At 40.6% G+C, this 69,896-nt stretch overlaps 4 protein-coding genes across 5 annotated transcripts in view; all 4 read left to right on the top strand.

Moving 5' to 3' along the window:
* The first annotated feature begins 4,217 nt into the window (after window positions 1-4,217).
* Window positions 4,218-6,849, top strand: LOC146369996 (fish-egg lectin-like). The gene is made up of 5 exons (XM_084910408.1): window positions 4,218-4,360; window positions 4,504-4,740; window positions 4,827-5,044; window positions 5,128-5,252; window positions 6,485-6,849. The coding sequence occupies exons 1-5, from the start codon at window positions 4,306-4,308 to the stop codon at window positions 6,624-6,626; spliced, it is 777 nt and encodes a 258-aa protein (XP_084766534.1). The 5' UTR covers window positions 4,218-4,305; the 3' UTR covers window positions 6,627-6,849.
* Window positions 6,850-9,606: 2,757 nt separating this feature from the next.
* LOC146369995 (fish-egg lectin-like) lies at window positions 9,607-14,107 on the top strand. The gene is made up of 5 exons (XM_084910351.1): window positions 9,607-9,807; window positions 9,945-10,181; window positions 10,268-10,485; window positions 10,569-10,693; window positions 13,756-14,107. The coding sequence occupies exons 1-5, from the start codon at window positions 9,753-9,755 to the stop codon at window positions 13,895-13,897; spliced, it is 777 nt and encodes a 258-aa protein (XP_084766477.1). The 5' UTR covers window positions 9,607-9,752; the 3' UTR covers window positions 13,898-14,107.
* Window positions 14,108-37,982: 23,875 nt separating this feature from the next.
* Window positions 37,983-46,195, top strand: LOC146369994 (serine/threonine-protein kinase pim-2-like). 2 transcript variants are annotated; one of them, XM_084910928.1, is made up of 9 exons: window positions 37,983-38,092; window positions 43,245-43,424; window positions 43,669-43,857; window positions 44,123-44,217; window positions 44,303-44,350; window positions 44,659-44,880; window positions 44,962-45,142; window positions 45,232-45,408; window positions 45,498-46,195. In XM_084910928.1, exons 2-9 carry the CDS (start codon window positions 43,283-43,285, stop codon window positions 45,587-45,589), a joined length of 1,146 nt encoding a protein of 381 aa, XP_084767054.1. In that variant the 5' UTR covers window positions 37,983-38,092; window positions 43,245-43,282; the 3' UTR covers window positions 45,590-46,195. The 2 variants fall into 2 exon arrangements, with proteins under 2 accessions (XP_084767054.1, XP_084767055.1); XM_084910929.1 differs by lacking the exon at window positions 37,983-38,092 and adding an exon at window positions 43,077-43,143.
* Window positions 46,196-57,219: 11,024 nt separating this feature from the next.
* nav3 (neuron navigator 3) overlaps window positions 57,220-69,896 on the top strand; it is a 402,370-nt gene continuing 389,693 nt past the window's right edge. The window contains exon 1 of the mRNA XM_084911103.1: window positions 57,220-57,435. The gene's annotated coding sequence lies outside the window, so the exon portion shown is untranslated. The remainder of the gene's footprint in view (window positions 57,436-69,896) is intronic.

The raw sequence follows: 69,896 nt of genomic DNA, 5'->3' as shown, positions 1-69,896 counted from the left end.
GACCAGCAGCTTTACAGCTGTGGCTCCAGCAAACATCAGCTGATACTAGAAATTAATATTAAATAAATTCTATCAACAGCTGATCAAGCTTAAACGTGCTGCTGTTGTTTAGCGCGACATTCGCTGGTTTCCTCTTTCTGGCGCAAAGTGGGCGATAAACAAACAAGAGAGCCGATCAGCTGCAGCAAGAGTACTGACAGGGACTAGAAGGAGAGAGCATATTTCTCCTGTTTTGGCTTCCCTTCATTGGCTTCCTGTTAAATCCAGAATTGAATTCAAAATCCTGCTCCTCACATACAAGGTCTTAAATAATCAGGCCCCATCTTATCTTAATGACCTTGTAGTACCATATCACCCTATTAGAGCACTTCGCTCTCGCTCTGCAGGCCTACTTGTTGTTCCTAGAGTATTTAAAAGTAGAATGGGAGGCAGAGCCTTCAGTTTTCAGGCCCCTCTTCTGTGGAACCAGCTTCCAGTTTGGATTCGGGAGACAGAAACTATCTCTACTTTCAAGATTAGGCTTAAAACTTTCCTTTTTGCTAAAGCATATAGTTAGGGCTGGACCAGGTGACCCTGAATCCTCCCTTAGTTATGCTGCAATAGACGTAGGCTGCCGGGGGATTCCCAAGATGCATTGAGTTTTTCCTTTCCAGTCACCTTTCTCACTCACTATGTATTAATAGACCTCTCTGCATTGAATCATATCTGTTATTAACCTCTGTCTCTCTTCCACAGCATGTCTTTTATCCTGTCTTCCTTCTCTCACCCCAACCGGTCGCAGCAGATGGCCGCCCCTCCCTGAGCCTGGTTCTGCCGGAGGTTTCTTCCTGTTAAAAGGGAGTTTTTCCTTCCCACTGTCGCCAAAGTGCTTGCTCATAGGGGGTCATATGATTGTTGGGTTTTTCTCTGTATCTATGAAGCGCCTTGAGGCGACTTTTGTTGTGATTTGGCGCTATATAAATAAAATTGAATTGAATTGAATTGAATTGAATCATTGATCAGTTTTCATGATTGAAGTAGAAACGGGAGAGGGAGGGGGGAGAATGAAAGAAGAAGAGGCAGCTGTGCAGCAAAGACACAGAATAACTCCAGCTTTGTGCCTTTTTCATTGTAGCTGAATTACGGGACAAACTGTTCCTTTTCACCTGAATAAGAAACGCGTAATATTTTCTCTGAATACCAGACGGGACGGTTGGCAACTCTAATAACTTATGAACAAAATAAAGTTCAACATCATTAACTTCATAGCACCCACCCAGCTGTATAGAAACTCCGTCATGCTAGCTAGTACGCAGTACGGAAAAAGTCAGAATAACGAAAATAAACTCCACCTAAACTTGGTTTATATCTGACTAGGGATGGGTATCGAAAACCAGTTCTTGTTGAGAACCGGTTCCCACTGTTTCAATTCCTTGGAATTGTTTGCCACTTTTGCAAACGATTCCCTTATCGATTCCAGTCGCCCCGAATGACGTCACCACATTGCGGAGCGTCATTTACCTGGCAGTAGGGCTGCCACGATTAGTCGACTAGTCACGATTACGTCGACTATCAAAATCGTCGACGACTGATTTAATAGTCGACGCGTCGTTTGAAGCTTTGTAAGATCACAAAAGACGCAGGAATAAGTAGTAGGATTTAAGATAACGGACTGAAACAGAAGATGGCAGCACTGCATGTACAAGGATGCCAGCTGCCGTTAAACCCCGAAAAAGAAGGAGCTGTGTCCCAGAATTCATAGCGCAGCCCAGCTCAGTTGTCAACAATGGCGGCAGCTAGTTAGTTTTAATATTACTCTTATTATTCTTTCTGGGTCACAAAATAAACGTTTAACATATTTTCAGGCGAGAATGTAGTTGTGTAAACCTCAAATATCTGCTCAGTTTATCAAGACACCACATACTTTCAAAAGCGCTCCGACGTTTTCGGAGATGTCTGTTACCCACTAGCTTGATAGCTAGCCGGGGGCAAGGTCACTAGAGCCGTGAGAACAGCGGACTCCCGCAAATCGTTTTCAAACCCACCGCCGTCTTTCGCTACTCAGGTTAAACATGATACATAAGTCACTTAGATAACTTAAAAATGTTATTGTTTGGCTTTTTTTTAGTATTTTATTTGTTCCTGAGTAAATCGGTTTGGCTGAGATCAAAGTTATAGTTTTTACACAGCTGAGTAAACGTCAAGCAGACAGCTGATTATCAGAAGTGTGAGATGCTCGAGAATATACTCCGGTGTCCTGTTATATTTTAGATAGCAAGGAGTTTATTAAACTTCACCGAAACAATCTGCAAACTTCATTAAAATTTAATAAACTATCATCTTGTCTTTATTTTTAGTTAGCACATACCTTAAACACTTAAAGCTGTCAGCTAATGATAGTTATATAAGAGCAGATGCTGCTGCTGCAATAAGCTGTACGTTTTACGTCCAATGGATGATGATCTGATTAGTCGACTAATCGCAAAAATAATCGGTGACTAGTCGACTATCAAAATAATCGTTTGTGGCAGCCCTACCTGGCAGGAAACACGGCGCCTAAGCGGCTCAAACGCTCAAAAGTTTGATTATACTTTACGAGAACGGATGACAACAGGGGAACTTGCAATACTTGCAAAGTAGATATTTCATTTAAGGGAGGAAACACTACGAATATGCAAAAGCATTTGCTCACAAAACACACGATAACCTTAAATGAATGTCGTGTTTTTAATTCCGCTCCGGACTCGTGAATCTCAACCCAGCAGCAGCGGTAACGTTTGCACGTCCTCTCCCGTTAATGCGGCAGGTAAATAATCAACTAACAGTGCATATTATGTTAGCGTGATCTGCCTTATTACAAAACCTGCTATTACTGTGCATTTAGGTGACCATGATGAGAGAGACAGACAGAGTCTGGCTGGCTCAGGTGCTGGCAGTTGTTGCTGCAGTCTACCGGTGTCCTTTCAGGCCAGGATAGACGAATGTCACCGAGCAGTGACTAAGTTTGTGGTAAAAGGTTTGCACCCATTTGCCACAGCAGATGCCCCGATTTTCGGTAAGTGAATGTGTTTAATTGTAGGCAGGGACATTACTGGATATTCTTGTGTAATTGCTACAGAATAATTTATGTTATACTTTGTTATTGCTACAGAAGAATATTTATTTTATTATTTTACATTTACAATTTTTTTTCCTGGGGACCCTGTGACACCCCATTGAAGAGCCGTAGGCTGGATCTCTTAAGATCTCACTGTTGGGTTTGTAAGGCCATGTTACTCCTAAATTTATATCTTGTTCAAAGAGAAGATATAAAACAAAGTTCTAAGCTAATCGACCTTAGTGTTCTCCTTTTTTAAAAAGAATCGATAAGAGAATCGATAAAGAATCGAATCGTTAAAGAGAATCGAAAATGGAATCGGAATCGTGAAAATCTTATCAATACCCATCCCTATATCTGACCCAGATAGACTGCAGGTCATAACTTCTTACCTGAAGTTCAGTTCACACTTGGACCGGCGGCCGCCTCGGGTCTCTTTTCCTTTCCCTCATCCACCTGCTGGCCTCCACCACTTGCTAATGTTACTGAATCTGTGGAAGCTCCGCGATAGCCACCACACGAAGTAACGAGTAACGACCCTATCTAAATCCCAGTAACGACTAACGCGTTCCTGATTTTGGCATAAGAACTAGTTACCGTGCTTGTTACAACAATAATAACGTAGTTACTGTAACGCGTTACTTAATAACGCATTAGTCCCAACACTGTTGGTAGCTGATCGGATTTACAGGCCAACCGGCCTCTAGACTGCTGCACATTCAAGGACACTCAGTAAATCACCATGCTGCAGGTGTGGTCCAACTATGCCATAAGTAACTGGCAATTCTGAACACAAAACACTGATAACACAACAGTCAACTAACTTGTAACCCAGTCCGTTACAGTATCATGCTACTGCAGATTAAGCACTGCAGATAGTTAGGATGTACTTAGTAGATTGTTTGGCTGCATCAGATGTAAACAACATATGCTGTTGTTTTACTATTAACAAAACAGCAATCTATTAGACTTAAAGGGTTCGTGGGTATTTAAATCTACTGTAGATTTCAGTAAATTAACTCCAGGAAGTTATCAGTTCTTGTCTTTAGTTTCAAGTAAATGCTAAAACATTTCCTTCTTTATTAGTTCTGTGGAACTTTCTGAAAAACCAGTTCAGTCTCATAGTTCGAATGTGTCAGCGTGCTATAAAAGTAACACACATATCACAGGGCAGTAGCTCAACAAAGATACAGAGATTCATTCCTTTAGCAAACAGACTCAGAGACAATATGAAATCTTTTGCAGTGTTCTTGTTGGTGCTGAGGTACCTGTGTGTCAGTCATGGTAAGTCCTGATTTTAAAATGTGACACTGCACATTTTACCTTCATTGAAGCCAATGAAGGTAAAATAAATAGAGCAAAACAAAAAGTTCCCTTTAAAACTGATACATCATGGATTGAGTTAACTTGTGCTTTTTTCTTCACAGGCTGCACTTGCACTGAGGGTCCACAACAGTTTCCTGCTGTACAGATTGATGCTGGACAGGGGAACGTCGTGATGACAGACGGCAATAATTATGCATACTTTCTGCTTGGATCACAGTGGTACAAAATGGGCTCACTCAACCTGAAGCATGTCTCAGTGGGACCTGCAGGAATCTGGGGTGTTGACCTCAACAACAGGGTCTACAAATACGTAGCTGGCAGCTTTGTTTTTGCAAATGGTGAGCTTTATCACAGACTTAAGACAGTAGAGTGTGCACAGTAGCAGCTGTTTGAATGAATGATCTGTACCTCTGTGTGTCTTCAGGTGAGAGTTTACAGCAGGTGGATGCTGGAGGTGATGGTCAGGTGGTGGGAGTTACCGACACCTCCACCATCCACTGTCTGAAAAGCACCATTGCCTCAGCCTACAGGAAACAGAGCACCCTGAGCTGGACAACCCTGCCAGGGCTTTTAATGTATTTCAGTTGCAGTTCAAAATATGGATGCTGGGGAGTGAACTCAGTTCAAAACATCTACTTCACAGTAAATTCTTTTTTATTTTAATGATCATTTGTGTTGTTACTTGTATGATCAAGACATCTCACCACATTTGCTTTTCATGACAGAAAGTAATACCGAGCACCTGTGGCATCAGTGGCTGGATACAAATGGATGGTCTTGCAGTAGAGGTTGAAATTGGGACTGATGGAAGCGTCTTTGTTGTAACTAAAGATGGAGATGTCTTCCAAAGGTAAACACTTAATCTAGTCTGATAGCATTTTAACTAGCCCTGGCAGTATTTCTGTTCTTTCTTTCTTCTTTCTTTCTTTTTGCTTTGACTCTTTCAGTCTCTGTTTGAATCAGGTTATTATGTTTTTGACTCCTCTGTTGTTATCCATGCAATGGATCAACCACTATTTTGCTCTTCAACCTTAGAATGACCTCTCCACAAATGAATAACAAATTGCTCACAAAGGCAATTTGTGCTTAAATCTTTCTAGAAGCGACTTTCATTGTAATGATCACTGAGCCATAAAATGTTCATGTGTAGAATCACCAGTCAAATGCTACAAAAGAAAACTAGTAATGTTTACTTATAATCATCATAGTTTCTGTAACTCATAAATTATTCTCCTCTGGTGATTTTTGTCGTTACAGAATTTTCAGATTTCAGTTGTGGATTCTTTGAATGATCTGTCTCTCCTCTATAATACATTTAGGTGTTCACTTAAAAGAAATCATAGAAATCTCATTTTTCACATCTGTTAAACATATTTACCTCTTCCTGTCACGCCTGCTAAGGCAGACGGCGTGGAGAGAAGAGAATGCGGACCCAAATGGAGAGGGAGGTGGATGTTAACAGAAAGCAAGCCTTTATTTAGGGCTGCAACAAATATTACAAAACAAATGGCAGAAAGGAAACTAACAAAACCTAAACTGGGAAAAGGTGAACATGAAACTTGAAACATTGAACTAGAAAACCTGAAACCTGAAAATGTGGAGTGAAGAAGAGCAGAGGAAATGCAGACGACCCGACAAAGAACAAAGGAAAACACACAATAAATACAGAAGAGAGACTCAGCTTAACCTAATCTGACACACGAGACAGGAAGGAAGCAAACCAGAAAACTCTAACACAGGACATGAGACTACCAAAGTAAAACAGGAAATACACGAACATAGAAACCTAGATAACTAGATGTAACACAGAACATTAACAAAATCTAAAGACTAGAAATCACCAAAAATACTAAGGAATAACCAAAGGAGCTAGAAATGCAACAGACTAGACCATGAGAAACCCCCAAATCACAGAACATGAAATAATCAAAAACATTATATTTGGGTCACCAGACCGAGCAACCATGAGACTTACAACTCTTAACTCAGGATAGATAATATGGCGAGGAGCTGAGGCCAAAACCTCAATTGCACAAATAAAACAGATCCAATGATTTAAGTATCAATGTCTTCTCTCTACAGACAAGGCATCGACAGCAACACTCCACAAGGCACGAGCTGGACCAAAATACCAATGCCCTCTCGCATCAGCCATGTGAGCTATGATCGTGGCAATCTGTGGGTCGTGACTGACTATGGGACCATCCTGAAATGTTTTTGCTAGTGGTTGTAGTCTTTTCTCTTCTGTCGCATAAAACAATGTAAAAACTGATCAGCATTATGTCAACAATGGAAAAATTCACGTGGGAAAATAATTGATTGTTTTATTGTGATTACAACTTAAGTGATTCAGCAACAACATGCATAACTACTAGAATGCTGTCAGATATTTACTTCTGTATCATTCACCTGCCATCCTTTCATAAACTCTTGATTTGTTGAGGCTGTTTGGATTCAGTTTTTTTATTTTTGCAAGTTGTGATCATTGCACATAGTAGACAAGCTTACATGAGATTATGATGGTGTTATATATTCATCACTTTAACAGGGTCCAGACCTCTGGTGTTCTTTTATTATAAATCCCACTATGGGAGATGCACAATGCAACAACACCTCCTCCTATACAGCAGAGTAGCTGCACCCATTTTCCACCTCAGTTCAAACAGAAGTGCTTCACATTGACCCGTAAATGTCATAATTATGTCAAAGTCAAGAATTTGTTACTTTTGATGCTGAATCTATAGATGAACTAAGAGTAAAAGATGGTAGGCTATTTTGAACCAGAAGTCATTTACAGTTTGTTCATGTACTTATAGCTTACAAGCTGATGTCCTCATGTTTCCTATTCATGTTTTACATCACAATGACATGAGGCTACATCTGTTCTGCAACATGTAAAAAGTTCTGTTATTGTATATCCTCCGTGGTAACGGTATAAACCTGAGATTATGGGACTTGAAGTAAGCACAGTCATCCTCATCCATCATGATGTCATCTGCACTTTTATTTCCAACCTATTCCTTACTCTTCCACACTGTTGGGGTTTCCTGAAGCCTCGCATACACATTAGGTTTTTACTTGTGGTTGTGTTCAGATATTTCACCTTGGGTGTGACAGAACACTGGCCAGGGTCGGCTTTTATAAGACATGAAACCCTGCACCAGAGCTCATCCTAATCTATTCATTGTCACTGTGGGCCTGCTCACATAAATGTCAGAGTAGTTCTCATACACTAAATCTTACAGGGTTAAAGTAACAACTTCTCTCTGGATAAAGTGATTCAGCTGAAAGATCAAAAAGTAACATGCCACTTTGTCTTAATTGACAAACTTTCACCATATACAGTAGCACTTAATATGTGAGAATGGACATCCATAAGTAAATTATACTATAAGGAACTATGACACACAGTCAAAATGCTAACATTATTACCACATAGCCATTGGATGCATTTTTGAAATCCATTTTTCTCCTTGAAAATAAAAATATCAGAGTCCAGAGGTAACTCTCCTGGGAGGTGATATACAGCGGCTTGCAAAAGTATTCAGCCCCCTTGAACTTTTCCACATTTTGTCACATTACAGCCACAAACATGAATCAGTTTTATTGGAATTCCACGTGAAAGACCAATACAAAGTGATGTAAACGTGAGAAGTGGAATTAAAATCATACATGATTCCAAACATTTTTTACAAATAAATAACTGCAAAGTGGGGTGTGCATAATTATTCAGCCCCCTTTGGTCTGAGTGCAGTCAGTTGCCCATAGACATTGCCTGATGAGTGCTAATGACTAAATAGAGTACACCCGTGTGTAATCTAATGTCAGTACAAATACAGCTGGTCTGTGATGGCCTCAGAGGTTGTCTAAGAGAATATTGGGAGCAACAACACCATGAAGTCCAAAGAACACACCAGACAGGTCAGGCATAAAGTTATTGAGAAATTTAAAGCAGGCTTAGGCTACAAAAAGATTTCCCAAGCCTTGAACATCCCACGGAGCACTGTTCAAGCCATCATTCAGAAATGGAAGGAGTATGGCACAACTGTAAACCTACCAAGACAAGGCCGTCCACCTAAACTCACAGGCTGAACAAGGAGAGCGCTGATCAGAAATGCAGCCAAGAGGCCCATGGTGACTCTGGACGAGCTGCAGAGATCTACAGCTCAGGTGGGGGAATCTGTCCATAGGACAACTATTAGTCGTGCACTGCACAAAGTTGGCCTTTATGGAAGAGTGGCAAGAAGAAAGCCACTCTTAACAGAAAACCATAAGAAGTCCCGTTTGCAGTTTGCCACAAGCCATGTGGGGGACACAGCAAACGTGGAAGAAGGTGCTCTGGTCAGATGAGACCCAAATGGAACCTTTTGGCCAAAATGCAAAACGCTATGTGTGGCAGAAAACTAACACTGCACATCACTCTGAACACACCATCCCCACTGTCAAATATGGTGGTGGCAGCATCATGCTCTGGGGGTGCTTCTCTTCAGCAGGGACAGGGAAGCTGGTCAGAGTTGATGGGAAGATGGATGGAGCCAAATACAGGGCAATCTTGGAAGAAAACCTCCTGGACTCTGCAAAAGACTTGAGACTGGGGCGGAGGTTCACCTTCCAGCAGGACAATGACTCTAAACATAAAGCCAGGGCAACAATTGAATGGTTTAAAACAAAACATATCCATGTGTTGGAATGGCCCAGTCAAAGTCCAAATCTAAATCCAATCGAGAATCTGTGGCAAGATTTGAAAACTGCTGTTCACGAACGCTGTCCATCTAATCTGAAAATCTAAAATTGATTCATGTTTGTGGCTGTAATGTGACAAAATGTGGAAAAGTTCAAGGGGGCCGATACTTTTGCAAGCCACTGTATTTCCCAATATGAATCCTCGTGGTTAGTTTGGCTGAAAAGACAAATGAACGAACAAAAACATTTATATCTCAGAGAAGAGATCTCTATTAGATATTTTTTTACCCACTTGAATGGGAACTGTTGAATGATAACATTTCATACGGTCATTGTCAGCACGACGTGATTATATCGCAACAATAGAAGAAGAAAATAATCTGTTTAGCACAGATCATTACACCATGGGCCGATTTAAATCCATTGTAGATTCTAGTAAATAATCTCCAGGAAGTTATCACTTATCAGTTCTTACTCTTAGTTTCTAGTAAATGCTAAAACATTTCCTCCTTTATTAGCTCTGGAAAACTGCCTGGAAAACCAGGTCAGACTCACAGTTCTAATGTTTCAGCGTGCTATAAAACTAACACAAACACACCTATCATAGGGCAGTAGCTCAGCAAAGATACAGAGATTCATTCCTTTAACACACAGACTCAGAGACAATATGAAATCTTTTGCAGCCTTCTTGTTGGTCCTTAGTTACCCATTTGTCAGTCATGGTAAGTCCTGATTTTAAAATGCGACAATGCAATATTTCTTGAAGCCAATGAAGGTAAAATAAATAGAGCAAAACAAAAAGTTCCCCTTAAAAGTGATACATCATGCACTGAGTTAACTTGTGCTTTTTTCTTCACAGGCTGCACTTGCACGGAGGGTCCACAACAGTTTCCTGCTGTACAGATTGATGCTGGGCAGGGGAACGTTGTGATGACAGACAGCAACAATTATGCATACTTTCTGCTTGGATCACAGTGGTACAAAATGGGCTCACTCACCCTGAAGCATGTCTCAGTGGGACCTGCAGGAATCTGGGGTGTTGACCTCGACGACAGGGTCTACAAATACGTAGCTGGCAGCTTTGTTTTTGCGAATGGTGAGCTTTATCACAGACTTAAGACAGCAGAGTGTGCACAGTAGCAGCTGTTTGAATGAATGATCTGTACCTCTGTGTGTCTTCAGGTGAGAGTTTACAGCAGGTGGATGCTGGAGGTGATGGTCAGGTGGTGGGAGTTACTGACACCTCCACCATCCACTGTCTGAAAAGCACCATTGCCTCAGCCTACAGGGAACAGAGCACCCTGAGCTGGACAACCCTGCCAGGGCTTTTAATGTATTTCAGTTGCAGCTCAAAATATGGATGCTGGGGAGTGAACTCAGGTCAAAACATCTACTTCACAGTAAATTCTTTTTTATTTTAATGATCATTTGTGTTGTTATTTGTATGATCAAGACATCTCACCACATTTGCTTTTCATGACAGAAAGTAACACCGAGCACCTGTGGCATCAGTGGCTGGATACAAGTGGATGGTCTTGCAGTAATGGTTGAAATTGGGACTGATGGAAGCGTCTTTGTTGTAAATAGAGGAGGAGATGTCTTCCAAAGGTAAACACTTAATCTAGTCTGATAGCATTTTAACTAGCCCTGGCAGTATTTCTGTTCTTTCTTTCTTCTTTCTTTTTGCTTTGACTCTTTCAGTCTCTGTTTGAATCAGGTTATGTTTTTGACTCCTCTGTTGTTATCCATGCAATGGATCAACCACTATTTTGCTCTTCAACCTTAGAATGACCTCTCCACAAATGAATAACAAATTGCTCACAAAGGCAATTTGTGCTTAAATCTTTCTAGAAGCGACTTTCATTGTAATGATCACTGAGCCATAAAATGTTCATGTGTAGAATCACCAGTCAAATGCTACAAAAGAAAACTAGTAATGTTTACTTATAAGCAGTGTTGGGTAAGTTACTTTAAATTAGTAATTTAGTTACATTACTAGTTACTTCCATCAAAAGTAACTCAGTTACTTCAAGTTACTTGTTACTTTCAAAGTAACTAGTTACTAGGGAAAGTAACTTTGGTTTTACTCAGACTTCTCTTGTTAATGTGTTGCTAACTGGATACCCAGCAAGACTGCCAGTCTTCTAGCTTGCTTACTTGCCACAAGTGCACTGTGCCACCTACCAAAGGAAAAATAATGTGCATATTTCCACGAGAGAAATCCCACGCCTGGACCGTTGTTGACCGCCGCCATGATTCTAGCCTACGTTACAGCGTCATATGCGCTTTTTACATCCAACACAAAAACTGCAGTCGTGGTGCTTTTGATTGTACTCAGAACTCAGAAATTCTGCCTTCCGAATAGGAAGATGTAGGTAACACCAGACTGCAGATGAGCTGCATACAGGGCTGGACTGGGACAAAAAATCAGCCCAGGCATTTTGACTAGAGACCGGCCCACCATTATAGGAAAAATCATAAAGCCTTTGAATGAAAACAAACACTGTTGTGACAGTGATGTACACTGTCTTGATGGTATATATGTATCAATCATTTGTTGTAAGACTCAGATAATTATTTATTAAAAGCTAGACATTTTAAATGAGAATAACAAAGTATTTCTTTGTGCCCCCCTTTCCCTGTTAATGCCCTACCTGCCCCCTGGCAACACTTTCCTAGATCCGCCCCTGCACAGTTACCAGCTGTCAGCTACTTAAATAACACCAGGATCCTTTTCTATCTCTCAGAAACAGTTCATAACTTCCCTTCAACTCATTCATGTCTCCTAAAAGGTAAACCTGTTTCTCCATCACCTGTTCAGCTCTGATGATTCAGTAAGGACATCTCCTGGTTTCATCTTCATGTTTCCCTCTCACCAGATATACAAACCGATATCATGACCAGCAGCTTTACAGCTGTGGCTCCAGCAAACATCAGCTGATACTAGAAATTAATATTAAATAAATTCTAACAACAGCTGATCAAGCTTAAACGTGCTGCTGTTGTTTAGCACGACATCCGCTGGTTTCCTCTTTCTGGCGCAAAGTGGACGATGAATAAACAAGAGGGAAAAGCCGATCAGCTGATCATTGATCAGTTTCATGATTAAAGTAGCAACAGGAGAGGGAGGGGAGAGAATGAGAGAAGAAGTGCTGTGCAGCAAAGACACGGAATAACTCCAGCTTTGTGTCTTTTTCATTGTAGCTGAAGTCCGGGACAAACTGTTCCTTTTCACCTAAATACGAAACCGTAATAATTTCTCTGAATACGAGGCGATTCCGTTTTTTAGGGAACTGTTGGCAACTCTAATAATTAACCGTATGAACAAAATAAAGTTCAACATCAGTAACATAGCACCACCCAGCTGTATAGAAACTCCGTCATGCTAGCTAGCACGCAGTACGGAAAATTCAGCACAACGAAAATAAACTCCAACTAAACTTGGTTCATATCTGACCCAGATAGACTGCAGGTCATAACGTCTTACCTGAAGTTCAGTTCACCTGACACTCGGACGGGCGGCCGCTTCGGGTCTCTCCTCTTGCCTCCCCTTTCTCTCATCCACCTGCTGGCCTCCACCACTTGCTAATGTTACTGAATCTGTGGAAGCTCCGTGATAGCCACCACACGAAGTAACGAATAACGAGCCTATTTAAATCCCAGTAACAACTAACGCGTTCCTGATTTTGGCATAATAACTAGTTACCGTGCTCATTACCACAATAATAACGTAGTTACTGTAACGCGTTACTTAATAACACGTTAGTCCCAACACTGCTTATAATCATCATAGTTTCTGTAACTCATAAATTATGCTCCTCTGGTTATCTTTGTCGTTACAGAATTTTCAGATTTCAGTTGTGGATTCTTTGAATGATCTGTCTCTCCTCTATAATACATTTAGGTGTTCACTTAAAAGAAATCATAGAAATCTCATTTTTCATATCTGTTAAACATATTTACCTCTTCCTGTCACGCCTGCTAAGGCAGACGGCGTGGCGAGAAGAGAATGCGGACCCAAATGCAGACAAATGGAGAGGGAGGTGGATGTTAACAGAAAGCAAGCCTTTATTTAGGGCTGCAACAAATATTACAAAACAAATGGCAGAAAGGAAACTAACAAAACCTAAACTGGGAAAAGGTGAACATGAAACTTGAAACATTGAACTAGAAAACCTGAAAATGTGGAGTGAAGAAGAGCAGAGGAAATGCAGACGACCCGACAAAGAACAAAGGAAAACACACAATAAATACAGAAGGGAGACTCAGCTTAACCTAATCTGACACACGAGACAGGAAGGAAGAAAAACAGAAAACTCTAACACAGGACATGAGACTACCAAAGTAAAACAGGAAATACACGAACATAGAAACCTAGATAACTAGATGTAACACAGAACATTAACAAAATCTAAAGACTAGAAATCACCAAAAATACTAAGGAATAACCAAAGGAGCTAGAAATGCAACAGACTAGACCATGAGAAACCCCCAAATCACAGAACATGAAGTAATCAAAAACATTATATTTGGGTCACCAGACCGAGCAACCATGAGACTTACAACTCTTAACTCAGGATAGATAATATGGCGAGGAGCTGAGGCCAAAACCTCAATTGCACAAATAAAACAGATCCAATGATTTAAGTATCAATGTCTTCTCTCTACAGACAAGGCATCGACAGCAACACTCCACAAGGCACGAGCTGGACCAAAATACCAATGCCCTCTCGCATCAGCCATGTGAGCTATGATCGTGGCAATCTGTGGGTCGTGACTGACTATGGGACCATCCTGAAATGTTTATACTAGTGGTTGTAGTCTTTTCTCTTCTGTCACATAAAACAATGTAAAAACTGATCAGCATTATGTCAACAATGAAAAATTCACGTGGGAAAATAATTGATTGTTTTATTGTGATTACAACTTAAGTGATTCAGCAACAACATGCATAACTACTAGAATGCTGTCAGATATTTACTTCTGTATCATTCACCTGCCATCCTTTCATAAACTCTTGATTTGCTGAGGCTGTTTGGATTCAGTTTTTTATTTTTGCAAGTTGTGATCATTGCACATAGTAGACAAGCTTACATGAGATTATGATGGTGTTATATATTCATCACTTTAACAGGGTCCAGACAATGCAACAACACCTCCTCCTGTACAGCAGAGTAGCTGCACCCATTTTCCACCTCAGTTCAAACAGAAGTGCTTCACATTGACCCGTAAATGTCATAATTATGTCAAAGTAAAGAATTTGTTACTTTTGATGCTGAATCTATAGATGAACTAAGAGTAAAAGATGGTAGGCTAGTTTGAACCAGAAGTCATTTACAGTTTGTTCATGTACTTATAGCTTACAAGCTGATGTCCTCATGTTTCCTATTCATGTTTTACATCACAATGACATGAGGCTACATCTGTTCTGCAACATGTAAAAAGTTCTGTTATTGTATATCCTCCGTGGTAACGGTATAAACCTGAGAACCTTAGGTCAACCTGATCTTGAACTAAAGTTATCTTTAAAGTTATTCTGTCAGAATGGTTGATTTGGTGTGTCAGTTCTACCATTTGACACCTGATGCTGATTTGATTTGACATCAGTTTCGACAAGCTTTGCCACACTCCTCTAAATAAACTGACAACTATCTAATGTGGTGTCTTGATGCATGCTCAGTCATCCATTACCTGGATGACTGAGCATGCATCAAGAAAGGAAATGCAGAGAGTTGATTCTTTTCATCTGGGCATTGCATTTTGAGTGGGAGAAACATTTTGTAACTCAAATGACTTCTTCATTGACTGAAGATTCCTTTCGAATGAATCAGTTCATTTTTTTGGCTGCATTTTTACCTGTCAAGTTGTCTGAAAAAGTTTCAAGCAGTGCCTTATCCTCTTGAATATTGAGAATTTGTTTTATTTATGGGCCAATGGTATATATTTTCAGAGAGATCTTTAATGCAAGCTGGAGAGGAAATAGCGTGTCACAAATTTAGAAGATCTGTCACGGTCTGTGGAGACAGACCGTGCGGTGGTGTGTGTGGTGGACCCAGGTGTGAACACAGGTGAGGAGACGGGGTGAACTTAAACTGAAAGCGAGCCTTTATTATGGCTGATGACATAGAGTTCAAACAAGGCAGAAGCACAGTGACTGAACTAAACTATAACTAAACTAGGAAACTGATACTATGATAAACTATAAAGGCTCAGAAAACTATGACTATGAATGCAAAGACTGGCCGTGAAAACATGGAGGGTGGGAACACAGACGGCACGACACAGGCTGTGTTCCAATTCAGGGTCTGCACGCTTGAAGTACGCATTTTAAGCGCGGTTACGTCACCGCCACGCGACGACGGCTGTCCCAATTCGAAGTGTACTTCAAATGCATACTCCAAATGCGCCGTCGATTTCCCCAAATATCAAGCGTGGTCCGGTGCACGCTTCGTGGTCCCATATATCCCACAATTCATAGCGCGGCGGTGGGTGGGTGTGGAGAATTTTGCCGCAAAATACGGCAGAAGGGAGCGGCCGAAGAGGTTTTTTTTTTTTTTCCAAACTTTATTGAAATCATAAAGCGAACAGTCAGTCATTCCAGTTCAGTTTGCACAGTAGGCATACAAGGCGAATAAGAGTAACAATATACAGTACAATGAAATAAGAAGGATAAATAAATAAAGGAAAAAAAGAAAAAAAAGGGGGGGGGGGGGATGTGACAGACTTCATAACAACTTTGTACTTGAAAGTTGTGACAGCTCATTCGTTAAACATTTCTGAATGAATTTCAATCAATGATAAACCGTTTTTATTGGAAGTTAATTTAAGAGAGTTTAAGTAATATTCAATTTCAATCAAAAACAAATTAAATGATGGGGTTGAGTTTTGAAATTTACATTTATGTATATGGAATTTCCCTAATAAGATGGAGCGGCCGAAGAGTGAACTGTCAAAAGTACTGAATATGACGTCACTTATTTATGTGCGAATGTTTAATAATTAAAGTCAGTCATATATCCACAAACACAACAAGCTGAAAGTCAGTGATATATGTATATGTGTGTATATATATATATATGTATATATATGTGTATATATATATATAACACCCAGCACGCCCCTGCGGGCGGTTTATCCTTCAAGCTCGGGTCCTCTACCAGAGGCCTGGGAGCTTGAGGGTCCTGCGCAGTATCTTAGCTGTTCCCAGGACTGCGCTCTTCTGGACAGAGATCTCCGATGTTGTTCCCGGGATCTGCTGGAGCCACTCACCTAGCTTGGGAGTCACCGCACCTAGTGTTCCGATTACCACGGGGACCACTGTTACCTTCACCCTCCACATCCTCTCGAGCTCTTCTCTGAGCCCTTGGTATTTCTCCAGCTTCTCGTGTTCCTTCTTCCTGATATTGCTGTCATTCGGAACCGCTACATCGATCACTACAGCCGTCTTCTTCTGTTTGTCTACCACCACTATGTCCGGTTGGTTAGCCACCACCATTTTGTCCGTCTGTATCTGGAAGTCCCACAGGATCTTAGCTCGGTCATTCTCCACCACCCTTGGGGGCATCTCCCATTTTGACCTTGGGACTTCCAGGTTATACTCGGCACAGATGTTCCTGTACACTATGCTGGCCACTTGGTTATGGCGTTCCATGTATGCCTTGCCTGCTAACATCTTGCGCCCTGCTGTTATGTGCTGGATTGTCTCTGGAGCATCTTTACACAGCCTGCACCTGGGGTCTTGCCTGGTGTGATAGACCCCAGCCTGTATGGATCTTGTACTCAGAGCTTGTTCTTGTGCTACCATGATTAGTGCCTCTGTGCTGTCTTTCAGTCCAGCTTTGTCCAGCCACTGGTAGGATTTCTGGATGTCAGCCACCTCCTCTATCTGCCGGTGGTACATACCGTGCAGGGCCCTGTCCTTCCATGATGGTTCCTCGTCTCCCTCCTCTTTCTTGGGTTTCTGCTGCCTGAGGTATTCACTGAGCACTCGGTCAGTTGGGGCCATCTTCCCAATGTATTCTTGGATGTTCGTTGTCTCATCCTGGACTGTGGTGCTGACACTCACCAGTCCCCAGCCCCCTTCCTTCCGCTTAGCGTACAGCCTCAGGGTGCTGGACTTGGGGTGAAACCCTCCATGCATGGTAAGGAGCTTTCTTGTCTTTATGTCAGTGGCTTCTATCTCTCTCTCTCTCTCTCTCTCTCTATATATATATATATATATATATATATATATATATATATATATATCATAATAATCTGACAATACTATAATATTGGCCATATTATATTTACATTACCACAGTGAGATGACTTTAGTCTAATGAACAACATTAACTAATTGTTATTTACTAACTAATCTTAAATGACTGTTCAGCACAGAAATGAAGCCCAACAATCATGTTTTACAGTCCTGTGGTCTCAGCCTCAGATACTCAACTAATCAAAGTGATGTCATGACAAAAATGAATGACCAACAACACATTTTTCTCCTTCATTTCTGTCAAACAATGCTGTATGTAACGTGTCTCGCGGTTAGTATCATGGTTGCTAGGCAACCTGAACAGCGCGACGAAGCGTATACCGTCCCATTTCACAAGCCTCTCACTTCCGCACTTCTCGTACTTATAGTACGCACCGTACGTAGTGCGCGTATTTCAAGCGTGCAGACCCTGAATTGGGACACAGCCACAGACTGAATGAAACACAGAAACTAAATACACATAAGGGATGATCAAGGGAAGTGGCCACACATGGGATCACAGCTGACACACATGAACCTAAAGACAGGACAGGAGAAGTGAAACTAAATACACTGACATTGGACACAGACTTTCAAAGTAAAACAGGAAACATGGAGATTAGACATGACATGAACTTAACATAACCACACAGACATGACTCATGACAGGTAGGCAGGACGCACGAACCAGGGAGACTGAGTACAGGAGGAGATGACATAAACAACTAAGAAACAAAGAACTAACCAGCAACCTAGAAATTAACTAGATGAACTAAACTAGGGCACAAATGAATACCAAAGATACATAAAAAACTCAAACACTGGGTCACACGACCCAGGACCATAACAAGATCATCATTTAGCCTGGAGAAATAGTTTGCTGCTTTATAAGAAAGCCCTCCGCAAAGCCAGAACATCTTACTATTCATCACTGATTGAAGAAAATAAGAACAACCCAGGTTTCTCTTCAGCACTGTAGCCAGGCTGACAAACAGTCAGAGCTCTGTTGAGCCAACCATCCCTTTAACCTTAACTAGTAATGACTTCATGAACTTCTTCACAAATACAGTTTTTATCATTAGAGAAAAAATTACCAATAATCATCCCACAGATGTAATATTATCTACAGCTACTCTTAGTACCATTGATGTTAAGTTAGACTCTTTTTCTCCAATTGATCTTTCTGAGTTAACTTCAATAATTACTTCCTCCAAACCATCAACGTGTCTTTTAGACCCCATTCCTACAAAACTGCTGAAAGACGTCCTGCCATTAATTTATTCTTCGATCTTAAATATGATCAACCTATCTCTAATAATCGGCTATGTACCACAGGCCTTCAAGCTGGCTGTAGTTAAACCTTTACTCAAAAAGCATCTCTAGACCCAGCAGTCTTAGCTAATTATAGGCCAATCTCCAACCTTCCTTTCATATCAAACATCCTTGAAAGAGTAGTTGTCAAACAGCTAACAGATCATCTGCAGAGGAATGGTTTATTTGAAGAGTTTCAGTCAGGTTTCAGAGCTCATCACAGCACAGAAACAGCTTTAGTGAAGGTTACAAATGATCTTCTTATGGCCTCTGACAGTGGACTCATCTCTGTGCTTGTCCTGCTAGACCTCAGTGCAGCGTTCGATACTGTCGACCATAATATCCTATTAGAGCGATTAGAACATGCTGTAGGTATTACAGGTACTGTGCTGCAGTGGTTTGTATCATATCTATCTAATAGACTCCAATTTGTACATGTAAATGGAGAGTCCTCTTCACACACTGAGGTCAATTATGGAGTTCCACAGGGTTCAGTGCTAGGACCAATTGTGTTTACATTATACATGCTTCCCTTAGGCAGCATCATTAGAAGACATAGCATACATTTACACTGCTATGCAGATGACACCCAGCTCTATCTGTCCATGAAGCCAGATAACACACACCAATTAGTTAAACTGCAGGAATGTCTTAAAGACATAAAGACCTGGATGGCCGCTAACTTTCTGCTTCTTAATTCAGATAAAACTGAGGTTATTGTACTCGGCCCTGAAAATCTTAGAAATATGGTATCTAAGCAGATTCTTACTCTGGATGGCATTACCTTGGCCTCCAGTAACACTGTGACGAACCTTGGAGTCATTTTTGACCAGGACATGTCCTTCAACGCACATATTAAACAAATATGTAAGACTGCTTTCTTCCATTTGCGCAACATCTCTAAAGTTAGAAATATCCTGTCTCAGAGTGACGCTGAAACACTAGTTCATGCATTTATTACTTCCAGGCTGGACGACTGTAATTCATTATTATCAGGATGTCCTAAAAACTCCCTGAAAAGCCTTCAGCTAATCCAAAATGCTGCAGCAAGAGTCCTGACAGGGACTAGAAAGAGAGAGCAGATTTATCCTGTATTGGCTTCCCTTCATTGGCTTCCTGTTAAATCCAGAATTCAAAATCCTGCTCCTCACATACAAGATCTTAAATAATCAGGCCCCATCTTATCTTAATGACCTTGTAGTACCATATCACCCTATTAGAGCACTTCGCTCTCACACTGCAGGCTTACTTCAGATTCAAGATTCAAGAGCTTTATTGTCAATACAGTAGTATACACAGTATACAGTGTACCGAAATGCTGTTTCACCCTAAGCCCCCCATGGTGCATTTATAAATATATAAAGGATATATCTCCAAGAGATATAAAACTAGGAATTACAAATAAATAACATGCTATGTTTCGGTAAAATTAAGGGATAAAAGGGTACTAATTACTAACTATACAATTCTATACAATACTATAATGGTAACTATACAATATTAACTGTATGATAAACACAGACAGGACAGAGACAATACAAAGTGGAATGTGCAGTAGGTATTAAATACCAGTTTCAAGTTATTGTCGGGATATCATTGACGAGACATGACAAAGACATGTGCAAAATGCAAAATGTGCAAATATAATATAATTTATATGTGTTCAGAACTATGTGACTGAGTGTGCAAATAAGCATGCTGAGCCCAGGTCCAGTTTGTAGTGGATTTGTGGTAGTTTTTGTTGTTTTTGAGTCTTTTGATGATTATTGTAATGTGTAGTGTATGTTTATATCAGTCCTTTTGTGGTAGTGAGTTGAGGGCTCTGACTGCTTGGGGGAAGAAGCTCTTGCAGTGTCTGGTCGTCACGGTTTTGATGCTGTGAAACCGTCTGCCAGATAGAAGGAGGGAGAACAGTGCATGTGAGGGGTGGAGAGTGTCCTTCACTATGCTGTTCGCACGTCGGATGATGTGTCTGTCATAGAGTTGGGAGGTGGATGTGAGAGGGCCTCCAATGATCCTCTCTGCTGTCCTCACTATGCGCTGCAGACACTTCTTTTCAGCGAGGGTGCAGTTCCCGTACCACACAGTGATGTAGCAGCAGAGGACGCTCTCAATGGTTCCCCAGTAAAATGATGTGAGGATAGGAGGAGGGAGACTGGCCTTCTTTGGTTTCCTAAGAAAGTGAAGACGTTGTTGGGCTTTCTTCATGATGGTGGTGGTGTTCAGGTTCCAGGAGAGATCGGCTGACCCAGGAACTTTACACTGTTGACCATCTCAACAGCAGATCCGTTGATGTGCAGAGGGGTGTGGGCCATTGAGGTCTTCCTGAAGTTAACAACCATCTCTTTAGTCTTCTGAACATTTAGAGACAGGTTGTTATTCTGACACCAGTCCACCAGGTGTTGTACCTCCTCTCTGTATTCACACTCATCGTTGTTGGTGATGAGACCCACCACTATTGTGTCATCTGCAAACTTGATGATGTGGTTTGAGCTGTACTGTGCAGTACAGTCATGTGTTAGCAGGGTGAACAGCAGTGGACCAAGCACACAGCCCTGCGGCGATCCTGTGCTCAGTCTGACGACTTTGGAGGTTTTATTTCCTATGAAGACAGACTATGGCCTGTCAGTTAGGAAGTCCAAGATCCAATTGCAGAGGGAGGTGTTTATTCCTTGTGAGTCCAACTTCTTTACCAGCTCCTGTGGAATGACTGTGTTGAATGCTGAGCTGAAGTCAATAAACAGCATTCTGACATAAGTGTCCTTTTGTCGAGATGGGAGAGAAAAAGGTGAAGAGCAGATGAGATGGCATCATCTGTGGAGCGGTTTTGGTGATAAGCAAACTGTAGCAGGTCCAGATTCAGTGGAAGCTGAGTTTTCATGTGCCTCAATACCAGCCTCTCAAAGCACTTAGTGATGATGGGCGTAAGTGCCACCGGCTGGTAGTCATTGAGGCAGGACACAGTGGACTTCTTTGGCACTGGGATGATTTTTGTGGTTTTAAGGCATGCAGGTACCACAGCTGGGCTCAGTGATGTGTTTAGGATGTCCGTGAGGATGCCTGCGAGCTGGTCAGCACACTCCCGAAGCACCCGGCCAGGTATGTTGTCAGGTCCTGCAGCTCTTCGCGGGTTTACTCTGTGAAGTGTCATCCTGACATCTGCTGTGGACAGACAAAGTACTTGGTCATTGGGGGAGGGGGGCATTTTCCTTTGTTCTCTGTCTCAAAACGTGCAAAGAAGTCATTTAGTTGGCCTGGCAGAGAGGGATCACTGCTGCATGCTGGAGGTGTTGGCTTGTAGCCCGTGATTGTTTGGATGCCGTGCCACATGCGCCGAGTGTCCTTTGTACTTGTGAAATGTGTGTTGATCTTATCTGCATACTGCCGCTTTGCGTCTTTGATGGCCCATGATAGATCTGCTCTGGCTGTAGTGTAAGCTTCTCTATTTTTGGACTTAAAGGCAGAGTTTCTGATTTTCATCAGGTTGCGTAGCTTTGCAGAGAACCAGGGTTTATGGTTTGCATAGGTGATGACGGCATTAGTGCTAGCACTAGGTGGGATGTAAACAACAACGATGATCATCACAGTAAACTCTCTTGGGATGTAAAACGGCCTGCATCTGACTGCCAAGACCTCCACAAGTTCTGAACAGTGCACAGATACAGTCGCTGCATTCTTACACCAGCTGTTATTGATGTAAACACACAGTCCACCGCCGCGTGTCTTACCCGATGATAGGGGGTCTCTGTTGGCACGGTAGCTGGCTAGCACGTCTAGCTGGATAGAGCGGTCTGTGATGCCTCTGTGTAGCCATGTTTCAGTAAGAATAAGGACACGGCAGTGTCTTATTTCTTTCCGGGTGTTTAGCAGCAGTCTCAAATAGTCCAGTTTGTTTTCTATGGAGCGCACGTTGGAGAGCAGAAGTGATGGGGGTGCCGGTCGGCTACGGTTGGCTTTTAGCCTAGCATGGATACCGGCTCGCTTACCGCGCTTCCGCTTCCTCGCACACCGTTTTCGATGTACTTCCGGGCGGATGCTGAGATGTTGTGGCTCCGTAGCCCGTTTGTTCGGAGCTTGCAGAATGCCGCAGCGGCACAGTTTCTCCAGCGTGTCTCCATCTGGCTGAGTTTGGTGGCGTTTTTCTAAATCCAGAAGTTGTTGATGATTGTAGATGTGTTTGACTGTTGTTCCGACGCACATTACAGCTGTATAATAGACCAAATTCGAATAGAACTTGAGTTAAAAACAAAATCGCACCATGGTTTTGGACCCGGTGTGGCCGCTGCGACCTAGTGCGCCGCCAATCTTGGTCTGCCAATCTTGTTGTTCCTAGAGTATTTAAAAGTAGAATGGGAGGCAGAGCCTTCAGTTTTCAGGCCCCTCTTCTGTGGAACCAGCTTCCAGTTTGGATTCGGGAGACAGACACTATCTCTACTTTCAAGATTAGGCTTCAAACTTTCCTTGTTGCTAAAGCATATAGTTAGGGCTGGACCAGGTGACCCTGAATCCTCCCTTAGTTATGCTGTAATAGGTGTAGGCTGCTGGGGGATTCCCATGATGCATTGAGTTTTTCCTTTCCAGTCACCTTTCTCACTCAGTATGTGTTAATAGACCTCTCTGCATTGAATCATATCTGTTATTAATCTCTGTCTCTCTTCCACAGCATGTCTTTATCCTGTCTTCCTTCTCTCACCCCAACCGGTCGCAACAGATGGCCCCGCCCCTCCCTGAGCCTGGTTCTGCCGGAGGTTTCTTCCTATTAAAAGGGAGTTTTTCCTTCCCACTGTCGCCAAACTGCTTGCTCATAGGGGGTCATATGATTGTTGGGTTTTTCTCTGTATGTATTATTGTACGATCTACTGTACAATATAAAGCACCTTGAGGCGACTATTGTTGTGATTTGACGCTATATAAATAAAATTGAATTGAATTGAATTAAAAATTATAACTTTCATTATTTCATTATCAATCTGTCTGTAGTGTACAGTATTCTGCATTTTCTGTGAGTGTCCTAAAGTGTGGCAAAATTGAATGACAGCAGGAGAAATGTGCAGTGAGTTGAGATTTTTGACTGTATTCTGCCCAGAATGTTTTCTGTCAATGAGGATAAAGTTGCTTTGTAAAATCAGAAAATCTGTAAATCGAGTTGACACAAATCCAGTTTTAAACTGAGGGTGGACAAACTAAACTGAAGCAAGATGGCATACAGGCTGTATGTGTGGGTGTGATACAGAAGCAGGAGTAACACTGATTGTACCTTATGTGACAACACCAAGGTGATCCAGACATCGTGGTGAAACGGTGGTCTGAATGTTTTTCCTGGATGGGTGTACGCTGGTGAAGATGTGGTGGTGGCACAGGAGGAAGAAAATCAGGAACTTCAGCAGAGGCACATGGACCTGAGAAAGGGGAAGTATTGAGTGAGGAGTCCACAGCAATGCAGGACAAAATGATTTTGTACAGTCGCCGCAGCTAAACCTTGACCTTTCTCTTGGTAGAATCAAGATCAGATATCCTCTTTAATAGCAGTTCTCTCATGATGCATATATTATGAAGTCAGTTTTGATTCAAGTTTACCCGTAGTATATTTTGCCATGTTTTTTTTTAAGCACAAGCACATTTCCTCTGGCTGGTTTGTTTTCGACGTCTTTGTAATGCCCTTTTCACCACATGGTTATTTGTTTGTGGTTTGAATGAACCTTTCCCTAAATTCCTGGACAAACCCGACTCATTTTAGTAACATGGTAGATAAATAAGCTTCATGACAGACTAATAAAACCTGCAAAAGTATCCATGTCAGCATCAGGTCAGATTCTTTTTATTGTTAATTGTCAACTGTTTTAAGTATTCTTGGAAGAAAAGAGTAATGGGCAGTAGCCCAATGAGCCTCACTTTGTAAATCCAAAATATTTATTTTTCCAGCATGGTGTTATATAACTGGGGTATGTTTCTTTGCATATACCAGGACTTTACTTTTTCAACTAGTTATGAAATGCACTGAGGATGAAAGTTGAATATGTTTAAAAGCTGAGAGTCACATATGTCAACGTCCACTGTGATTTGCATGGACGCACCACTTGTTCTGCTACCTCTGCAACCTCACATGAGCTGTAAACAGCTGGTGGGTTCTTGGATTTTCTCTTTCTGTTGTTTATGGCAGTTTTCTCACTTTTTATAGGGAACCCAAATATTTTGGCACACAAGCTTCTTTAGTGAGTTCCTCCATCCAAGGTAATTTACTGATAGGTCAGAAAGGTGGCAACTGATGATCTTTCTAGAAGAACAGTTTTCCTCATAATATAAAGAATGAAAACCTGGTATCCTCCCTGTTTTCCTGTTTGTGCACATTTTTTCTCCCTGAATGTTACATTTAGTTTATTAAGATCCACTTCATATTATCTATGTTGAACAGTGTGGTGGCAGATTTCTTTTCTCATGTATTAAACACATATTTAATCATATCACATTAGTTATAGTAATATCACTTTCTCACTCTAGTATAGTAAGAGCACTCCTGTCACCAGTTTGTATGCATATGGAATGTGATCACAAGTGAGGGCCAAGTTTTATTGCACCTTCACAGCAGACTCATTTTCCTCTTGAGGGCTCTGGACATCCTGTTGCAGATGAGGTGACGGTTGGTCGGAGCTTTTCTTAGATTGAACAGTTAAGGATCTGCCAATAATTGATCTGCTGTGGAATGTTCTTTGTTTAAGAGCGTCTGTGTCTGCGTATATAAGATGTAAGGGTGGTGGCCACAATTCAGAGATGGTCCCGGTGTTTCACTGGGATGCTCTCTCCACATTGCAATGTGTTGATTAAACCCACTTCAAATCAAGCTCACTGGGTGTGTTGCAGGTTCCATAACAACAGTTACAGCTTCATTGGTACAGCCTAAGTCCACAAAAATGATCTTCTTCTGTAATAAGAAACTACACTCCCTGCAAGTTTAATGGTAATAGTAATATGTCTGTGAAGGTTCTCAGTCATCCAGGTCATCGTAGTCAAAGGAGCTTGCAAAGAAAAGCGTCTGGACTTCTTTAAGTTACTTGAAGACGTTTCACCTCTCATCCGAGAAGCTTCTTCAGTTCTAAGGTCAAATGGTGGAGAGTCCCAGATATAAACCTAGTGGGAGTATCCCCCCACAGAGGGACAAAAGGACCCCCTGATGATCCTCTAATCGCCTGAGCCAAGGTGTGAAACTGGGTGTGGGTCCCAATCAGCCAGAGTTTCGGGTGTCTTCATTGTGAAACCTGGCCCCACCTTATCATGCGAATTCCTGAGGTCAGATGGCCCAGGATGTGAGTGGGCGTTAAGGCGTCAGGGAAGGGATCTCAAAACTGGATTATAGATGGCAGAGAGTTGGTGTCGTAAACCCCCGCCTCTGTTCAAAGATGGTCGCTCACAGTGGACATAGATGGCTTCTTTCACTCCTCTTTCAAACCATCTGTCCTCTCTGTCCAAAATGTGAACATTGGCATCCTCGAAAGAGTGACCTTTATCCTTAAGATGCAGATGGACTGCTGAGTCTTGTCCTGTGGAGGTGGCTCTTCTGTGTTGTGCCATGCGCTTGTGAAGTGGCTGTTTGGTCTCTCCAATGTAGAGGTCTGGGCATTCCTCGCTGCACTGTACAGCATACACCACATTGTTAAGTCTGTGTTTTGGCGTTTTGTCTTTCGGGTGAACCAGTTTTTGTCTGAGCGTGTTGCTGGGTCTGAAATGCACCGGGATGTCATGCTTGGAGAAAACTCTCCTAAGTTTTTCTGATACACCGGCTACATAGGGGATGACAATGTTGTTGCGTCTGTCCTTCTTATCCTCCCTCGCTGGTGGCGAGGGAGGCACAGAAAAGAAGACCAGACACCAGCGAGGGAGGATAAGAAGGACAGACGCAACAACATTGTCATCCCCTATGTAGCCGGTGTATCAGAAAAACTTAGGAGACTTTGCCCAAAAGGAGATATACCACTTAAGGGAAATAGTACTGTAAGAAAATATTAGCATTTTGTAGTGTTGCTAAAAAAAAATTTGAATGGGTATGTGAATAAAGATGCTTTCCTGATACTTTTTACTTTTAGTCATTGGTGCTTTAGCTGACAATGTTAATTAAGGTACCAAGGCATGTCAGTTTCAATCTAGAGCTCCACATCCATGAGCATTTCCAGTAACAGACATTTTTGAGTCTTTTGTTGGTTGTTGTAAAGTTTGTTGAAATGTTCACATCAGTTCTATGGACACATATATGTATTATGAGCTGAAGGTCAGGGAACCCCTGGGTTTATCAAACATAGAACGTATCAAAAAGCTTAGAAAAGGTTTTCTTGAGAAGTCTGGTGCAGAGTCAAACTGCAAACCTTGCACACTTTAAAAGTAAATGCTTTCTAAATGCTTTGCCTAATGAGGCAAAGCTGCACAAAAAACACTGGGCATGCCTATATAGTAAAGAAGCAAATTTGCCCTTTGTTCTCCTTATCTAATGCTTGAACTAGTTATTGCCAAAGTAGCTGTATGGCTGCCAACCAGTAGGGTTACACTTTATATACTCATCTGTCTGGGTTCATATAGCAGGCAGACACCAAAAATACTGCTCATAAAATGAATAAACACTTTTTAAATCACAGTATAGTATGATTATAATTTAGTACATTGAAGTATATAGTATATAAAATTATATATACATATAAAATATAAAATTAAACAAAATTACCTCCAAAAGGCCATCAGTGTAAATGCCTTTGACCAGACCATCTGCACATGCGCATACATGAATGTGGGGGCCACACTGAGTACTATTTTGAGATGCTGTAATGAAATTTTGGCAAAATGAACTAGCCTGTCTCATTATTTTTCTACTTTGATTTCCTGTGTGTCTTTGAATCCATCCCTCTTTCAGTAGAGATTGAAAATGTGATGTCATTCAGGGGTAAAAACAGCAAAGGATTCTGGGAACGCGTGGCAAGCGGTACTAGCGCACGCAGGCTTTCAATTGAAATCAGTTACACAGCGATAAAAAGAAACACAAAAAATGGCAAGAAGCTGTTGTATTATTAACTGCAATAGCCGGTCGCATGACAGCCACGGGAAGCCGACGGGTAAAGAGATCGGTTGTTATCGGATTACGTCGTTGAAGAGAAATTGTTCAGCCATGTTTCCGAAGTAACAAAGAGGCGACGGATGGCCTGGATTGCAGCCATTCGAAGACCAAATATAACGTCCCAGAACACTCCAGCTCACATGTTAGTCTGCTCCAAGCATTCACACAAAGGTCAGTGTTTTGTAGTAGTTAATACGTCATTTTTCTTAACATAATTGGTGATATAGGTTACAAGCAAGTCTGGCGCTGAACAGAAATGGTCGCGCTATGCTCCTTTGTTTATTGTGCATAAATAGTGAATTGTCCTGACACAATATTGCATTTCGCTTCTGTTATTACCATGGGGCATTGACAAAAACATATACTTTTATTCACAGGGTAAAACAGTTGTTTTGTATCACTAATTGCACAGTACGATTACAGCATACAGTATTATTGTCACTGCTACATTTCTGTAATGCGAACCAGAAAGTATTTCCACTACTAATTAATTACCGTTGAGCTCAAAGGTCCTATTAATAAATGGTTAACGAATGTGTATTTATGAAGACGATTTGTGAGACTGGTAAACTTTGTTCGTACGATGGTCTTTCGTTCTACACGGTGCATTTCAAGGTCCTGCACCCATCCGTCGGTAAACTGTACCTGGGCTTGTTGCAGTGACCTGAAGTTACTAAACTTCACGAGTGTATGCACTCACTCCAAGAACCGTGTAATTATAAATATGAGCGTGGTGAAAGTTGGGCAGCACGCTAACGTATTTTGTCCACTCTGTGTGCTCGTAAGGGTCTGACCCTTTCACTCCTTTGATTTTTTCCTTGTATCTTTTCTTTGACTTTTCATCAAGTCTGTCTTTGTACGGACCGGCATTGTTCTCCTTCGTTTTGTACATACCTTTTTTGGGGGGGCAAAGAAAAAACAAGAAGGTATTGGAACCGGAGAATGAACGTTTTCGGTGCTGCAAATGCTTGCGTTTGATGCATTGCTTTGATTGTTTTGCCACTAGTACCTGGCATGCAATGCGTGAAAGTCACGTGGTCTGTCAATCTCTGTTGATAATTTTAATTTCCATCAAACAATGAGAGATCCTTTTGTTCTTCACACATTACCGAGTCCATATCAATACAGATTTTCTCCCCTATGATTTCTAACATTCACAATGTGTTTCTTTAATTTGTTTGAGGAGTAAGATATGATCACAATCTCTACTTCTGTGTCACATCACCCTCTGCAACCCAATATGATTCCACCGTGTCATATTCATGGTTAGCTTGACCTGTTGGCACTTTTTGGTCCTTTTCTCTCCATCTTCTCTCTATCTCAGTTCTGTGTGTGTGTTGTGTGCACACGCTTGACTCTTTGCTGAAAGACTGGAGATGCATTGAGGTTTTGCTTTACATCAGCACAACTGACCAGTAGCAGAGCCTCAAAAGCTGCATCTTATCACAGTAATAACAATAATAGCAATATTACAGTTTATTTATAGGTGCCTTTTAAAACACTCCAGGCAGCCATATTTCATCTAGTCCTTCTGTTCATCATCTGTTCGACAGTCCCCCCCACCTTCTGAATTTACTCTCTGATTGCTGGGCTCCACCTCTGGCTCAGACTTCCTCACTCTGCCACTGGAACCCAGCAGTAGTTATTAGCTCAGAAACGCCAGTTATGAAGCATATGTGTAAGTTCAGTAAGGAGGATCCTGTTCTGTGATATGGGTCATTAGAGTCTAATCACCAGTCACTTTCTCTAAATCATAGGTGTCAAACTCTGGCCCGTGGGCCAAATTTGGCCCGCAGCCTAATTGCATTTGGCCCGCGAAGCCATACCAAATTACTATTAGACCTGGCCTACTGGTATTATACAGCTAATATATATATTGTTTAGTATTAAGCTTTGCTTGTTCCATATTCAGTTTTTCAGCAAAACGTGTTTGAGTCCATAAGAAAAGATTCATTCTTATATCTGGAGGAATAAATATATTTCAATAAATATTAACGTTAGCCCGCGACTTTGTTCCAGTTTTGAATTTTGGCCCACTGTGTATTTGAGTTTGACACCCCTGCTCTAAATGATATATCCTTATTGAAATTCTTTCAATAGTTTTGAGGATGACCAATTAAATAAATAAAGTAAGATCAACACATACGGAAACCATTTCTCCCAGTAGAAAGCTGCAGATTGGAATCTCCTCTCTCAGCATCTTTGTGAGAAAGTGTCTGGCAGTATAATATTGTCTGCAATTCTGAACTTCTTTTCAGTGTAGATGTTATGTTAGACATGAAGAGTTTGTGGGAATAAGTTTAGATGCAGTAATAAGGACAACATGCCCTCCTGACTGATGCACTGACCTCTTCACAGCTAAAACTCTGGTCCTGTGATGAATAGTCTAAATCAGAGATAGTCATCATTCTAATAACCCTCACTGGCTGTCTGTGAGGTTTTGCGAAGCCTCAAATTACATCTGTGCTCTTCCCTCAGATATGTGAAGTCATTCGGCCTCATTGGAATTGGAGGTTCCCATTAAAGCTGACTTCAACTATCAGTCTGTGGATGTGAAAAGTGAAAGGACATTGCGCATATAAACTTCCTGACATGTTTTTCAAGATACATGTTCATGTATAAGAGCCTGTTAAAACTTCTAAAGGTACCAAATTAAACTAACTACTGCATTATAAATGGAGAAGAAGAAAAAGACAAAGCTAATAAGAATGTGACCTGCAGCACAGTTCAAACGCTAAAATGGTGCAGTGCATCCTGGACGATTTATGAGTTTATACCTGACACCTTATAACTGCTGCGGTGCCCATTAAAAATAAGGCTGTTTACTCTTAAAGAGTATGTAGCTGTGTTTGTGTTATACAGAATCAAGGTAAAGAAAAACATATATCACCTTATTACCCTCTACGAAGGAGACAGAAGGTGAATAAATTAGATGTGTGGAACTGCAGAAATATGATAAGAGAAGTCTTTTATCCTTGAAGAACTGAGGTTTAATGACCTTTACATTACTGAACTCATTTGACCCTTATAAGATGCATGTGCACATACATACATCTATCATAAAAGAGAAATGTTTAGGTCTGGCAGTGCCAGCAGAGATGTGTAGATGGAAAAGGAGGAGGATGAGGAGGAGGTGAAGGACTGCGGTCTCTCTAGTAAGCCAGCAAGAGCCCAAATTAAAAATTAAAAAGTCAAAGCAAGTCCAGGACACCTGCACCGACTCACACACTTCTGTCAAACTCCAAAACAAAGTTCTGCCGTCCCCAGGGTTGGCATGTGGAGCTCAGTGACCGTGGACTCAATACTTCTGTATAAATGGAGGAGAATATGACAAAACTTGGTGTTCACTTGATGAATTTATTGTTTTGTTTTCTATGTAAATGTGTGCCTGCTTTTCCATGCTTTCTTTCTGTGTCTGTACTATGATGATAAATGTGTGCTGGCAGTACAGAGGCACTGTACTGTATTGCATTAAATAAATATACCACTTTTGTAAAGTGTGATTACTTTCAAGTTACTTTCCTTTCAATGCGTTTTTTAAAATGGGCTTGTCTCAGTCCATTACTTCGACATTTAGCGTTGCTGTGAGGACATATGCTTTACAGATGGGGAAACTGCTCATTTACCACAAACATGACTCTATTTCTTTAATATTTTAAATCTTTTAACAAGCCTCCTCTCAGCCTAATGCCAAGATTGTCTTTTGCCTGCTGCATTTATGCTGCAATTATAGACCAATGCTGCTGATTTTCAACAATTTACTATTTTATTATATATGAGTCAAGTGAGTCAAAATCAAACATAATTTTAGAGTTTTCTCATATATGATGGCATAATTTGCTTGATATAAATCATATCATTATATGTATTGAGATGCACATTGGAAAAAATATTCCAAAATGAGATCACGACCAAGCATCAGATGACTGTGTCTGTAAAAATAATGTGTTTTTCTGTAGAGCTGGTTGTAGAACAGAGACAAGCTGGTATCACATAGTTCCTGCAGATTTTTCAGCTGCACATCCAGGATAAAATCCTTTCAAAAACAATATAATTCAACATTCAGTATTCATTTCCAAGGGATCAGCTTATAGATATATTACACAGATTACGGTGAGTATACATGTTTTCAATATACAAACATTAAAAATGTTTCAGTCCTTTACAAAAATGCAGACAAACTACTCACTCGTCAGAACTTCATCTTTTAGGTCATGCACTCAGCAGGTCATTGCCATCACTGCTCAAATCTAAAGCCCTGGTTGATCTCTCATCCTGCTCTCTTTCCCCCATTCTTTCTTTGACCACCACTTTTTTACTTTGGCTTCCTAAACATAATTTATATTGCCACTCCATCACTGCACTAATTTACAAGACACTTGCCAACAAACAAATTGTTGCACAGCTGAGGCTCAGACACTTTTTCCACAAGACGTAAAGTAAAAGTAATCTACTTCCTAGCGATCATAACTTTTCTCCAAATGCCCTTATTTTTAATCGATGGAGTGTCAACTGATTGAATGAATATTTGCAACTTAAATTCACTTTATAAGGAAAATGTGTACTGTATAAATAAAGTTAGGCTTTGGATCACAAGGTAGACCCAGTTAACCTGGAATCTGTCCAACTTTAACAACAGTAGTGTATGCATGCTTTATAACAGAGGGGCTAATTAAACTGTGATGTTAACTATTGTTAGGAGATGGTTGATAAATGCATGGAGTTTAGTTTTCAGGTAGGCTGTTGCATTTAAATGATTCACAGCTCTTAGTAAGTGGCCCAATGTGTGCCAAGAAAATATTCCCTCCATCACTCTGCCACCAGCCTCAACTGTTGATACATGGCAGGATGGATGAGGAGGAACTCCTGAGGAGAATGTAAGCCACACCTCTACCCTCTTTTTCCCTCTAACCTTTTAGATGTGTTTTAATGTCAACTTCACAATGAACAGACTCCCACACACTGTGAACCTTAATTACATTTCATTACTAAACATCCTTTGTGCAAAATAGGTATTTAAGTGAATAATTGCCTCATAATTGTCTAGTATCAAAACATATACAAAAAAGATTTGCTAAACAGATGCTGTGCTGTGAGTCTGTTTCCATTGCTGGGCCTGTTTATTCCTCTGCTATGCATCTGTTTTCTGTAATAGATGTAAAAGGCATCTCCAGCACCACATTTTGTCATTCAAACTGGGAAGACTGTACTTGTGAACTGGGGCTATATAAATTGAAATGAAATGAACTGAAAGCACACAATTTCGGCATGTTGGGTCTAAATTAATACATGGATTAATAACTTGATTTTATTGTCCAGCAGCTTACAATAAAATGGTAAAGGGCCTGTATTTGTATAGCGCTTTACTTAGTCCCTAAGGACCCCAAAGCGCTTTACACTACATTCAGTCATTCACACACTTCCCCAGGGCGGCTGTGGCTATAATAACGCACTGACAGAGGCAAGGCTGCCGGACACTGGCGCTACCAGGCCCTCTGACCACCACCAGTAGGCAACGGGTGAAGTGTCTTGCCCAAGGACACAACGACTGAGACTGTCGGAGCCAGGGCTCAAACCGGCAACCTTCTGATTACAAGACGAACTGCCAACTCTTGAGCCACGATCACCCCAGTGGACTTATACTATAATAAAATGGAGTTATGGATTAAACTGTTTCAATAGGAATAACAAAGAGCTCAGATTTTAAGGGAATTCTTACTGGTTCAGAGGTTTTTGTGTCAGTCTCACAGTGTAATCAGCTGTAAATGACTGGTTGGTGACATTTTTATATTAACATAAACAATGATGTTGGTGTTTCAAACCTGTCAGTGTTAATCCTCCTCACACAGAAACTGGAACACCTGTCAAAGTTATATTTCAGAGTTGCTCCAGGCTGCACCATTGCTTTCTTCCTCAGCTGCCAGCTTCCTTTTGACAATTTAGTTTCACATCTTTACTCAGCTATTATTACTCTTTCTTCCTTCTGAGATTAAGTTGACAAGCAGACATATTACAAGACTTCATAAAATATGATACAAAAGCATGATTACAAATACAATAAATGCTTCTGGATGGCAAATGCTCTGTTCAGTACACACGTTTTACTTTGAACACATAGGTATGCAGCATGCACACAACATGCATTCATCCTTTTTGGTTGAGTCCATGGTGATGGCCTGTGTCTTTCCGAGTTCTCTTCAAACACTTTGGCTTCCCTCTACAATGTTAGGCCTCTTATTAACGTTTGTCATGTCATGCACACATTGCTCAAGAGCTGTTGCCATATTGGATGTGATAACCTGTAGAGATCACATCCAATAACTCATGTGTTGTTTACATACAAATGATCACTGCTTTTTTTTCACTGCTGTGCTGCTGGTTGCAGGGATAGAGAATCTTTTTTGTTGCCTTTCAGGTGATTTGGATAGAAGAGGAGCATCACATAAATGGTAGTATCAGTTCTAAATTATTTTAAATCCAAGTATCTGTTTCAAACAATATTTGACTGTGAGGCTTGGTTACCGGTTGTTGCTGGTTCTCACTGGTTCTCACTAGTTGTTACCGCTTGCTGCTGGTGCAGCAGCACTGACAGCTAACATGGCGGTTAAATCGACACATTTTGCTGCACCCATTTTTAGTTTTAATTGTTTTATGTCAGCTTTTCAGCTCCACCTTCTCCACTTCTTCCACACTAAACTTTTTCTACAAGCTGCGTGAGCGCACACCAAAGGTAGGGGAGGTGCTCAGGTTCACTGTCATCGATCATAATCGATCGATGGTGAAAAGTCCCCGCTCAATGCTCAGCTCAAATGCACAAATATATACAATTATGAGATATTCATGAAGTATTTTTATTTTATTTTGCCATTTATATATGTTGGCACTAACAGTGCTCAAGACAATATTTAAGTCTCAAGACTGGTTCATTTGTCTAGAAGGAGACTATCAATGGTAAAACTTTCCCAAAATGTCTTTTAGATAGACAGATTTATTTCTCCCTGTGGGGAAATTGGCTTACAGATAAAAGAAATTCAAATTAACATAAATATACCAACAAAAAACAAACAAACAAGTAACATTGCGCTAAGGCATACATTAGAGGTTGCATAATATCATTTGCAAGTGCCAGGAAAAAAAGGTAGGCCAGGCGGTGTGAATTGGAGGCCAAAATAAGGCACCTAGAGCAACAACACAAAAAAGCACAAACAGCCAATTTGCTTTCCGATCATAGTGAGATTAATAGTTTAATTAACGAAAAAAATTGAGGGCAATTTAAGATGACTAATTCTGGCTAATTCTGGGCTGTGGAGAGAATTTAAATGGAAGGTGGTCATAAGATATTTTAGAACCCCCGAGATAATTGCTAAATCGAACCCAACAACTCCTGACACTTGTTGGCGAAATTGTGGTACTCACTTAGGAACCCATTCACACATATTATGGTCATGTCCAAAAATTTGCTCATTTTGGAATGACATATTTAAAGCTCTCAATACAGTTTTCCAACAACCATTAACAAAGGACAATCAGTTAGCCATTGTAGGAGTACTTCCAAAAGGTTTTACAGGAAACAATAAAAAGTATCTCTTAAGAATCTTGCTTACAGCAGCACTAAAGTGTATCACCATTAAATGGTTAAATCATGACCCACCTTCAGCTCCAACACATAAGTCACTTTTCAAATTTAGTAGCCATGCAAATATGTGCAAATATGTATAAAACTCAGTCTCTAGACTGGGTGAACGAGACAAAGAAAGTTCCAGAGCTCAATATAAAGCAAATTATCAGTCACATTAGCAACAGCAACGTTAACCAGGGGGGTTTGTATGTAAATTTAATAATTAAAAGCACCACTATCTGGCAGAAAACATGACAATTTACCGATTGATTAGTAACATCAAAATCAATTGGAAGAATAAGCAAAGTTTTCAGTCAGATTATTAACAAATAAATGAGAATAAATCAAAACACATCTTTTGTAGGCTTGCTTTATGAAAAATGTCACTGATGAAAATGTAGTGTATGATGCCATGATACATTCTATTGTAGCTTATCATACTAATATGACACTCCATTCAGTGCCTAGATGAATAGTCAGTTGTAGAAATACGCACAATTGTGTTTAATTGTACAACATAATATATTACACAAATATCTGTATACGTCATAAGCATGTCAGGACTCACAGTGTGTAATGTTTATGCAAAGATCAAGACTTCACTGGTCTACAGACGATAAAAGGAACATACATTACAGGATGTCTAGCTTTAAAAAGCTTTATTTCAAAGCCAACATGTTTAAGCTACTTCTATCATAAGAAAAAACACAGGCTACCTATTAAAACATCTTACTAAAAGCTAACCAGGGACAGTTGAGTTTTAAAAAAACATTCATAGAAGAAATGCACCTTCAAGATCTACCTTTTCCTCCAAGGACTGCTGAATGTATTTTTATGACAAAAAAATTGGCTCATAATCATTTTTCTCCTCCCGCTCATGAAATGAAATCAGCTGGATGAAGCTCAAGTGCGTGGATCAGTTCTAGATTCTTGTGGTAGTGTTAGAGGGAGAATGATTTGCAGGAGACAGGTGAGTTGAGAACAATACTGTATTGTCACACAGGCAATAACACTGCAACATAGACACAACTATAGCCGGCAAAACAATTTATAACCGAAACAATCTCACACATATAATCTGCGCTAAGTGTCTCTGAGTCACCACACGGGTATGGTGTCAGTGATCCAAAGTCTCAAGTCAAGAGTCAGAAGAGTAAGTCAAGTCAAGCTCGCTTCTTCTTGGAGAAGAACACGAAAAAAAAAAATGAAAAGAAGATCTACTGGGTGCACCCTTAGTTCTTTTCCTACTGTCTGCACTGTTATGTGGTCTGGGGGGTCCCACCAAACCGTGAATCTTCAAAGGAGCGAAGGACGATCCTTGTAGCAGATGAATTCTAGGGTCTGGGACGGCTCGCCATCTCCTCACAGAGGAGAGTTCCAACATCAAAAGTCCATGAATAACCACCAATGGGGTGAAGGGAAAAAACCCAGCCTGCATGACAATAGAAACCCTTATTGCATACAGCTTTAGAATTTAGCTCACACACACACACACACACGCACACACACACACAATAGTGTATTCAAGTATGTTTAACATATGAACATGGCATTATTTCAATCCTTGTGCAAAATGCAAACACACTATTGAACTAATAAAACAGTGCAAGTCTGCATTGAAAAACACATAACAGAGGAATGTTGTTGTTGGAATTTTCTTTTCCAAAATGAAAATGAAAGAATTCATTAAGTTTTAACCATTGCTTATGAAGTCTGATCATCTTTGACCAGATAATTGACCAGTGTAGCAGTGCATTGACCGGAAGTGACACACCGAGCTGACAGCAACAGGTTCTCTGAGCAGCAACGTTGGCAAACTTAACATATCTCCTGAAAACGGCAACTCTCCGTGGATACTAAACTTTGAAAGCGTGTGTGGGAAACCGTCCAGAAGTGGTGGCTCGTCATTTGCGACCTCTGGAAAACTCAGAAGTTGATGTTTTTGAACCGTAGCGGTGAGAGAGAGGAAGGACGCTAGCATCAACTAGCTAGCCGGTCGTCACGGCAACGCTACAAGAGCGTCTCTCAGCATGGGCCCGAAAAAAGTTCTGTCAGCCGAGGAAGGTGACGATATTAAGAAGTCGCTGGAGTTTATGACAGAGGAGATTTCTACTGTCAAACTGCAGCAGAAAGCCATCCTGGACCTGGTCGAGGAAGTTAAGGCTCTCCGCATCCAGAACGCCGGGAAGGATCGGCGGCTGGCGTACCTGGAGAACAGAGTGGCGGATTTGGAGCAGTACACCCGGGTGAACGATGTTATCATCACGGGGCTTCGCATCAAACCCCGGTCATACGGCCGGGCGGTCGCCGCTGACAATGTAGGAGGGCCAGGAGAGGAAGATGTCAACTCCACGGAGCATCAAGTGGTTACCTTTCTACGGTCCAAAGGTGTGGAAGTGGATTATAACAACATTGAGGCTTGCCACCCTCTACCCCGAAAAAATGACAGTGACAAACCAGCCATCATTGTGAGATTTGCAAACAGAAAACACAAAACAGCACTGTTAAAACAAGGAAAGAAACTGAAAGGATCCGATGTCTTCATGAATGAACATCTGATAAAAAGAAATGCAGACATTGCCAGGAAAGCACGTTACTTGAAGAAACAGGGAAAAATTCAAAATACATGGACCACCAACTGCAAAGTATTCATTAAACTCAATGGAACACCGGAACAAGCCAAAGTGTTGGTCATCAGAAATATGGAGGAGCTGGACAAATACTGAGGTTCAACTTACTCTGGAGGTATGAATACACATGTGACGTGACACACAACACATGGCACAGTCCAAAAGAACTTCATCTGCATCCAGCAACAATATCAATATAACTCATTGGAATTCTCTTTATGATAATCTGGAACTGAGAACATTTCGATACACAGACCATAATGTTCTAGACTTAGAAGAGGATATAGACCCGGAAAATAATTTCTTCTACAACATCAGCAATAACTGCTGCTACTTCACTGATGAACAGTTTAAGCACACCATCAGCACGGAAAATAAATTATCAATAATCCATTTTAATAGCAGAAGTCTGTATGCCAACTTCAACAATATAAAGGAATATCTAAATGAGTTGACAAATCCATTTGGAATTATTGCCATTTCTGAAACATGGATCAATGCGGAGAAAGGAATGGACTTTGGACTGGAGGGATATGAAGTGAATTTTGTAAATAGAAGGAACAAGAGTGGAGGGGGAGTAGCTGTGTATGTGGATAAAAACCTAAATTACAAGGTGGTAGAAAGTATGACAACTGTAATTGATAATTTATTAGAATGTATAGCAATTGAAATTTATAAGGAAAAAGAGAAAAATGTAATAATTAGCTGTATATATAGAACACCTGGCTCTAGTATTCAAGTATTTAATGACTTCATAGAGGAAATATTCTCTAAAACAAATCAAAAAGTTATGTTTATATGTGGTGATTTTAATATTGACCTGTTGAATCCGAAAAAGCATAAAATGACCGACGAATTCCTAAACACTATGTACAGTTTGAGTTTACATCCTAAAATAACCAGGCCTAGCAGAATTACACCACATTGTGCCACCTTACTTGACAATATTTTCACTAACAATATGGAAAACAACATTGTGAGCGGAATATTAATTAATGACATCAGTGATCACCTACCAGTTTTTGCAGTTTATGACAATAATTATAAGAAAAATCAGCATGAAGAACAACTGAGATACAGACGTGTAAGGACAGAAGAAACTATGAATGCACTTAAGAACGATCTATTAAATCAGGACTGGGACAATGTGTACAAAGAAGCTGATATTGATATTGCATATGGCATATTTTTAAGAATATTCATGGAGTTGTATGATAAAAACTGTCCAACAATAAAATACAACAGAAAGCACAAATATTCAGATAGACCATGGATCACCAAGGGTTTACAAAACGCATGTAAAAAGCAAAATACACTCTATAGGGAATTCCTAAAACAAAGAACAAAAGATGCTGAAAATAAATCTAAAAAATGCAAAAATAAGTTGACCAATATTATACGTGTATGTAGAAAGGAGTATTATAGTAAAATATTGAACAACAATAAACATAATATGAAGGGAATATGGGATGTTTTAAACGGTATCATTAAAAATAATTCTGGACAACAAAGTTATCCTCAATACTTTATCGACAATGGCAATATTATGGAAAACACTGCTGATAAGGTCAACAGCTTTAATCATTATTTTGTAAATATTGGACCAAAACTGGCAGAACAAATTCCTGAGTCACTGCCATCAGTAGACTGTAGTGAAAACCTGATTGATAGGAACCCTAACTCAATGTTCCTCACATCAGTGGAGGAAAAAGAAATAATTGACATTGTACACATGTGTAAATATAAAACATCTACTGATTGTAATGATATTGACATGAAAATCGTCAAGAAGGTCATTGAAGGAATTGTAGGACCTCTAACATATATTTGCAACTTATGATTTCAGACGGGAAAAGTGCCAAACAAAATGAAAATAGCTAAAGTTGTGCCGCTGTATAAAACTGGGGATAGACGCCACTTCACAAATTACAGGCCTGTTTCTTTACTACCACAATTCTCCAAAATCCTAGAAAACCTGTTTAATAAACGATTAGACAAATTCTTAGATAAATATAAATTACTCTCTGACAGTCAATATGGATTCAGATCAAAAAGATCAACATCTCTGGCATTAATCGAATCAATTGAGGAGATTACGAATGCTATAGATCAGAAACAGTATGCAGCTGGAGTATTTCTGGATCTCAAGAAAGCATTCGACACAATCAATCATGACATATTAATTAATAAACTGGAACGGTACGGGATCAGGGGGGTTGTACTGCAATGGGTGAAAAATTATTTAAGTGACAGGAAACAATTTGTGAAGCTGGGTGTCCATTCCTCATCATGCTTGGACATTGCTTGTGGTGTTCCACAAGGCTCTGTACTGTGTCCAAAATTATTTATTATTTATATAAATGATATTTGTAAGGCATCTGATATATTAAAATTAGTATTATTTGCAGATGACACAAATATTTTTTGTTCTGGGGGGAATCTAAAGGAGCTGCTGGATACAATTACTTCAGAAATGTGCAAAATTAAAAAATGGTTTAACAGGAACAAACTATCGCTAAATCTAAGTAAAACTAAAATAATCTTATTTGGGAATTCCCTTAGAAATGCACAAGTGCAGATTCATTTAGATGGTGTGGAAATTGAAAGAGTACTTGAACATAAGTTTCTTGGTGTGATTATAGATGATAAATTAAACTGGAAGTCTCATATAAATCATATACATAACAAAATTTCAAGAAGTGTCTCAATCTTGAGTAAAGTAAAACACATTCTGGACCACAAATCACTCCATATTCTCTATTGTTCCCTGATTGCACCGTATTTGAATTACTGTGCAGAGGTGTGGGGCAATACTTACAAATGTTCGCTATCATCAATCTTTCTATTACAAAAAAGGGCCATAAGGATAATCCATAAAACTGGTTACAGAGATCATACAAATCCACTATTCTTAAAATCAAAAATTCTAAAAATCACAGGTGTGGTTCATTTTCTCACTGCACAAATTATATATAAAGCAATAAATAACCTGCTTCCTGACAATATTCTAAAAATGTTTTCTAAAAGGGAACGGGGATACAATTTGAGGGGGGAATTAAATTTAAAACATCCTCGTATCCGTACAACATTAAAAAGTTTTTGCATCTCTGTGTGTGGAGTGAAGCTGTGGAACAGACTAAGTAAAGATATGAAGCAATGTCCGAGCATGGCGCAGTTTAAAAAGCGGTTTAAGGATATGGTTTTTACAGGGTACAGGGAAAAGGTAGAGATTTGATAGGGTGTTCTTGTCTAATATTTTCATGTGTGTGCGGGTGCACGGGTATGTTGGTATGGGTATATATATATATTTGTAGGTTGTGTATCCTTGAGGTGTTAATGGGGTTATTGAAAATGTGTATATGTGCGTATGTGTATATATGTATGTATGGATAGATAGAAACATGTATGTATATATATTTTTAAAAAAAAATACACATGACATATAATGTAATTGCAAGGAGGTATTTCTGTAGTCTATTGATACTAGATAGTGGAAAAGGGGTGGGATTAAATAAGCTTATGCTTCTTCCTGCTCCTTTTTGAACATGAACGTTATTTGGAGTTGTGGTTGCTCGTTTTCCTTTTGTTTTGCTTTGTTCATTTGTCTCTTTTAATTCTATTTTGTTGTACTTTTTCAACATGTTCAAAATAAAGATTCAATCAATCAATCAATAATGATCAAGTTTTTCTGAAACAACTTGAACTCACCTTACAATAAGTGTTAATCAGCAATTATCATTAGAATAATGTTTTTGATGTATAAAACTATATTTTTATCTCTTTTTAGTCAACCTCTGAAACAATGGTAACAATTTGCATAACACTCTTTATTCAGCTACTGGACTCTAATCACATATTACACACTGCTGCTGCAGCAGTTACCTGCATAAAGAGGAATAAAAGTCGAATGAAGAGCATTGGCTGAAGCAGGTCTATCACACGGTTAACTTGAACATAAAACAAACAATATTAATAAAAACAACTGAATACTAAAAAATGCTGTTTTAAAAACGTCATTGGTGCCTGCCCGACACCCACACACCAATATATATATATATATATATATATATATATATATATATATATATATATATATATATATATATATATATATATGTATTTTTAACAAGAACTTTATTGAACAATCAGTGAGTATACAACATACAAACAGATGAGGTATACAAGTGGAACATAAATATGAACAACCAGCGGTTAAAGAAAAAAAGAAAAAACCCCACACCGATAGAGTTGGGAAGCAGGTACCATGCTTGTTACATCAGCTAACAATACTAACTTCCACAACACTCACCAAGACAGTCGGAGGTTAGGTAAAACAGAGCAAATAAATTATTGAGAAATTATAAGAAAATACATTAGGCAGGAAAGGAAAAAGAATAACTGTGGAAGTTCAAATTCACTGGGCTTTCTATAGCCTTTGAACCTTGAAAAATATAACCTCATCACAGTAACGCATAATTTTATTATGCATTACATCCAATACTGCTTATACATTTAGTGAGTAGCTAGTCACAATAATGCTCACAGATACGATTTATAGATCAGTCAACACATTCCAGCACCTTTAGGCAACTGTTTTTGTGATTTGGTGCTGTAAATAAAACTGAAATCAAGTGAATTTTGACTTAACCTGTGCTGTTAGCTTTTAGCCTGCAAAGCTATCCATTAGCCTTCACTACTGCCTTACAAGTAAATGCTGCCCAAAGAGAGTCCTTCTTGTTGGTATAATAGCTACAATATTATCTATAATATCCATTGCTTGTTCCTAACTAGTTTCATGGCCTTTGTTGTAGAAGCACAGTTCCCACCTTGAAGCAGCCCTCTATAAACATGCATTTATGCAGCTGCGCTACAGTTTTTGCAATATTGTACCCCTAAATAAATCTTTACAGAACTTTGCCTTCACCAGAAACTACTGCCTAGCCCAGGCTGATGTTCTATGGAAACCAAGAATTCCAAAATCTTGTGCTGTCATCACCTCATTGTTATAAGACACTAAAGATCATAGTTCTAACACACAGCTCATTGCATCTTTGAAGAGTGAAGAGTGAAATCCTGAAACTAAATTAACCTAAATTGATCACACAATGTCAAAGTCTTGGCCAACTTATAATGCACCACGTCCTGTGGATCTGAATAACCCTCTAGGTAAGTCAAATGGGATTCATATGGTAATTATCCATGCTTCTGGGTTTTTATTTGAGGCAACTGAATTTGACTTAAACAAAATCATCTTTTGTTGATTTCAGGACACCAAACAGAGCCTTGCATCTCCACACTGGTGAAGATGACTCCAGATGGAAGAATAGAGGGAAGAAAGAGAAGGGACTTAACTGAAAGACTGGACAAATCCCCCAAAAAAAGCAAAAGCAGTGGAGGTCCAAAACTGGGTCCCAGCCACTTTGTTTCTGGGGAATCCAGTTTGAAATGTTAGTGATAAGACCTGTTTTAGCTGTGACATTATCTTGGCTATGTAGTTTATTTTGTGACTTTAACTGTGTACTTAACGGTCTTTAACTTTGTAGTTGGTTCATTTAGCCTTCTTTGTGTTGATTTTCAGTGTGCAGTTATTGCTTTAATGCACGATTGCCAGACCTTAGAAAGTCAGTAGAAAGCAGTTGACACAGAGTTGGACTGAAAATGCTTAAAGTCAAACTACTTTTTCCATTTTAGTTGGCCTTCTCATAGTCCCTTCAAGCGACTCTAGTATATTTAAGAGGAGCAACAAACGGAAGAGCACTAGTGACGAATCTGAGGGACCATCCAGCAAAAAAAGCAGGACAACGAGCCCAGAGGAGAGTCCCACCCAGGAACCCTCTGAAACATGTGACTCACCGAGGATATCCGGCACTGACAGAAAAGGTAAGATAATGGCAATATTTCTGAGCTGGATCACAAGATCCTTTAGAATTTGTCCTGGGGTTTAAGATTGGGTTTGATTCCTGTGGGACCAATTGACAATAAGAGACACTCTGGGCAGTAATGACGTTACCTACCTACTAATCTCCTAAAATGTAGCTGCTATTTACCAATTAATAGAAATGTTATAACAAAGCTCTATAGGACTGTGCCAGCTGTTTTCTGTGTAACAAGTCATAACCTGTATGTTTTTCCTGTGTGTCTGCAGAAGACTTCCTGGAAAAATATCAACAGCTGGAGGTGCTGGGTCATGGAGGCTTTGCCACCGTGTTTTCTGGAATACGCATAAAAGACAGTTTTCCAGTATGGCTTCTTACATTTGCATTTCACAGATCTTCTGTTTATTCCTGTTTGTACTTCTCTAACCCAGAAAATGTCTTTAATGCAGGTGGCAATCAAACATGTTCAACAGCGCAGACTTGTGCGCACAACAATGGTAAGCGTCTTTTCTTATTCCAGCAGGTATTTATATTATTTCAGGCCTTCTCAGGCATCAAGCATAAGGCACGTATTTCCTCCGTGCATGAACCAGACTGGTCTCACAGTTGTGTGTGAAATCGTCAGGAAATATGGTCGAATTCTATGAACAGTGGGTCACCTTATTGTTTAAACTGACATGTTTCAGTGGAAAGAATGCTTTTTAAAAATCAGGTCATTTTGTGACTATTTCAAAACTGTCTGTACGCTGATAGCTACTTTTGTTGAAATTCTGAATATTGACCTGAAGTAACTTTCCTTCTGAAGGATTGGAATGGGAAAAGTACTGATGTTCCCCTGGAGGTGGCGCTACTGATACAAGTTGGGGCTGGACCACACGATACGGAAAGCAGTATAACCCCACTTCTACTTGACTGGTTTGATCTGGAAGATGAGCTTATTATGGTTTTTGAGAAACCAGAAAATTGCATGGACTTAAACAATTACCTCAAAACTACAGATAAACCTCTGTCAGAGACACATGTTAAGGTAAGTGACGAGCATTTGGAGCTTACAGCAGTTTTTCATAGAGAATGTCCTGTGCTCCAAATATGGCTTCCTTTCTTTTAGGTCATAATGAAACAATTAGTTGACGCAGCCATTGCGATGGATTACAAGGGGGTTTTCCACCGAGATATTAAACCACACAACATTCTAATTGAAACCTCTTCCGAGGAACCCCGAGTGCGATACATCGATTTTGGCTGTGGAGTCACGTTTACTCCGGGACAAAGGTTCAGGAGGAACGCAGGTATGTTTTCAGCCACAGCGTTGTGCTGTCATGAACTGTCTCCACATCATGTTCCCGCCCCATTAATTCTTCTTATCTTTGTGTTTTAGGAACCAGGATCTACAATAGTCCAGAGTGGTTCATGTATGGCTTCTGCTCTGCAGAATATACTACAGCCTGGCAGCTGGGTGTTGTGATGTACCAGCTGTTACACAACAAGTTACCATTTGACTGCGACTACAAGATCATCAACCAAAACCCACCGATTTTAGCTGACATTTCAAACAGTAAGATTTCTGCCAAAAGGGCTGTTGATATAAGAAACGTGAAATAACTTTGTGGATAACTTTAACAAGAGTATTTCATTTCTGTAAAGAATGCAGGGATTTTTTGACGGGGTGTCTGAGGAAGCACTATAAGGACCGCTTCACCCTGGAGGATCTTCGGAATCACATGTGGCTCAAATGATTTCTGCGCACCAAGGTTATGGAGCAAAAGCTCCAACACATAAGTCACTTTTCAAATTTAGTAGCAATGTTGCAGTTGCTGTCACGTGGCTCTTTTTTGGTGTTTTCTTTTCCAATCCAGCAGCAAGCAGTCTGAGACCTCCATCTGACCTTCATCTAAATATAGGCTTTTGTAGGCTTGCTTTATGAAAAATGTCATTGATGAAAATGTAGTGTATATCTGTTATTAACCTCTGTCTCTCTTCCACAGCATGTCTTTTATCCTGTCTTCCTTCTCTCACCCCAACCGGTCGCAGCAGATGGCCGGTTCTGCCGGAGGTTTCTTCCTGTTAAAAGGGAGTTTTTCCTTCCCTCTGTCGCCAAAGTGCTTGCTCAAAGGGGGTCATATGATTGTTGGGTTGAGACGCCAAATCACAACAAAAGTCGCCTTGAGGCGACTTTTGTTGTGATTTGGCGCTATATAAATAAAATTGAATTGAATTGAATTGAATTGAATTGAATTGAGGCCATGATGCATTTTATTGTAGCTCATCATCATTCGACCCTGCCCTGAAAATAGCTGAAGAAATGTTGGCATACCGAAAGGTTTGCTTTGGGGGTATACTATTTGGTGCCATTTTAAGTTAACAACTATTAAAAAAAAAAAAAAAGAGTCATATTTTGTGTGATTTTTTCATTACTGTTGTTGTCCCAAGAAGCAAGATGGCGCCTGTGTTTGGCTGTGCCGCTGCCTCCGTCCGTGTGTTTGTTTACTTTATATGTTATGCAAGTGTTCTTGCTACAGTTTTGTCCGATGCCATCTCCCTTCGGATTTATGATCGCCATGCGTTACTGGCGATCAAATCTGCTATGGATAACTTTCAGAGTCAACAATACGACGTTGTTTTCCCACCGCCGCTTGAGCGCGACGCAGCACCCGGTTCACCTCCACTCTTGCCGGTCAGCTCAATTTTGCTTCAGAGGAAGGAAGTGGGGGAAGAGAGCCGGCTTTCTTGTCCTGCTCCGTCGTCTTCGGAAAGAGGCAGATCTTTGGGGGCTTTATTCCTGGGCTGCTAGCGGTAAGATCCGCCTGAGACTTGTCGGAGCTGGATTAATCCCCACAACCCACTGTGTTTACCACCCAAGCTTCCACCTAAAAGTATGGAAAGCAATGCCTCATCGCGGCAGGAACCCTGTTTTGCTGCGCAGCTTACTGCATAGTACGAACTCTGTTCCTGGAAACTCTACCCCTGTCCCGGTGGGTCGCAGCGTTAAATGTATGTTAATTAATGCGCGCTCAATTGCCAACAAGTCTTATATCTTAAATGACTTGTTCTGTACGGAGAAGCTTGATTTTATGTTTATCTCTGAGACGTGGCAGCGTGAGAATGAAGTCTCACATCTTTTAGAGCTGTGTCCCGCAGACTGTTCATTTCTCTGTGCGCCTCGGATATCTGGACGAGGGGGTGGAACAGCGGTAATTTTCAAAAAGACATTCTTATGCCAGATGATCTCCTCAAGCTGTTACAACTCTTTTGAGATGATTATGATAAAAATTGGACGAGAACAGCCCATATACGGCATTTTAATTTATCGTCCACCTGGGTCTGCTGTAGCTTTTCTGTCAGACCTACAAGAATTTTTAACTTCCACGATTAAACTGGGCAAGGTCATCATTGTTGGTGACTTCAACATTCATGCAGAAGACTCATCAAATAGTACCACTAAGGAGTTCCTGAGCATTATGGACTCTTTTAATTTTGTTCAACATGTATCAGGTCCTACTCACACAGCTGGGCATACTCTGGACTTGGTCTTCACCTGTGGTGTTTCCCTTGACCACATGAACTTAAATGATGTTTCTTTTAGCGATCATAAGTCAGTCTTTTTTAATGTATTGTTCGATTCAGAGTCTCTTCCCCAAAGTTTTATTAGGCGCAGGCGCTTTATTGATGACTCTGTCATTTTAAAGTTTTCTTCTCTTTTTAATTTTAAACCTTCTGACGAGGTTGACATCCTTATTAATTATTTTAATGAACACTGTCTTGCCATTCTTAATCAGGTTGCTCCTTTCAAAACTAGTCATTGCACTGTTAGTTCCTGCACACCATGGTTAAATAATCAAACCCGTGGTCTTCGACGCTCCTGTCGAAAAGCAGAGCGTCTCTGGAAGTCCACTGGGCTGGTTGTCCATCGGGAACACTTCAAAGAACTTCTTCACTTATATAATGAGTCAGTTAAAGAGGCCAGATCCTCTTACTTCAATAATCTCATAAATCGTCATAAAAATAACCCAAGAATTCTATTTGATACTATCAATAGTATTGTTTCTCCTCCAACTCAGCATGCTGTGTTACTTTCTGACGAAGACTGCAGCACTTTCCTCAATTACTTTGTAAATAAGGTGATGGACTTGAGATCCAAAATCTCCTCAAGTGCCTCCCCTTATGAAGATGCCCCTTGTTGTCCCGGGTCATTTACTTCTTTTTCTCCAATCACACTCAATGACTTAATTGCAGTAATAGGTAAAATGAAATCCTCATCATGCTCCTTAGATATATTACCTCCCTCTGTCCTGTCTGGGACTCTCACCAGCATTGGTCCCACATTACTATCCATCATCAACAATTCACTGAGGCAAGGCTGTGTTCCGTCCTATTTTAAACATGCTGAGGTAACCCCTCTGTTAAAAAAATAGAATCTAGATCCTACCTCCCCTAGTAGTTATCGTCCTATTTCAAGATTGCCATATATAAGATACGATAAGATAAGATAAGATAAGATAAGATAAGATAAGACTTTATTGATCCCACAACTGGGAAATTTTTGCGTCACCTCAGCTCAGGTACAGATATATGAAGGAAATACAAAAATACAATTAAGTACAATCAATGAAAAAAAAGTAAGATAATACACTAGCATACACAGTATGTGATTATGGATATAGTTGGAAATATGGAAGACATAAACTATATACCTTGGAAGGTCATGGAAGGTCCATTATGCATGAAGTGGTGACCGTGGATGTTCACAGTGTCCAGTGACTTATGACATCGTGATTGAGGAGTTATAGTCTAACTGCTGTTGGGATGAATGATCTGCGAAAGCGCTCCTTCCTGCAGCGAGGGTGTTTCAGTCTCTGACTAAAGGAGCTGCTCAGCCCACTCACATACTCATGCAGTGGGTGATGTGGGTTGTTCATGATGGATGTCAGCTTTACTAACATCCTCCCCTCACCAACCACCTCCACAGACTCCAGGGGACATCCCAACACGGAGCTAGACCTCCGCACCAGTTTGTCAATCCTGCTCCTGTCCCTGTCCGTGCATCCACTCCCCCAGCAGGCCACTGCATAGAAAAGGGCAGATGCTACCACAGTGTCATAGAATGTCCTTAACAGAGTCCTGCAGACTCCGAAGGACCTCAGTCTGCTCAGCAGGTGGAGTCGACTCTGGCCCTTCTTATACAGGACGTCTGTATTTGTAGTCCAGTCCAGTTTATTGTTGAGGTGAACACCCAGGTACTTATAAGAGTCCACTATCTCAATGTCTTTCCCTTGGATGTTCACCGGTGTTGCAGGGGGTGACTTCCTCCTGAGGTCTATGATCATCTCCTTTGTCTTGCCGGCGTTGATTTGGAGTACGTTGGTCTCACACCAGCCAACAAAGTCACTGATGACCCCCCTGTATTCCTGATCATTCCCGTCTGATACGCATCCAATGATGGCTGTATCATCTGAGAACTTCTGTATATGGCAATCGTCCGAATTATAACAGAAGTCTGAAGTGTAAAGGCTGAACAGGAAAGGTGAGAGAACCGTGCCCTGTGGTGCCCCCGTGCTGCAGATTACCACCTCAGACACACAGTCATGGAGCCTCACATACTGTGGTCTGTTGGTAAGGTAGTCGATGGTCCATGCAGTCAGCTGTTTGCCTACTCCGGCTCCCTCCAGCTTCCCTCTCAGTAGTGCGGGTTGGATGGTGTTTAAAGCACTGGAGAAGTCAAAAAACATGATCCTCACAGTGCTCCCCGCCTGCTCTAAGTGAGAGAGGGATCAGTGTACCAGGTAGATGACAGCGTCATCCACCCCAATTCCAGAACGGTAGGCGAACTGCAGGGGGTCCAACACTGAGCCCACCAGTGGCTGAAGGTGGTGCAGGATGAGCCTTTCCATGGTCTTCATCAGATGAGAAGTCATTCATTCATTTATTTGTTTGAAATGAACAAATAAATGAATGAATGAATGAAGGCAACAGGCCTGAAGTGGTTGGGCTCCCGGGGTGTGCGATTTTTGGCACCGGAACCACACAGGAAGTCTTCCACAGTTCAGGAACCCTCTCCAGGCTGAGGCTCAGGTTGAAGATGTACAGGGCCACCTGACAGAGCTGGTCTGCACAGTCCCTGAGCAGTCTGGAACAGATTCCATCCGGACCTGCTGCCTTCCTTGCCTTCGTCCTCTTGAGCTGATTTCTCACCTGATCAGCTGTGAAGTAGATGTGAGGCTGGGCTGGAGTGGGGGGTGGGGCTCGCTTTGTTGTGGATAGATGTGTGGATAGGGGTGAAGCAGGGTTGTGGTGAGAGGAGAGCTCAGGTGACAATGGCATTGCACCCGGAAGGGGGGGCGGCAAATGGAGGGGGGTTAATGGAACCTGGGGGGTGAGAGAGGTGATAAGTGGGCCATTGTCAAATCTGTTAAAAAACAGATTCAAGTCGTTAGCCCACCGCCGGCCAGCAGACACTGTGGCTCCTCCATAAGTAAATTACTAGAAAAGGTTGTAGAAAATCAGTTCAGGTCCTTACTATGCCGATTGCAGATTTTTGACCCTTTTCAGTCTGGCTTTCAAAAGCAGCACTCTACGGAGACCGCTCTCTTAAGGGTCTATAATGATCTACTAATGGCATCTGATGCAGGAAATTGTTCCGTGATCATTTTGCTTGATCTTAGCACTGCCTTTGATACCATCGACCACAAAATCCTACTCAACAGGCTGAAGGTTCTGGCTGGTGTATCTGGCACTGCCTTAGACTGGTTTTCTTCCTACTTATCAGACAGGACTTTTTCTGTTAGGACTGATTGGTTCTCCTCTAACAATGCTGCCCTAACCTGCGGGGTTCCACAGGGTTCAGTTTTAGCTGGCATTATTCAGTCTTTTAGTGACCTGTCTTATCATTTCTATGCCGATGACATTCAGCTGTATATGTCCTTTAAGCCTCATCAGCTGGATAGGCTGTCCACCCTAGTCCAGTGCTTAACTCAGGTTTCTGACTGGCTTTCTAACAATTACCTTGTTTTAAACATGAACAAGACAGAGACCATGATCATAGCTCCTCCTGATCTATATTCTAAAATCAGTCAGGTTCTTGCCCCTTTCTGTTCTTCTGCTAAGCCAAATATTCGAAATCTTGGAGTAATATTTGACTCTTCTCTGGGCCTTGACTCATACGTAAAATCTCTGTCTCGTTCCTGTTTCTTTCATTTAAGGAATATTTCTAAATTGCGACATATGGTCTCCTTAGCTGAACTGGAAAAAATTGTCCATGCATTTGTGTCATCGCGTTTAGATTATTGTAATTCCCTGTTTACCAGCTTGGATAAATCATCTCTTTCTCGCCTCCAAGCTATACAAAACGCAGCAGCCAGACTACTAACTCGCTCTAGCAAGCGAGCTCACATCACTCCTATTTTATGTTCTTTACATTGGCTCCCAATAGATTTTAGAATTCGTTTTAAAATTATTGTTTTAACGTACAGAGCACTAAATGGCCAAGCCCCAGATTATTTATCCAAGCTTCTCACAAAATACACTACTGCTCGCCGTCTCCGCTCACAGACTCAGAGTTTGTTGGTTGCTCCCAGGACACGTCTGAAGACGAAAGGGGACAGAGCCTTTCAGTCTGTGGCACCAAAGCTGTGGAACAGTCTACCTCTACAACTATGTTTGGTTTGGCTTTTTACATTTTTATATTTTTAATCTACATTTAAACTCTATATTGTGTATATTGTGCATTTTGCTATTTATCGTACTGTTTATTTTAATCTCTGTGTGCAGCGCGTTGACTACCTGTCTATGAAAAGTGCTTAATAAATAAACTTTACTTACTTACTTACTTTACTTCATCTGAAAAAGGGTTGTTCAACTGAAATCCCCCTCAAACTGAATACTAAACATAAAACATGAGTCTTAAGTTCTCAAGTGTTCAATCAAAATGTCAATTGCACAAATATATACAACTGTGGAATTTTATAGATGTCGGCACCCAGGCAATATTTATACGTTTTATCAAGATTTGTTTGACCGTCTTGAGGAATATATGGAACATTTAAACATATGCTACAGTCATTGTACGGTCATAGCTAGAGGTCACTTAAAATCCATCACTAAGATCCATTCATCCTTTATCACTTTCACATGCAATGTGAGTTTTGTGCTTCTCCCATTATTATTAACATTGTGATTCTTTTTACATGGATATTCACTGCTCGTCCAAAGCACACAGCATGCAAGTGAGCTGTCTGAGCTATGACCCTCAGACTGATGTCTCAAATCCAATGAGTCATCGAAGACTTAATATTTGTGAAAGTAGCCTAATGAAGTGGTGTCTTCATTTGTATATAGATTTACATTTACAGATCACCCCGTCCTTTGATTTTTCAGTGCTCAAAATCAGACATGTTTTATGTGGGTTTAACACTGGGGCAACCATTTATTTCCCATAATGTTTTTTTTCTGCTACGTATTTTGCCAGCAGAGAAAATTAAGTCTTCAACACTTTTACAGTAGATTAATTGCGACATTCTTGTAAATGATTCAGGAATGATTAAGACACTCATTCATCAGAAACACAGCAAGCAGCTACGTTGGTAAGAGAATGTGTAAATAAAAAATGTTAAAGGAGTAGTGAGAAATGGGTAAGCTTTTGGAGATTTCTCCACATACAGTAGTGAATAGATGTGTGGCATGCTGTAGCAAGAGCGATACATGGAAGATGGTCTTGCTCAGTTCACGCAAACAGTTCTTGTCAGTTTGCAGATTTTACAAAACACCTTTTAACAGAGGGTAAAACTGAAAGTTAAAAAAAACGCAGCAGTCTCTCTAAAAATGTATGAAGTTCTCTAATACTTCTGGTAAATGGACTGGTTCTTATATAGCGCTTTTCTACTCTGTCTGAGCACTCAAAGTGCTTTATACAACTAATTCATTCACCCAAGCTTAAGTGCTCTTTCTAACATATATACTCCGATGGATGCATCGGAGAGCAACATGGGGTTAGTATCTTGCCCAAGGATATTTGGCATGCAGACTGAAGGAGCCTGGGATCGAACCACCAACCTTCTGGTTCGTGGCTGCTCTGCTCTGCCACCCCCTTCTGCTCTCGCCTCCTAAAATGTGGACTTTGTTGCTGTATAAACGAGGATTCTTAACGGCCGGTGTCCAGTATTGCCGCAGCAAGGCTCCACCACCAGTGCATGGATGACTTGGCAAGAAGACAGCATCTTCCATGGAAACAGGCCAACTGGTCTCTAGGTCTGTGCAATTGAGGCCTTAACTGGGAAGCATTTTTTGTGTGAGCCTTCAACAGACCAATATCATTAGACAAAAGCTTTGGTTTTGAATCAAAGTTGTTGTTTTTTTTTACCAGAATGAACTGAGCCCTTAGCCCTGTGTGCCTTTAAATGAGCACATTGCCCCAGAAACCTTTGTTTCTCCAAGTACTTGTGTATAAAAAATTATATATTAATGTTTGACCACATTTGGGAATCAGAGCAGAGAGAAGATGACAACAGGTGGCGCCATAGAGCCAACTGACTAGTCTTCTTTTTCTGCTGATGTCGCCCAGCTTCTGTAGGCTGCCACTGCCACTGGAGTGGAAAACTGCTGCCTACCTCCACTGTCTGTGCCACTATCAAAGCCCTACCCACCATGGCCACCTACATTTGACTTCCATTGTTATATAAATTTAGCTGTTTGCTTCTTTGCTCCTTTGTTCATTCGCTTCTCTGGGATATTTCCCCTCTTTTGAAGGAAACAGATCAAGCAGGCATAACTGATTGTGTTAGTGACAGGAAGTAAAGCTAAACTAAAGACATATGAGACAAAAGACAAACAAAGCCAACTATTGACGCTATCAACAGACTAACGTCTTATCAAACTGGGATTCTGGATGGTAAATTGAAATCACAAACAAAGCTGTTCTGTGAGTCTACATGGGTCTCTCTCTGTTTCTTTGGGGAAAACCAGAAATCACTGGTAAAATATTTATTCAATCAATAGCAATTACATAATTGTTTCAAATATGGAATTGGAGTAGGTTTATATCTGGGACTCTCCACCATTTGACCTTAGAACTGAAGAAGCTTCTCGGATGAGAGGTGAAACGTCTTCAAGTAACTTAAAGAAGTCCAGACGCTTTTCTTTGCAAACTCCTTTGACTAATTGGAGATAGTAATTCACAGGGTTGGATAGTAGATTACATCAAATCAGAAATTCAAATGATAGAAAATATCTTACTTTAGTAATGTATTTTGTATTTGTGTAAGCACATGTGCACCTTAATCCAGCTCAAAAACTATTTCAATTGATCATATTTTAGGTAGAAGCCAGGTCAGGTTTGCTCTCATCAAAACTTAAATGCAAGTGTTTTCTCTCCAGAAGAAATGCCGAGACTTTGTGCCCAAAAATGAAAAGCAGTTCTGCCAAAATGTTCATACTAAATTTACTAAATAAGATATTACTTTAATTTCTGACAGTCCTTTCTCTCTTTACTTTCCCTTAACTAGTCACAGCAGATGCCTGCCCTCGCTGAGCCTGGTGCTGCTGGAGGTTTCTTTCTGTTAAAAGGGAACTTGTTTTTTCTCCTCTGTCACCAAGGACGTATAAGAATGATTTTGTTTTTCTCTCTGTAATAATGAATGTGGAATCCCTTGTTAATACAGTTTGCTAAGCCTCTGAAACTGAAAAGACTTATTCACTAAATCCATTACTAAGTGACTCAAAATTTGGCAGTTAATTATCCCAATATTGTTCTTAGCAATAAACCTACCCTTCCTCTAAACTGAAAACAAGGCATTTGGAATTTTCTTTAACGTATCCACTCTTTTTAAAATCTTTGAATGTAAAAAAGTCACTGTATGCTGCTCATAAGCAGTATGTCATTATCAATTTACCATAATAAATGAAGGTCAGTCTTTTTTGGTGGACTCTAAAGGAGGGTCGAGAACACAGCCTGCACTGCCTTAAAGGTTTATTGTGTAGAAAAACGGGTTAATGAAGAGGTATCTGCAGTGGGAAGAATCAGCTCACTGAGCAGGAATCTTCTTCTGCCAAAGAGGAGAAGCACATTTTGGTGGACGTCATTGTTGCAGTGAAGAAATGTGTGTTATGATCTTAACTCTGATTGAGTTTCTTTCTGTACCAGATTTCATGGGGCAGTGGGTGACAGGCGAGAGTTTTCCCAAGACGTATGAAAGGCAGGTGAATTTTAGATAAGTGAAAACACAATTCTGCTTTCCATGGGAACAGATCAGCTGGGGTTTGGTTGTGAGCTCAGTTGGAGAGTTGCTGAGAAGCTGAGAGAGAGCTTGACTGGGGTTATCAATAAGCATCAGAGAGCCTCAATAACACATGCATTACAAAAACGATCTGACAATGAGTGAGAGCTCGAGCTGGTGCTTGCATACAGGAGGGCAATGAACTGGTGATGAAGAGGCGTGTTGTAGAGCGGGAACCTGTCAGTGGACGGAGTCAAAGGTAGGAACTGCCCAACTCCACTTGAGAGCAGAGGAGATAGGAGAGAAAAAGCCTGACCAGTCCTGGACCGTGACACCAACATTATTACAGAAACCATAAATGTTTAAAAATGAAGAACTTCTTAAATAGTCTTTCAAACCACGGTTTGCTTATTTTTAGCTTCTATGGGAGACTATAAATTATAAGTTAATAATTCCTTAAAAGCCTTACGTTCCACTCTGCTTCTACTGCTGTAACTTTAATCATTGCATAATTCATAACCTCCTGTAAACATATACCTGCAAATATTACTCGCCCAAGTCTTTCTGCTTCCCTCCCTCCATGCACTCTAATCTACAAATCCGCCACTGTTCAGCAGTTCCCTCCTCTAAGAGTAATCTGGGAATTCAAGTCACCACACACAATAACATTTTGTGTTGCAGTATGCGTTCTGCTGCTATGTTTTAGTATCTCTCCCCCTGGGGTGTGTAACGTGTCTTTTTCCCTCAGTCTTTTTCAGTTGTCTCATCACCCTCCTGTTCTTGAGGAACACCTGGGACACTTGTACAATGAGCCAAGTTCAGCAAATCCAGGTTATCTTTACAATACCTGGATTCATTCATCTTATCTCCCCCCTAATCCTAACCACATGAAGCTGGTTATCGGCTCCATTAGCCAACCCAGTGTTTCCCAGTCAAACCATGACCAAGTTCACGTACAAGGGAGAGATAATTAGCACCAAGAGCAATCATAAACACAGAAAGGTCTGCAGCAGCAAAGCAGTGTTTTGAGTGTGTATTACAAGATAGAAACAAATATTTATTTATTTATTTAAATATTTGTCTGTGGCTTATTATGTAAACTGCCAATGCCACTGTATGAAATCTTTCACAATGTGAATGTGTGACGAGTGGCGATCAAGAATTAGAGGGTATGAATGAAGGAGGCTCTGTGTGCTGTGGACACATCAGAAAGGAAGTGACCATTATCCAGTTCTGAGTAATGAAAGCTGCAAACAAGCAGTAAAAAAAAGTAGAGATAAATGTTTTAAATGAGTTAAAGGAACCCTTCATTTACAGCAGGTACAGCAGTACAAGAAATCCTAAACCATAGACAGTGGTTAGGAAAACTATGCAACACGTAAAAGGTCATACTGGAGAGAGTTCTGTGGGACAGACTGGGGGAATGTTAAAGCCAATGGAAAGAGGACAAGACCAAATGTTTCCAGTAGTCTGGATAAGTGGCTGACTAACAAGGAAAATGCATTATTAATGATAAATATATGTGTTGGTGTAAAAAGCAACAACAATTTCACTGAGGAAGGAAAGTAAGGTAGGGAAGGCTCTAAGGAGAAATAATAACAGTGACAGTGAGCTATCAACTCAATGATTTGTTGACAAGAATATCACCACAAATACCTTTTGTGTGGCTGTGATTATAGCCATGGTTACCTGTATCAACATTTGAACCTTACCTACAACTCACACACAACTCTGTCTAAAAATGGAGTTTTAGTTAACGCCTTCTCTCAAACTGAAGAAAATGAAGGTTTAAGAAATAATGAGGGTAAAATAAAATACTGTACTCTCAGAGACATTTGTAACACAAACATCTCCCTCCTTAGGTCTTTTGTGATCACAATAGAAAGTGAAACACAAATTTAATAAGGTTAGTTGTGCATGAGATTTGCATCACTTCATATAAGCAACATGCAACCTGTGGATTCTGCAATAAAAGTCCTTTTTGCATGCCAGACTACATTTCATATCCCTTGTTGCTGGTTCACAGATGCCACAGTAGGTTGCAGAAAGAGCCACCTCTACAGGCGATTACAGTCTGCCATTTGGGGTGCAACACCGCCACCTCGTGTCCCTCTTAGCAGCTACACCCACCCATTGAGCGCTTAAACGGGCTTGGCGCTCAGAGGTGTGCAGCCTGCTGCCTTCTCTCAGTCTGAACAGAGCATTTTTTCTCCCGCAGACACCCGAGCTGGGAGCCGATCTGTCCTCTCCAGAAACATCCTCTAGGAGATCCAAATCAGCAGTTTCCTCTTCTTAAAAGCCGTCTTGGTTTTCTCGTGTGATTGAAGAGCTGCGATTAAAAAAAAAGGGAAACCTCCTTTCTTTAGTAGCTGCATCAGGTAAGACAATTTGCAATCAGTTTGAAAGAGAAACGCCTCATTTTACGACTTGGTGATGTGTTGCTGGGTTGTTGGGCGTGGGAATGTGTGGCTTGTGGGAATGAACAAAAGATGATGCACAGTGTGGATCGTTCCTGACTGCACCTGCTTCTAAATGAGTGTGTCTGCCATGGGTGTAAATACATGAAACACTTTTGCAAGGTGCTGTAAGATCAACAAGGCGAGGTTGATGTAGCAGTTCGGGGAGTAATGATCAAGCAACGATGGTTGAAAGCATCATGACAGACGGAGCAGATGTTACTCAAACTGCGTGCAGTTGGCGATGATCACGAGGCAAGCATGGATAGCCTATTTTCCTTCGGTTAGCTTAATATAACTTTCGATTTGAACAGTATTCCTCGGATTCATGCCATCCGCTGGCATTCAAATCAGTTTCATCACCATCAAAGAGCTGCTGAAGAGCTGGTGCCAGCTGAGCCACGGGATCTTTACCTTCCACAAGGAATCATTCAGGGTTTTTTTCGCGGGGGGGGGGGACAGTGACAAACTTTATGTGAAGCAGCTGCAGACATGCACTCTTAGACTTTTGTCCTTTTCCTTTTATGATGTCTGCAAGATGTCTGTCAGCTCAAGATGCTCTAGGTTTTGTCGTTCACGTTATCGAAACCTCACTTTAGGAGGAACCATCATATGATGTTTGCTTTCATGAGACGCAGACGGGAATTTGGACTCATCCTAATCTGTTTAGTATCCCTCACAGCCTGGACTCATGAATTCCTGGAACATTTTTAATAATAGATGGCTGAACAGATTCACTAGGTTGCAGCATTGATTTTTGTCTGTGCAAGGCTGTAAAGAGTCGCCTGATTAGAAACCAATTGGGGCATTTTTTTCTCTTATGAAGAAAATCTATAGTAATCATAGTAAATCCTAAAGTGGATAGTATATAAATATAGAAAATCCAAGATACTTGTATAGCAGCAGAGTGATCACACAGACAAAGACAATGACACAGACACTAAAGTGTTCACAAAGTGACAGTAAACTAAAACTGATTTATTATCATTGTTTAATCTTTGTTAAGTCCAGTTTTTCCTAAAAGCTGTCCATGGATGAACTTCCTAATCATCTACATTTCATGTGTTACCATAAACCGCACCTCTTGCCATGCGAGACTCTGTGTTTGTTCCAGCGAATAATAACAGCTTCTTTATTGCTCTAATTGAATTACACACCCAAGTCAGACGCACCAATTATTTCCTTGATTGTGTAACAAGTGAGATGCTGCGGCATCTGGTATCCCCATCCCACAGGAGCTGCGTGAGGCCTGAACTGGCTGTGAGCCCGCTGATGGCCTTAACCCCCCCCCCCCTCACTCGTTCAACCAGAAGCTGCAGAATTGAGAGGGGTAAGGATTTCTTCCCTTGGGAATACTAATAACCTTGGCAGACAGATTTGTCTGCGTCTTGTTCACTATTAACTCAGTAGGCAGGCGTGAGGTCGTGTCAGGACGCTGCAGTCATGTTGGGGCTAGATAGAGTCTGGTAGGGTGTATGGGGCTGCATAAGTAAGCGTTTTTATTAGCCCAAGAGAAATCCTTAACTCTGGTGAATCCTGCTCTAAAGAAGAGCCCACAGACTCTGGTTGCCAAAGGCCAGTGGTGTTTGGGAATATCTGTCCTTTTGGCTATTTGGAATGGTCACTACAAGCAATAATTGTTATCCATTTAGACAATGGACAGCACCCCTCCCCTATAATACAGGATGGGGGCTGGTCCCTATACCAGATGCCATAGGGCAAGATGCAGGGTACACCCTGGACGGGTCACCAGTCTGTCAAGAAGTACCCAGAGAGAATCCTCACAGTCACAACATCATAACGCTACACTGTTCACATGGGGATTTGAACCCAGGCACTTGCTTGCTGTGAGGCAGCAGTACTAACCACTGTACCACTCTTTTTTAGCCTTTTTGCTTTGTATGAGAAAGAAAAGCAGCATATAGTTAGTGGTCTACACATTTGCCTGACATGTAAAAGATCTCTGGTTTGATGCCAGGAGGAGCCACCAATCCATTTGGGGTTGTATCAAGAAGGGCATCTGGTGTAAGAGATCTGCCAAATCAAACATGCAGGGGTACCTCCTGTGGTGATCTCTGTGAATAAGGGAGCAGCTGAAAACAGCTTCTTCTTTTTGACAAAGAGAAGGGAGGAAGTTGAAACCAGCAAATAAATAACTGGAACACAACTTGTTTAATGAGGTAATCGGATAACTGCTGAAACTCAGTATATGCGCTCATCGCTATCTGTCGTGTGCTGTCATGCAGTGGAAGCTTAAACCTAGAAACGGGGTATCATTTCCTTTTGAATGATTCTGAAAACCGCTGATGGGCATTACTCCATTCATTCACGCTGGATCCAAACTTTTATGCAAGTAACTAACATGACTCCATTTGATTATTTAACCGTGTTTGGTAAATTTCTCCTTGTTGGAACACAATAACACAACACAGCAATACCACGTTTTTACATTTGGACACAAACTCTTTTTAGTGGCTTTGTTGGTTTTGTATCAGATTGTATTTGCTCTGGTTTCTGTCTTTGTCTCAACCCCATTTAGATGTGGTCTTGGCTATAAACATCACTGGAGCTGCTCGTTGAACTGAGTTGTGTTTGCCTAAGATCGTCTTCTCTCTTGCTCTGCCTTTTGTCTTTTCGTCTCTGACATTTTTGGTTAGTTTTCTGCTTTCTGTTTGCAATGAATCCACTCTCTAACCAAACCACTTCCAGGTGTTTCTGTCCAAGTAATAAGGATGGATATTGAACCTCAAGACCATTTTTTGATGACTGAAATGTTTCCATCCAGTTGGTCAGAGTACTGAAAACCAAGTTTAGATATCTGGCCAGATTCAGAATCTGGAAATTTAGTGTACATCATTCCTGTTTAGAGAACTTTTAATATTTGGAAAAATGGTTTCTGTAAAATGAGTTAAAAGAGAAAAAGGTTTGAAGCTCACATGGTGCTGGGACCACAAAAAAAGTAATAATAATTTTATATGTTCTCTGGTGGAATGAAGCCATGCATTTTACATCTGTGTCTGCATTTTAAGTGCATGTTTAAAATGAGAAGGAGATGAGCACCAGGGTGGTTTGAGGTGCTGAGATGTGGAACAGGAACATGTCGGGCTGGTTTGGTTCATTGATGCTGTGTGTTAGGGGCAGCGGTGAACCCTGGGGACTCAACCCCTGTCTCCTGCTTTGGTCCTTCTGTTCAGCTCTCCATTATGACTGTCACTCTTATCATCAGCTAATTCCAGCTTCCTGCACGACTTTCATCATATTTTAATCTTTTCTTCTTCACTCTTTTTTAGCTTTCTTTCTCTAAGTATGCTTCCTGCCGCATAGAAGTAATAGCTTTCCTTCCCTTCTCCCGTCTCCTTCGATCTTTCCTTATTTCCCTTCCCTCATCTCTTCCTTCTCTTTCATGTCAAAGCTTTCATTTTACAACTTCTTTTTTGTGCCCTTGGGTTGTGTCTGTGTGGGATCACGAGGGTAGCGTTTCACCAAGATCAATGACGGCTTGAGATATTTCATTTAAAGTGTCATATTAAATTAGGTCTAACCGCGGCAGATGGGGGTTTAAAGGCCCCTGATAGAGAGCAGGGACATGCTCTCCCATCAGCATCGATTAGCTCCATTGTCATTTTTGGATGGAGACTCATGTGATTAATTGGACCTTAAGAAGTACCTGAAGGTATGTCATCAGATTTTACTTTGGGATTGAGATTTTTTTCTTCTTGAAAACTGACTAATCAGTTTCCGAGTTTCCTTCTTCCCTGTCATGCAGTTGTCATCTGAGTTACAGTGAATCTGGGTTAACTCATGAGTCTTTTCTGTGTAGAAACTACTTGCGGATGCTCAAAGTAAATCCACTGCAAAGCACATTTGACAATAGCAAAGACTCAAGAATTAAAGACTGTTGAAAAGAGGAGGAGAAAAGACTAAAGCGGCGTGTAATCAAAACACAGAGGTGAGAAAGAGCAAAAAACAAACTGCTGCTTTTACTGTTTTCTAGAGAGGAGGAAGGCATGGGGAATAGGGAATAATAAGAGACAAAAAGCAGAGGTAGGGTAGGAGAGAGATTATTTGTCACCACTGACTGTTCAAGGCAGAGAGCCTCGTGGCACTGACGGCCTGTGGAGCTGCTCTTTGAGGATACTGGATGAACTTGTCGTGAGAGATGTAGGTTTGTGTCTCTGCAGCTATGAGCTGTGGATAAATTCTCCAGTGAAGGATTGGAAGGTTGTTGTGTGTATATGTCCACAGTAATGGTCATCAATATTATATTTTTATATATAAAGGAATAAAGGAACCGAAGGCCTTATCTAGAATCCAATGGTTTGTCTTTAGCCCGTGGGCTAATTTTATGGGAGCCCTGGTGTGACGAAAGGAGATACAAATTTTTGAAAAGTGACGTCATGTGCTCGTTGCTCTCCGCCATATTGGACGTGATAAGCGGTAGTGATCATGTTCAGTCACTTATATGTAATAATTTGGTGCAGTGGTCAGAACACAGGTTAGAAATTTAGATTGGAGGGGCGGGAACTAATCTGTGTGCAGAATGGTGTTAGTATTGTAGAAGTAAGGGCAATTTGCAGACATTTCAGCTTATAATAGACGTGAAATTGCAGAACTGTGTGTGTGGGACATCAACTGAAGGTTCAATCTGTGATGTTTGTGGGTGCTGAAGTGTGGAAAAAAATGTTCTGTTTTATAGGAGCTTATTTAACATACATTATATTGTGCAACATTTTTGCATCAAGAAGAGCTTTAAATGCTCCTACAACTGGCATTGTAAGAAGATAAAAAAAAGAAAGGACATTGCCAGCCCTTCTAACTGGATTAAAACTAGTGGAATTTTTGGGGAGCTGATTCCTAATTTAAAGCTTCTGGCCAGTTAGAACATGTAATATGAATGCTTAAGGTGAAGTAGAGCGCAGACATGGTTCTTATATGAAAATGATCAAGAATCCAATTTTTCATCAGTCCTATTATGAAAGTGTAATGGATAAAATTACAGGATTGGCTGAATTTACCCTGAAGTGACCTTGGATTCACACAGTAAGAAATTTTGAAGAATGGATTGCCTAATAGATAGAGCCTCTAGTCGAGTGTCTAGTCTGTCTGTTCGATAATACCAACCTGTCTCACAGCTGATCCAGTAACTCACATTTGTACAAGTACCCAGGTACCTTGTTGGCACTTGACAGATCTTTTATTGCCTCATTCAGTATGTCTCTATTTTGACTTTTGGAGGTTCAGAGAAAGTCAGCACAATGTGCGTTTCCATTTGAGTCTCTCACAATGTTACACATTGTCAACATGGAGCAGTTGAGTACAAACATGTTGTTTGACTTTAGGCCGACACTAGTGTACCTCACTCCTTTGTGAGTCAGATACTGCCACTATAGAGGTTTTGCTTGTGACGTCATGTGCTCGTTGCTCTCCGCCATATTGGACGTGATAAGCGGTAGTGATCATGTTCAATCACTTATATGTAATATACATACAAATTATCACTACTTTTTTCACAATGCCTACATTGTGCTGTGTGATTGGATGCAGCAATCAATACTTTCCTGTTGAACACACAAGAATACAGAAAAAGTGGAAGAGAATATAATTTTTCTGCCTGTTTCTCATGCCGACCGCTTAGAATACTAATCAGGTGGAACCAGATAATCTTCCACGGCACACCTGATTATTTCTGAGCAGCGGCGCAGTGGTTGGGAAACACTGCTCTAGTGTCCTAAAACTTGTAAACTACTTGTCCTTGCTATATGATGTACTTTTTGCTGCTATTAAAAGCTGTCTCCATCATTTTTCTGGCAAATATCCAGAAAATGAAACCAGCTGAGCTGAGACTGAGTTAGATGTTAATACAGTCTCGATCAAAAGTTTCAGTTTCAACCTGTTTCAGTTTAAGTGTTGTTTTCAATAAACTGCATGCTCAAAAAATGTTTTGTCTGACTCCCATTTCTTCTTGTTGAAGCTTTACTTGGAAACTTGCAAACTATGATTTTTTTTGCCATTTTTCAAGTGGTTTTAAACTTTTAATCGGGACTGTATATTACTTCTGTTAAAGAGTCCTGACAACAGGCGTGACTGTTGCCTTACATTTCTTCTGATTGGCAGGGCTGAAAGCACGCTCTTAACGTTGATGCCTAAAACAGCAGCAATGTGGCAAAAACAGGCTGCAGTTCAATGATTGCAATGAAAGAAAAAATGAAAATGGGGCTTGAAGATTGAAGCTGGAAAGGGCGAGATAACAGAGTCCACGTCTACTTTTCCTCTTGATATAAGTGTAACAGTGGGCCAAATGGGCCTTTTTCAGCCCTGACTCATGCTAATGCGTTAATATGAAACGCCGCCACTGCACACCACACAAATGGTGTGAATCTACATTTTTATGTCATTTGCTATAAGATTGATAACCCATTAGTCTGAGCATGGCAGGCTGAGCACAAGGTAAGGAGAAATATCCACACTTGGTTCTTATTTACATCAGGCCCATTCATCTCCCATCTCATTTTAAGCTGAGCTTGACATTGAAATGGGTGTGTATTAAGCACAGAGAGGGGTTGACTTTGGTATGTATCATACCGTTTTTTTTTTTTTTTTTTGCTCCACCCAAGGAGTGAATCAGAAATGATGAATGGCATGGCAGTTTAATGATCTTGTAGTGGCAAGGCAAGTGCTGAAGCAGGCGCATTACACGCTAACTGCAGTGAGATGAAGATAGACTTTTGCCAGAAGTGTGTAGCAGTCACATAAAAAGCCTCTTCGTCAATTAAAGGAATGATCTGTGGAGTAAAAGGCAATGATAAAGGTCATACTTATTGGACTCTTTCTACATCCACATACAAAACATCTTTCCTCTCTTTTTCTTATTATGAATATGCACCAGTTCCAGACTTCACCACATTCACTGTGATGCCCTCAGGATTTATCACACCAAGCATGCTCTCGAGCGCACATATAGATCTGTAGACTTTCGAGGAAATTAAGGGGGTAATTTGCATTTTACAGGGTTCCTTTTGTTTCTGCGAGGCCCATATCTTCAAAATAAGCCACAATGATGTTCTCTCTAGGCACAGCTACCCCACATCACAGGCTCTTATCACGTGTCAGCTGGGAGGTTCAGTACCAATTACAATTACATCTCCATTTCGATCTCACACTTGCCACTCTCTTTGCCATTTTTTACCCTAGCTGCATTGTTGTGCCATCTCTCTTTTTTTGTATGTAAAAGTATCAGAGCTTGGTCAAACACTAATCTGCCCTCGGTGCATTAGTCTGTTGCACGATACAACATGCCACTATGAGAGAATTAAATCCACTACATGCACCTTAGGAGTCTGCAGAGCACAGGCATCACTTTCAGGATTGTTTCTTGCAAGTTTTTTTTTTTTTTTTTTTTGTCGGATAAGTAATTGGATTCACTTCTGGTCATCTCAAAGTGTGTGTAATCCTACTTGCTTAACTAGAAGTGGCATACGTGTGCATCCGTGTCTTGGATGGTTTAGCCACAGCTACAGCCAGGGAATGTTGCTGACACGAACAGGAAGACCACCACTTTTGTCTTCTTGTATAATAAATCAGCATTGCATCAGTCATACCATCAAAGCGGTGGTGGGTTAGCGCTAGGGCTTATCTGCGGGTAAACTGAAGAAGGCTCGCATGAATCGTGAGTTTTTTGCAAGGTTATGTGAGTTCATCACATCTTATGCCACATGTCAGTGTTTCAGTGCACATTTCAAAGCGTGAACTGCTCTGTATTTGCCAAAAGATGCAAACCACTCAGTCTCCATGAATACATTAGTAGCTGCAGGCTACATAGAAAATTACTGATCCCACTGCATGTAACAGGATCTTACTGCTGAATGTGAATACACATCAAGTCTGTAATATTGTATTTTATGCAATTGTAGTAAAGGCTAAAGGAAATGTATTCTGTCACTCATTGGAAAAGACTGATGGGAAAGTGATGTGCCCCGTGAAGGATTCCATATGTATTGGCTGCAAATTCTCCAATAATATAATAATGCATTCTCCAGATGCAATAAACTGATTTGTTTCCAAGCCATTGTTGGTTTGAGCTGGACAGAACCTTCTCTCTTTTGCAGTGGTTGTCCTATCCAGCTCCAGTAAAAAATAAGGTTGGTTTGTCTTTATTTAAAATTATGGTGAGTATACCTTTGAGATTCATTACAGTATACATTTACTTTGAAGTCATTAATCAGAGTAGCACAACGCAGTTGTGTGGTTGCAGAAAAAATAACTGGTGTAAATAGGAACTGACATGGAAAGACACGAGTCAGTCTTGGCTACCTTAATGCCACAATTATAGATCTGTCCCTAATACTTTATGGTATTTGGAGGGAAAAAATAATCTCAACAAGTAGCTGTCTCTATGCGTTATTGTGTTCTTATGGGTGGGTGTGCTCTATTCCTGCTAGCCAGTGCATCCACCTAAATATCTCTTTTCCACTGATGTAATGCCGGTGCTGCCGGTGTGTCCCTGCTGGTGGTGGTTGTGCTTTCTAAGAACCAGACCACATTTCGTGAACCCTTAGTGTAAAATGTAAAAAACAATGGCGGTGAACAAAAAAATTAAAGCCAGTCATCTGCCAGTCATTAGTGAATTTCTTGCAGTAGCGTGAGAGAGACAGTGTTTCCAACTTTGGGTCCAGCAATATTCATGAGTCATGCTAATGCTATTGTTTTTTGCTTTTTTTTCCAGTGGAAATGTGCGCACCAGTTGTGCTACCAGTTGTAGATTATAAACCTATTTTATTTGCAGGATTTACTAGTTTTGGAAGCAAGGCAGCGCAGTGGTTAGCACTGCCTCACCACAAGAAGATCCTGAGTTGGATTCCACCATCTGGCCGGGTGCTATTGGCTGGGGCCTTCCTGTGTGGAGTTTGCATGTTCTCCCCGTGTTTGCGTGGGATCTCCTGGGTACTCTGGCTTCCTCCCACAGTCCAAAGACATGCAGTTAGTGGGGTTAGATAATTGGTGATTCTAAATTGCCTGGTGAATGTGAGTGCGAGTGGTTTTCTGTATTAGCCCTGCGACAATTTGGCAACCCAGACGCTCCTTCACCCTGATAAGTATAAGTGAAAGAGAATGAATTGGTGGACTGTATTATTTGACAATCTATTGGTATTGGCATTTCTAACAGCTGACTGGTGGCTGTAGCTCAGGAGGTTGAGCAACTCTACTAATTGGAAGGTTGCACAAGAATCCTTGGGCAAGGCACTGAACCCAAAGTTGCCCTGCTCATCTGATAACTAAACGAGAACGAGAACAAAAGTGAGAACTAAAACACTAAGAAACTGGAAACGTGTAACACTGAAAGCAGTAACACGGGGAAACTTACACACATGCTAAGATAACTACTAAGAGGGAAAGGACTATAATCACTAAGAGCTAAAGAAAACCAAAACTATGAACAACAATAATCAAATAATATAATTACTGAGTTTGAAACAGAAATACTGGGTTGCAGACCCAGTACCGTGACAGTTAGCTGGCTTGACAAAACCTAAAACCCAGGTTGCAGATAGCAAGTGTTAGGACAGCGGTTATTAAGTTTTTCCCTTAAGCAGGGTTTCCTATTTCAGACTCTGTGCTCGCTCACATAAAAATGAGCATTCTGTCATGTAACCACTGTTCCACATGAAATGATCCCCATGAATCCTGCCTGCTCCAGACGCATTATGAGAGGATGATAATAAAATGGCTGATTAAAAATACACAAAGAAGAATATTAACATTAACATAGTGTCAGGGTGTATTTTTGGTTGTAAGTGCCTACTTGTACTATCAAAGATAGGGGGCAGGTGTCAATAAGAATTTATTCTTCTTCCTGCTCCTTTTCATGCATGGAAACAGTGTTACTTTAATTGAAAGGAAGGTTGTGTATAGGAAATGAATTACTGCTATATCCATGTGTGAAAACATTAAAATGCAACACTGTTGCAGATAAAACAAGAGATTAGAGCTGCAGAGAAGACAGATTTGAGTGTGGGTATGTATTACAGCTCTGAAACTTTAAAATCCATACATTTTGACATAAATGTTACTGTTCCTCAGCCTAATAAAGCAGATGCGGCAATTGCTTTAATTTGTTGGCAGATCAATGTGAAATACATTTTAGTGCTATAACAGGTATTCTTAAATGTTACAGTCCCATAAATGTGTGTTCTGTGTTTTAGTCGTGTAAGAATCAAGTACAACAACATTTATACATTTTCTGCGTCAACAAATTAATAGATGCACATTCCTATGACAATGCCCAGTTCATTCACTGGTTTTAGTAAGGTACGGCTTAATAACTTTATATGGGCATTTTACATTCTCTATAATTTCTTTAAAGTGCACTGTAAATACAACAGTCAGTGGTAACGTGGCACTTCTGACTGATTTGAAACTGAAATCTGGAAAATAATTTGCTCCCAACCAGGGTACGTGTTCAGCAATAAGTTTCCACAGTAATTTAGCCAGGTGAAGAAAGCCACTTTTTGCAAAACAGAAAATGAATTTGAATGAATAAATAAATAACGAACATAGGAAAACTTGTTTGTATTGCCGGTTTTAGCTGATATGTCATATTTTTAAATAACTAAATATCCATATCGATTTTTATCATAAAAATCCAATAGGGGTTATATTATATTAGCTAAAGTTAAGTCTAACTGGTTCCTAATTTTGGAAGGTTGCTTGAAGCCATGTACACCAATGTAGCATTTTTGAAATAAGCAAGCAATTAATGAATTATCCAGTGAACAGCTGTCTGTATTCTTACTAACCGCATTGGCTAAGCCACGTCCTCCATTCCTGGGATTTCCAGTATGCTGTGACCAGTGTCTGATGTAATGCAGTCCAAAGTAATGCAGTACTATAATTACTATAATTAGGTATTAGTAAGTGCTGTATTTATAAATTATGTAATTTATTAATACAGATATAAATGTTTACTTTTGGTTAATGTGGTAAAGACAGAACTTTCATTGCTAATGCACGAATGGCCAAAAACATGATGGAAAAAGTGCTAACACGACATCGACTCTACAAGCATCTACAAACAGAGCATGCTAACACAAAACTAGCTAATGCATGCTTCATCAGTTACGGTGCAGTATATTGTAGGTCATGTTGCAGACTAATGCAGCGAGTAGTGATACAAACTTATTTCTCCAGTGAGTCAATAAGAAACTTAATGCATTACTTTTGTGCTTGTGTATATAACAACCCCAACATTAGCTATGATGGTCACAAAAGATCTGTTCATCATTTGGTTTTGGAACGCTCCGTGTCTATCAAAAGCTCTGTTATGACTTACCATCTATTTAGTGTGGCTTTATTTGCTCAAAGGTTTGGAATATGACACAAATGCAGCACGTCTATGATGCCCATGGGCAGCGGTTCATGAATACACAATGAACTCCCGTTTGTTTATCATTTCCCCTCTCATTTCACTGATGTTGCTGCTTATGCCCTCTGGGCCTGGATGACACTGCAAATCCTTTAATCACTGATTGATGCCAACGCACACATGCAAGCTCACTCGCACATATCACACAACAATTCCAATTACTGATTCAGCATCAATTATTTTCTCAGACAGTGCTTATTAGGAGATACTCACTGGAACTAGGATCCTCTGCTTAGCTGGCTATTGGATTGACAGAACGTATGTGCAATCACTTTGGATCCAGAATAAGCAGGTTTTCCATTCACTGGCAGCCTTGAGGGGGTTGAGGTTTTCAGTTGTGACCTAATGGACTGGTGGTCCAACATTGATCTTTGTGCAGTGGGTTCAAAGATTGGAATCAGACCTAGTTTATGTGTACTGTTTTATTACTGGGATGTGTTCTTCCTCATGAAGCATGGGTTAGTCTGCAGACCAAGTGCAAAGAGGGATGCTTTTAAACATGGAAACTACACTTCCCAGCAGAAATTCACAATATGTAGAGTATCGTCTTTAAGAGAGCAATAGTCCTAGTGGCATACAAGAAAACCTATAGTATTTGCATGTTACAGCAAGTGGAGCAACTGCTGTGTGGTGACAGCATACGGCAATCAAAAGCATCTCACTGACCAACTGGGACTTAATGGGACAACTAAGAGGCAAGTGAATGATTTCCAAAACCCACTAAAGACAGAACCACAGCAGTCTGCAGAGGCGAGAGCAGCTAAATGACATCAGAAATCAACAATGAAGGGCTTTCCATGTTGCATTTGCATTTTTCAGTTTACATGCTTGGGATGGCTCGCACCTTGGGACGATTCACTAGTCACCTGACTGTCAGTCAAATGCCTATCAGTTACATGCATAAAATGTCATTGGTAAAATATCAACAATTAGGTTCCAGTCACCATGTCTAACCAGTGCGTGC

Source organism: Perissodus microlepis, chromosome 17 (assembly GCF_051167445.1).
Source record: "Perissodus microlepis isolate ML-2025 ecotype Zambia chromosome 17, ASM5116744v1, whole genome shotgun sequence".
Taxonomy (NCBI): Eukaryota; Metazoa; Chordata; class Actinopteri; order Cichliformes; family Cichlidae; genus Perissodus; species Perissodus microlepis.
Note: the sequence above shows the minus strand (reverse complement) of the source record. Positions and strands in the feature narration are given on the sequence as shown.

What these genes read in the sequence shown, in the direction of transcription:
- LOC146369996 (XM_084910408.1), top strand. Translation starts at nt 4,306, where the DNA reads ATGAAATCTTTTGCAGTGTTCTTGTTGGTGCTGAGGTACCTGTGTGTC. An exon ending in GTACCTGTGTGTCAGTCATG is followed by an intron (nt 4,361 to 4,503) that starts GTAAGTCCTGAT and finishes TTTTCTTCACAG; the next exon opens with GCTGCACTTGCACTGAGGGT. An exon ending in TTCAAAACATCTACTTCACA is followed by an intron (nt 5,045 to 5,127) that starts GTAAATTCTTTT and finishes TTTTCATGACAG; the next exon opens with AAAGTAATACCGAGCACCTG.
- LOC146369995 (XM_084910351.1), top strand. Translation starts at nt 9,753, where the DNA reads ATGAAATCTTTTGCAGCCTTCTTGTTGGTCCTTAGTTACCCATTTGTC. An exon ending in TTACCCATTTGTCAGTCATG is followed by an intron (nt 9,808 to 9,944) that starts GTAAGTCCTGAT and finishes TTTTCTTCACAG; the next exon opens with GCTGCACTTGCACGGAGGGT. An exon ending in GGAGGAGATGTCTTCCAAAG is followed by an intron (nt 10,694 to 13,755) that starts GTAAACACTTAA and finishes TTCTCTCTACAG; the next exon opens with ACAAGGCATCGACAGCAACA.
- LOC146369994 (XM_084910929.1), top strand. Translation starts at nt 43,083, where the DNA reads ATGTCAAAGTCTTGGCCAACTTATAATGCACCACGTCCTGTGGATCTG. An exon ending in GCATAAAAGACAGTTTTCCA is followed by an intron (nt 44,218 to 44,302) that starts GTATGGCTTCTT and finishes TCTTTAATGCAG; the next exon opens with GTGGCAATCAAACATGTTCA. An exon ending in AAGGTTCAGGAGGAACGCAG is followed by an intron (nt 45,143 to 45,231) that starts GTATGTTTTCAG and finishes TTTGTGTTTTAG; the next exon opens with GAACCAGGATCTACAATAGT.